This window comes from Eucalyptus grandis, chromosome 10 (assembly GCF_016545825.1).
Source record: "Eucalyptus grandis isolate ANBG69807.140 chromosome 10, ASM1654582v1, whole genome shotgun sequence".
In the NCBI taxonomy this organism is placed as follows: Eukaryota; Viridiplantae; Streptophyta; class Magnoliopsida; order Myrtales; family Myrtaceae; genus Eucalyptus; species Eucalyptus grandis.
Window position 1 is genome coordinate 10,238,533 of NC_052621.1, and position 58,100 is coordinate 10,296,632.

A 58,100-nucleotide genomic window follows, 5' to 3' on the forward strand; every position below is an offset into this window, starting at 1 on the left:
TTGTGGAATCAAGGAAAAGCTGTGCTTTGTAACTTCTCTTTTGTTCATAGTGAAATCCAGCCGGTGGGCTGTCAATGCGGAAGAGTGGACGTAGGCTTGGAATAAGCCGAACCACTATAAACCTTGTGTTAAGTTTTCTCTTCCCTACTCTTTACTTTACTTTGATCATATTAAGAGAGAACTTCCTTTTTATCGTTTGCCTAGAATCGCTTCCGTATCTCGAGAAATTATTTGTGCACCTATTCAACCCCCCTTCTAGGTGCTTATACTAGCTATCTCAATTGGTATCAAAGCCTGTGTACTCACTTTGTTTGAAGTGTTTTACTTCAGAGTTAAAGATCCATGGCTAGTATGTTGGCTCAGGGCTAGTAGAAGGGCAAAGCAATACCATACCGCCTTACTTTGATGGAAATGATTACAACATATGGAAAAACAAGATGAAAGCGTTCCTAAGATCAAAGGATCCTCTGGAATGGGACGTTGTAGAAAAATGAATCATTCCTAAAGCTGCACCTGTCTCAGAAAGAGGAAAAGATACTGTTGAGTCTAGCGAAATGACTCAGGAAGAGATAATCAAGAGACAAGCTCTTGATGCAAAAGCAATTTATTCTTTATACTGTGCTTTATCTCCTACTGAATATAACAGAATATCTTCTTGTGTTACAGCTAAAGAAGTCTGTGATAGATTACATATTACCTATGAAGGAACCGATTGAGTGAAAGAGACTAGAATCAACATTCTCCTCGGTCAATATGAATCCTTCAAAATGAAATCAGGAGAATCTATAACTGATATGTTTAGTCGTTTTACAGAAATCGTGAATGATCTTGAAAATCAAGGTCAACCAATTTCTGATCCCATGAAGGTAAACAAGCTACTGCGTGGACTCTCCAAGGATTGGAATCACATAAAGACCTCAATCAGAGAGAACCAAAGAATCATGCCACTATCTGTTGATGAGTTGATCGGGACTCTTCAGTCTTATGAAGTGGAACGAATCAATGAAGACGAAGACCCTAAAGGTAAGAAATCCATTGCATTAAAATCTAATGATAATTCTGATGTTACAGATTCTGAAGACGATATGGATGATGAGGAGATTGCTCTCATGATAAGAAGATTCAGAAAGCTAAACAAAAAGGAAGAAGATTCAATCCAAAGAAACAAAGTTTTCAAAAGCAAATGACTAAGTTTGTTGAGGATGATGAATCAAACAAAGATGTAGTCTCGCTTTGAATGTAAGAAAAAGGGACACATCGTACCCAACTGTCCTCTTCGAGGAAGAAGAAAGGAAAAACTGAAAAGTATCGAAAGGCTCTTAAAGCAAAAAACCCGGAGTGATACGAGTGTGAAGAAAGTGATGATGATTATGCCAATATATGTCTAATGGCACAATCGGATTTAGATTCAAACTCCGAGACAGATTCAGATTTAGAAAGTGAATTTGAGGTAAGTAACTTCAAAATCCCTATTAAAGTTTCAAAATACATTGATGAATTGTGTTTTAGTCTTAAGACTTCTCTTAAAAGAATTTCCGAACTCAAGAAGGAAAACTCTGCTCTAAAACAATAGGAAAATATTTTGAAAGAAAAAGTGAAATGTTTAGACAAGAATGCTTCTTCTCTTAAAGAAAGTTAAGATAATCTTTTAAAAGAAAATGCATTCTTGAAAAGTGATATATCAAATATTTTCAAAAGATTTTCTATAGGATCCGAGAAACTAGAAAAATTTCTCTTTGTTCAAAGACCTTATTTCAATAAATCTGGTTTGGGAATGACTACTGAAACCATTCATTTAATTGATTTTCCTAAAGTGAAGGAAAGAATCAAACAAAGACCCACAAGAGATGCTTACAAAAATCATTTTAAAAGAATCTTTGTAAAACCAAAGAGGTCGCAATGCTCTCGGATGCTCAAAGTGCAATAGTGCGGATCATTTTGAAAAAGAATGTCCTATGATTTGGAAACCTGTTAAAAAGGTTTGGGCAAAAACCGCATATCATACTAACACCAATGGACCCAAGAAAATATGGGTACCAAAGAAGGTTTGAGTTTCTTTTTTAAATGCAGGTCACTATCAAGAAAAATGTAAAATGGTATATGGATAGTGGATGCTCAAGACACATGACAGGAGACTCAAATTACTTCATAAAGCTTGTTCGAGTAAATGGTGGAAAAGTTTCTTTTGGAGGAAACAGCAAAGGAAAAATTATGGGATTTGGAACTGTAAAGATTGAAAACCTCACAATCAGCAATGTTTCCTTAGTGGAAGGACTTAATTACAATTTGCTCGCATTAGTCAACTATGTGATACTGGTTTCAAAATCAACTTTCAAGAGGGAATATGTTCAGGAATTAGTAAAGATTCTACTCAGTCATTCATGGGTCGAAGACAAGGAAATATCTACCTCTTGGATGTGAAACCAAATGAATCGCAAAGTCTAATCTCAATCCAAGACGAGGCAAACTTATGGCACAGGAAGCTTGGGCATATCAATATGAAGCAGATAGCCAAAATTTCAGCAAAGAAGCTTGTTCGTGGTCTACCCAATTTATCATACCAAAAGTCTGATCTATGTACACCATGTATATTGGGAAAACAGGTAAGAAATTCCTTTAAACCAATAAATCAAGTTTCCATTAATCGTGTACTGCAGCTTCTGCATATGGATCTTTTTGGACCAACCATAACACAAAGCATTGGAGGTAAGAAATATTGTCTAGTAATTGTGGATGACTACTCACGATTTACTTGGGTATATTTCTTGGCAAGTAAGTCTGAAACTTTCTCTTACTTTGAAAAGTTTGCTAAAAATGTTCAAAATGAAAAATGGTATGTTATCTCGAGTATAAGAACAGATCATGGAGGTGAATTTGAAAATCATGATTTTACAAAATTCTGTGATGAATCTGGTTTTCAGCATGTATTCTCCTCTCCATATACTCCGTGAGGAAAATGGAGTTGTGGAAAGAAAGAATAGATCACTTCAAGAAATGGCTAGAACTCTTTTAATTGAAAGTAACATCTCTTCACGTTTTTGGGCTGAATCAGTTTCAACAGCATGTTACATTATAAATAGAGTTTTTCTAAGGCATATTCTGGAAAAAAAAACCCCTATGAACTATTCAAAGAAAAGAAGCCTATTGTTTCATATTTTCATGTATTCGGATGCAAATGTTTTATACTGAAAAATGCAAATGATCAAGTTGGTAAGTTTGAAGAAAAGTCAGATGAAGGCATCTTCCTTGGATATTCAACCACAAGCAAAGCGTACAGAGTCTACAACAAGAAGACTCAAACGGTGGAAGAATCAATTAATGTTAAATTCCAAGATTCTATGCAAAATAAATCCATTCAGACTCATCTTGAAAAATCTGAACCTGCTCCAGACTCTACAAAATCTAAATCTCAGAAATAGCTCGACTTTGAAGGACTAGCAACAAGTGACTCGTTGAAGATTCAAGTGAAGGAAGTGACCATCAATCGACAAATTAACTAGCAACCGGAAACATAAGTCCAAATCACCCAAAGATCTTATTATTGGCGACATCAATGAAGGAATTCGCACAAGATCCAAAAGGCGCGAAGAGTCTAGTGCTGTGGCTCTTATTTCTGAAATAGAACCCAAAAGCATAGAATAAGATTTATCTGATGAAAGCTGGATTGAAGTTATGCAAGAAGAGCTCGGGCAATTCAAGATTAATGATGTTTGGGAATTGACTCCTAAACCGAAAGGTAAGTCTTATTGGAGCTACATGGGTTTTCAGGAACAAGATGAACGAGAAAGGAAAAGTCATAAGAAACAAGGCAAGACTCGTGGCCAAGGGATACACACAAGAAGAAGGGATAAACTATGAGGAGACTTACGCACCAAGCAAGGTTAGAAGCAATTCGATTATTACTTGCTTTTGCTTGTTATAAAAATTTCAGGTTATTCCAAATGGATGTCAAAAGTGCCTTCCTAAATGGATTCATCCATGAGGAAGTCTATGTGGAACAACCACCTGGGTTTGAAGACCTAAGGAAACCATACTCAGTATTCAGACTCAAAAAGGCCTTATATGACTTAAAACAAGCACCTCGAGCTTGGTACGACAGACTGAGTAAGTTTTTAATTGAAAATGGTTTTGTTAAAGGTAAAGTAGACACTACTCTTTTATTAAAAGAGAAAGCAAGAGTTTTTTGCTTGTTCAAATATATGTCGATGATATTATTTTTGGATCCTCTAATGAAAGTCTCAGGCAAGAAATTCTCTAAAACTATGCAGATGAATTTGAAATGAGCATGATGGGTGAGTTAACCTTCTTTCTTGGACTTCAAGTGAAACAACTGAAGGAATGAACTTTTATTCATCAAGAAAAATATGCTAATGATCTTGTTAAAAAGTTTGGACTGGACAATTGCAAAAAGGCCGAAATACCAATGTCAAGTTCCTTAAAGATAGACAAAGATGAAGGAGGAAAGAAAGTCGACCAAAAGTTATACAGGAGTATCATCGGTTCACTTCTTTATCTTACTGCTTCTAGACCTGACATTTTGTTTAGTGTTTGCATTTGTGCTAGATTTCAAGCAGACCCTAAAGAATCTCATTTAAATGCTGCAAAGCGTATTATCAAATATATTGCATCAACTTCAAGCTTTGGTCTCGGTATCCTAAAAGGAGACTTTACTCTTCTTGGATACTCGGACGCAGACTTAGCCGGATGCGAGTTGATAGAAAGAGCACCTCGGGTATCTCGTCAACTACTTGGAGGCGGGATGTGTCTTGGTTTTCAAGGAAGCAAAGTACAAGAGCTCTCTCTACAGCCAGGCGAGTATGTAGCTCTCGGAAGTTGTTGTTCACAAATTCTGTGGATAAAACAACAATTAAGAGACTTTGGAATTAAAGATTCATGCACGGAGATTAAATGTGATAACACCAGCGCAATCAATCTCACTAAAAATCCAATTCTTCACTCAAGAGCAAAGCATATAGAGATTCGACATCACTTCATTAGAGATCATGTTCAAAATGGAGAAATTACGATTCAGTTTGTTGACTCAAAGAACCAACTTGCGGATATATTTACAAAGCCTTTGGAGAAAAATCAATTTGAAATTATTCGTTCCAGACTCAACATTTTGAGGTTTGAAGAAGTTAAAGTCTAGAGACTCTCAGACTCGAGACAAATAAGACTTTGACCGCAAGACTTTAACCGTAAGTTATTCTCTCTCTAAATCTCATCTTGAAAAGGTACGTTCATCAACCGTGTTTGATTATTGTTATCTCAACCGCTATCTTTAATTGACGAGATTATTGCAACGTTTCCTTTTGAAAAATGAGTTATTTTGAAATGACCATTTTTCGAAAAAGGCAGTTATTTTTTTAAAATGCATCTTTTCACTTTCCATTACGACGTTTGTTATTCCCTCATTTTGACTGCTTTATATACGGTCGGTTTCTCTTCGCTTAACTCCAAAACCCTAAAAAGCACCAATCTTCCATTCATGATTTCCTCTCTTATTTAATCTTCGAAAAAGTTGTCATCTTTCTTGGGAAAGTCAAGCAATGAATCTTTTAAAGACTAAGAAAGATGTCGTCTTCAAGAAAGTCTTCGAGGATCGCAAGCAGGGGACCACGGCGAATGAGTGAGGGGCCTACGCACTTCGATCTCATTGAAGAAGAAGTGTCTCCAAATCAGCAGCAGAGTCTTCAACATTCTCAGCAGCGTCATTCTCCTCCATCTAGTCCTCAAGGTGTTGATCATCAACAAAAGGAAGAAATCATTGAAGATGCAGATCTTGTAAGAGTTCAAAGGCCCTCTTTTATTTATAAGTTGTATCGTGCTTTAAAAGGGACTGGTACTCCATTGAACTATGTCGATGATTTTCTTAAGGACAAAGGATATGGAAAGGAATATATCTTTTTGCGAAAAATGGAAAGTTTGGGAATTGCTCATAAAGGGGTGGCAGAAGAAACCCTTGCGAATATTCCAAGTGATCCTCGTGATTGGGGATTTAATCCGATAGATGGGAATGATGATGACAAATTGTACAACCAATTTCAACCGAGAATGGGTGTTGCGGTGGAAAATCGAGGAAAAATGGGAGAGTTGTTTAGATCAAAGGAATAGAAGGATCTATACTCAAAATTGCTGAAGCGTGGGGTAATAAACCCTAGGAGTGTGGATTTTGATTTTCTGGATGTTTATGAATGTGAACTTAAGGGAAAAGTTCGGTTATCTTCAACTTGAAAAATTCTGCTCGACACCACAGGGCCTATCCTCAATTAACTGCATATTTCTATTCAAATCTTAGTTTTTTGGATGCGAATAGATTCTCTTTCAGTGTCAAAGATCAAGACTTTGTAGTGGATATGGATATGCTAGCGGATGTGTTAGGAGTTGAGAGAGGAAGATATCAACGGATCAAAGTATCTATTGCTCGTGCTACGTTGGAACTTGTTAAGGACAGGAGAACAGAGGAAAAGATTTCCTACTCAAGGATGAGTGCATTCAACATTTTGCTTCACAAGATTGTGATCAATTGCCTCAGACCGAAATCAACTTCCAAGACTGATGTTTCAAGTTAAGAGGCAAAGCTGATGTATGCCATCATCACTGGAAAAAGGTTTTCTCTTCCTCACACTGTTATGTTCCACATGTATAAAGCAGTGATGAAGGACAGAGGTCAACTTCCTTATCCAAGTCTTGTGACGAAGTTATTCAAACATCTGAACATTCAGCCTCCGCAAATTCTGTGTGCTCGATCGTGCGATCATATGGTGGTAGGACTGAAAATGGTGACTAAAATGCGTCTGAAGGAACTAAGCAAGGCGTTGGAGAAATTCAAGGAGAAGACTCCAGTCAAAACTCATCCAATCTCTTCTGCAGCAAAAAGAAAAGGGAAGGAGCCCATGGATGCTTCATCCAAGAGAAGAAGAGCTCTCATCATTGAGGATGAAGATGATGAGGAAAACATCACTATTTCTGCAATGGCATTGAAGAATCTGAGTCGTTCTGTTCCAGAGAAAGACTCAGAACAGCGGACCAAAGAAAGAGAAGAGAAAGAAGCAGAGGAAAAAGAAACGGAGGAAAGAGAAGAAAAAGAAGAAAGAGATGCTGAGAAAGAGATAGTTGAAAAAGAAGAAGAGGAGAAAGGAGATCAAAATGAAGGAGAACATGAGGAGCACTCTTCTCCACCTGAAGGCATGGAAACAGGGGGAGATCAAGAGAAAAGAGGAATGCCCTCATATCCTGCAACCAGTGAGGGAGTCAGTCGCTCTCCAGCAGATTCAGAGGACATCTATGCCTCTCAATTTCCTGAGGAAGGTCATGATGTTTCATCGCCAAATCTACGTGATTATGCTGATATACCATCGTTTGCATTTACTCCATCAGATCGTGCCGACGCCAGTACGTAGACCGATAATTCAGTAGATTTTCGCAGAGTTATGGATATTCTCTTGGAGATGCAAGGTCAGCTATATGCATTGGGATGCGAAGTTCAAAACTTGCATAATGCAGGTCAAGCTTCATCGGGTTCATTGAATGATCAGATCCAAGCCCTTTCTCTTCAGATTCAGGCTAATGCTAAGGGTGATGATGTTGCACAACTGAAAGAAGACTTGAAAAGGCTGGAATGCATCGTTCAGTCAATGGGAGATTTCCAGCTTGTTCGTGTTCCCAAGCATTCTTGACTCCACTCCATTTTCATCTCAACCTTTTTTATGCTGACAAAAAGGGGGAGAGATGCGAGATTTGAAAAACTTTGAACTTAAATTTTGTCGAGCTTTTGGCTTGTTTGGTTTGTGGTTTGTTTTGACTTGACTTGTGTGTCAGGATATGGACTAAATTTGGGATTTGGATTTGACTGCTTATATTATTAACTACTATTGATATCTTATAGATGGCTTTATTGCATACTAGACTAACCTATTTTCTGTGGTTGCAGATTCTAGTGTTATTCATTTAGCCATTTATCTCTATAAGATATGCATATGTGTTTGAGAAATGTTTTGCAGGTCAAAGTTTTCCAAATCTGCAGGAAAGTTTTGTCACCATCAAAAAGGGGGAGATTGTTGGAGAAATCCTCTTGAAGTGTTTTGAAGTTGACAAAACGTTTCCATCGCCTAGTCGAAGGCTTGCGACTCTGCTATTTAAAGTCCGAAGACTTCCGGATAGCCGAGACTCAAGACTCAAAGTCTATCCTCATTGACAGTTTCTAATCCGTTGAAGAAAGGCTATCCAGAACTAGATGTTTCATTAAGGATGTGACCTTATCGACTAGAGAATATCTTTTGGCTGGATATGACATGATGGAATCCTTTATTTGATCATAATTGATTCGAAGATTAAGGATCCGATGATTGGCAAAGTATACTTGGAAGGTTCTACTTATGGAAACCGAGATCCTGATTGTATGGGCGAACATGATTGATGGGCTATCGACATGTTTCTTTAATAGCTCGAATGATCTTCCTAATTGATTCCGTCCAACGGGTAGATTGGAGGAATTCCTTGGGTAAGTGTCAACGGGTATGATGGCATGCAGGAGTATATAAGGAAGACGTTCCAGTTGTTCGAGAGTGTGCACGATAGAAGAATTCCAAAGTCTGAAGCTCTTTGTTCTTAGTCAATTCATTTGTTGAGCGAAATCTTGTAAACAAAAGAGAGTCTATATTTGTGAGAAACCTTGAGGAAGTGTGGTAGAACATCTACACTGTGGAATCAAGGAAAAGCTCGTGTCAGTAACTTCTCTTTTGTTCATAGTGAAATTCAGCCGGTGGGCTGTCAATGCGGAAGAGTGGACGTAGGCTTGGAATAAGCCGAACAACTATAAACCTTGTGTTAAATTTTCTCTTCCCTACTCTTTACTTTACTTTGATCATATTAAGAGAGAACTTCCTTTCTATCGTTTGTCGAGAATCGCTTCCGTATCTCGAGAAATTATTTGTGCACCTATTCAACCCCCCTTCTAGGTGCTTATACTAGCTATCTCAGATTGTACTAAAATCACGTCCGATTGATTTTAACCACGCAATTGAATTCGATTTCGGGAATCGGACATTCGAGCATGTCGCGATTTATTTTTAGGATATTGACTCATCTTTCGGAGAATTTTCGTCGATTCTGGAATTTTTGCGAAAAATCAATTTCGAACAATTCGGAAAAGAAAATGAATTCGGATGGCTGAAGAAAAACCTATTTTTCTACACCAAAATGGTTTAATTTTGAGGAATTGAAGCTAATTCTTCATTGGTGGAGTGCTTGACAAATTGGCTGAAGACTTTGGGGCCAAAACACTTAAGTGCATGGGATATTTTTGCTTGGCTTGCCATTGGCTACAAGCTTGACTTCTTGGTTGCCTCTCTCTCCCTCCAAATCCCTCTCTCCCCATGCACATGAACCCCAGCCGACTCCCTCTTCTCTGCTTAGCTTCTTCTTCCCCATCCCCTCACTTCAGCTGCCGCACGACTCCATAGTAGCCCCGCAATCTGCTTGTCACAGCCTAGCCCCTGTCCATCCGCCAACCTTCACCGTCCAATCCAACTGCCATCCGATTGCCCAGCTTAGCCGCTCCAGCTCCAGTCGACTAGCTCACCGTCTCCACCACTTCACGCCTCAACCCCACTCCAGTCAACAGCCACCAACCCACATCCTCATAGCCAACTCGCCAACACCGCACCGTCTAGCCTCACGTCTAGCAGCCTCGACCAGCCCTTCCACAAAACCGCCCCTTTAGTCGTGAACCTCCTTGCCATTTTCAGCCTTGGTCGAGCCTCAGTTGGAGAAATGGTTGCCTCGAGTCTTGGTCACCGTCGCGTGGCCGTCGCCGTGAGCCTGCCGTCGTTGAATTCCTGTGAGTTAACTCCCTAATCCTAGATTAGGTAGTTAATTACACTTAGTAGTTAGTTTAGTGATAATTAGGAATGGTGTTAATCTTAGTTAGTGTAACTAGTAGTTAGAATGGTTAGTTAGTTAGGTTAGTTTAGCTAGCGTGCCCTAGGTTAGTTAGTTAACTTGGGTTAGATTAGTTAACCTTGGTTAGTTTAATTAACCATTGTTAATTTAATTTAATTACAATTTATTTAATTAATTATAATTAGCGTAAATTGTGATGAGATAGCCTGCGGATTCTCGTGGTTGAATTTATACGTGAATTTGATTGCTTATTTGTTCAATTGAGTGCTTGGTGGTGATTATTGATTATTATTACAAACTTTGATTTTATGGGTATTTAATTAGAAAAATACAGGGTGTCGGTTTTTTATGCCAATTTTTATGTATGATATCAAATTGTGGAGTTTTGAACTGGGAGCGTACCAAAATTGATGATTCAATTTAAATGCGTGACCACACACGATTATTTTACTGGGATGATTTTAATACGAAGAAAAGTGGCAAAATCCATTATTTGAACATGAGGTATTTTAGTGTAAAACACGGTGTTCTTGGCCAAGTATATGTGCGCGTGTGGTCACTATCGGAACCCATCACCTAACAGAAGTTTGGGGACGATACCCGATGTTTATCAGATGCTCGGTGGGGGTCCAGAAGCCGAGTCGCGATGGAAGTCGGACCGATGCCCCTTTTTGGGATGCCGTCTAGGTGGGGATTCTAGAAGTTGTCGTGCTCGACGGAGCGGGACAACACTCGGTTATGCCGGATGGCCATCGACTATTGAGTTGATCGTGGCCGATGGGTCGTAATAACTGGGACATGCCTAAGTGGTCGAGATAGTTGCACTTAATTATTAGGCAAAATTATGTGGCATGGAATGAAACGTAATTACTTTATAATTGAGACCTATGTGATTGTTTGAGAATGAAATGATGTGTTCTAGTTATTAAATTATGCATACTACATTTATAAGTGCATATGTGATGAACTAATGTGTAGGGATGTGCCGAGGCAAGGTAAGTTGTTTGTGACGCATGTTTAGGCTACTTCTGAGTGAATTTGCATCCTAATAGGAGTTTAGGGTTTTGACTCGCTAAGATTTATCTCACTCCGTCGTGATTAACCATTTTCAGGTCCTTAGATGGAGATACATGACGTCCATTTTGGGTGTTCGTGGCACATGGATTCTGAGTCTCCTTTCTTCCCTATTCTTCGGACCACATGGACCTTTGAGTTAGTGGTGACCACGATTTAGGGTCCTTTGCAGGGTTTTGACGGGCCTACCGTCAAAACCGAGGATGGGGGATAGCTCATCCTATGGACATCGACATCCCAAATGGTGTCGTGAGGAACCCAAAGCCCAAGGCGGAAGGGTTTGGAGCGTAGATGGCCTAGGGCTTTCTTTTTTGGTATAGACTTGTAAATATGAACCATTAGGTTAACCTGGTATGTTTATAAATGGTGTTTTGTAAAAATAGCTGGCTTGTCTTTCTACTATCCCTATGTTGTTTGTTATCTGGGGTTTGTTTAATTTGTTTCCGCATGTGCTTAATTGAAAGATAATGAATGGATCGGCGACGCGTCCTGGGAACGTTACATTTCTTTTGACCGCCAAGGGATGTTCACGCACTCAGGGTTCGGGGTGTGACATTACCCTTGTCTTGCTTGCACTGAAAGGGACTCGTTATGTCAGCCAAATAGGATCCCATTTAAGCGGATTGCCACAGCTTATTTTCCCATCGCAACCCAACATTGCTGGCCACGCTTCATCCAGTTACTGCAACATCACCATTATTTGTCGTTGAGCCTCTTTGCACGTTATCTCTTCTCGTTGAAGGTATGGTCAGTTTTGGATTTCTCTAGTTCCAAGCATTAGTAGATTAAAATCCATTTGAATGCCTTGCTTGATTCTTGATTTTGTTGGGGAAATTTGATTGCTGACGAAGCAGTAGTTTATATTTCTTTGATGCTTTGGTGTGTGATAACAATCGACGTTTTAAGGTATTATTTGTCACCATTATTATTGTTGTCAAGTTTAAAACAAATATACCTTCAGGATATATACCAAAGCCATAGAAAAATGAGTTCACCAATTACTCAATTTTTCTCTTGAAATTTCTCCATGAATGTGTTATCGAACTTGTCAAGAGACGGCGAAAGAATGCTGTGAAGAAGAGACAATTATTGTTATGAAGAACAATGTATGATTTGGTCTCATTTATAGATAGCCAATCACCACGTTTCTTGCAAGTAGGTACCTTACTCCCACCGTCACTAACTTTCATGATCAATCATCATCACTTTTCATAATCAACCCTCACTTCTCTTCATGTTTGTAATCACTTCTTTTCATATCCAACAATTGTTTCATTTTTTGATAACAAACTATTTCAACAATCCCCCACTTAGTTTGTTATCTGTACTAATTACATGATTTTGTACATACAAAAAGGTATATATTAAGATTTGAACCTTCAAAAAAAAAAAAAGATTTAAACCTTCAATCAGTGTACACGGTGCTTATTGTTACCCATTAAACTAACATTTCACCAATCCTCCTAACTGGCATTTTCACACTCATCCTTCTAACTTTCCATGAGTACTAATATTGTGCCCCAATACTCAATCACTGTCAAGATACAATAGCTTGTTGTTACCCATTTAACTTTATTAAAGACCTTGTCATGACATTACACACATTGTTAAATTATGATAGTTTGGATATGTATGCATACTTAGAATTTTGGATCGGCGTGTTAATTGAGATTACTCTCATGAATTAAAGGTCATATATGTTGCATTGCATTAGGTCTTTTTTGCAAAATAAAATAAAATAAAATCAAGGGTTAATGCCCTAAAAAGTCCCAAACTTGTACATTTATAATAAATTTATCCTAAACTAATTTTTATTGCTAAAAACCCTCAAATTGGTACATTTGTGACAAATTTACCTTAAATGACTACAAAGAAATCTAAATCAGTATACTTGTGATGAATTTACCAAAACTAATTTGTTTAACCACTAAAAATTCGAAATCGATACATTTGTGATAAATATACTCTTTGGTAAATTGGATTAATACCACAAAAATAGCACAATTGTGACAATTTGAGAGTAAAATCCCAAATTAATACATCAAGCAACTGTCATGTGCCATCCGACTCAACAATTTGACTGTAAACTTTAATGTAAACTAATAGAGAGTAAATTTATCACAAGTATATCAATTTGAGGTAAATTTGTGAAATGTATATCAGTTTGGAGTTTTTTTATGGTAAAAAAAATTAGTTTTTTCATATTATTTGGAAAAATAGGAACAACATCCTTTTTCAGAGAATAGCCTCTTGCTATTCCGGCTATGAAGAACCATCTTTTTAAAGTGGTCAAAGATAAGGTGATCACTTTTAGGAATGTCGAAGATAACTTCAGGGATAGAAGGTTGCAAAGGAGCTGCGGCATTGACCGGTCATCTTCTTTGGGGATCCTTAGTCGCTTCCTTTTCAGCCTGTGCGTGTTTGTTCTGGCCTTGTGAGCAGCGGCTTGCTGTTTTTGGTGATTGTTCTCTCCCCTAGCTAAGGGTTTTTGTGTTTCTGGGGGCTAGTTGTTCATGCCGTGCTTTTCGTGTCCCTTTGTGTTTGCTATTTTGGTTGCCACTTGTGACTTTTTCATCTCGGCATCCTTCCACTCATAACATTCTATCGTCTTGAGTGTATGTTTTGATGCTGTGATCTTTTGTACTCTTGGTCATTGCTCTATATATTCATTACCTTTCACCAAAAAAAAAAAAAAAGTTTTTGGTAAACTTATTACGGGTGTACCAATTTGGGATTTTTCAGTGTATTAACTCTAAACTCAATTATATATTCATATTATAACTTATGTGTCATGTCGTAGATTGGAATCGAATTTCATGTCATATTAATCAATATTATGTGTTTGATTCCCGCCCAAAATAGGATGGAGTCAAATATAAAAGGGATATAATTCGGACAAAAACATCCTATAGAGAAAGTGGGATAAAGATAGATAAGATTTCTTATATCAATAGTATAAAAGTTATTTCTCTTGAATAACAAATTTATTAAATTAAAATAATAGTTAAATATAAAATAATATTTGGATTCTAATTTTAAAAAAAAAAAAAAAAGAGATGTTGTGTTAGAATCATACTAATTACATTGTTAGGAAAATTAGAATTCTTGTAAATAGATAAATACATTTGCAGAACATTTAAATTGTATCATCTTTAAAATAATTAAAAATTCATAATAATTAGCCCAGTCAAATTCAAATCGCGATTGATAAGGTCTGAGAAAACCTATGGCAAGCACGAGCGTCGTCTTGTAAGATGGGCCATCTGCGCCTGTTTGTCAATTCATCAAACCCCCACCAGAAATTCGCCTCCCGAGGGTCGCAACACACCTACGAAAGGACGATGTGTCAGCTCTGGTAGATTCATCAGCCGAAATTGCAATTTGATTCCATTACCAAAAAACAAAAAAACAAAAAAAACAAAAAAAATTAAAAATTCCTAGATAGCAACCCTCATGGAAATCCTGAATCTCTATTCCCAGCCAACCGGCCAACAACTGCCGGCACAACGCCTCTCCGCCTCAGAAAATCTCCGAGGAAGAGTCAGAGTCGTGCACGCATCTTACCGATTGAGCTCCCTAGATGATAGATCCACGCGCTTCCGTGCGAGAGCAGTCAGCTAGGAATGATCCTTATTTCTTTGGTTTGCGGTTTTGGACTCCGGAATTATTAGATCGTTCCATACCACGTTGACCCACACGGCATCTGTGATTCTCCCAAGACCTCGTACAATAGAAAAAGGCACAAAAGCAAGAGAATTTTTCGAAACTTTCTTCTCAATATCTTATTCTATCACGTCTGGAAAGCCAGCAAATGTCAAGATTATTATCTCTCTTGCACATTGAGTGGTCCTTTTCTGTCGGTTGTTTCGATCCAGACAGCTTAACTTGAACCTGAATTACACAAAACATCACGTGAAGGCGCTGTCCAACCACGGGTCCTCAAAGCCACAGGAACAATTTGGGAAGAATCACAACGAGCTCTCGCAAGTCAAAGTCAAGATCTGTGGTGGAGAGCTAGCTCACATCTTCAATCTCACTTTTCTGGGGTGCAAGTTACTTTTTTGCAACCGTTCAAACAGCTGGTGACAATTAATAGTTCAGTTATTTTATGGTTCTCTGCAGATTTAATGATTTACGTGGGAATACGATGAATATGCTTGTAATTCTAAGTTTTTTAGAGAAACCTCTAGTCTAGATTAATGTACATTACTTAAAATGAGGGCACCCTTGCTTGTGTGAAACATCTTAATTACATGTTTGATGTTCATGACTATAACCGAAATAAAATGCAGAGTAGGAGATAATTTTTTTCTTTCAGGCTCCCAACAGAGAAGCAAGCTGAGGCGAGCGGCCTAAACTCAAATGAGGATGCCACACATCATAATTTAGGTTTGAAGAATATCGACAAGGTTGGAAAATCCTTGAAATCCATATTGTCAGTTAGTTCATGTCCACGCCACATATGATTATCCCTGTCTTAGCTACTTGGATTATTCTCTAGGTCAAGGATACTTTATTTCATGGCCTTCACTATTCTATTCACTCTACCTTCAGTTAAGAGCTTATTTTGATGCTGACTAGGCATGAATCCTTAATTGTTGCCTAAGTAACATCGACATCGATACACAACACGCGATAGGATACAACATGTCGACACGTCCTTTATCAAAAACTAAAGAATTCCGACATGTCAATACAAGTTGAATATTAAATATATATTTTTATATATACATGATAAATTATGATTTTTATGATTATTTTAATCGAATTAATTTGATTCAAATTCACAAATAAATAAATAATAATAATAAGCCTAGAATGATATTACATTAAAAACATTAATCCACCATTTATTAGCATCATTAATTATTTTGATTTGATAAATTCAACTCCATTCCAATAAGAGTAAAAAAGCAAGCGATCCACATTTTGTACTTGTGTATTAGATTGTGTCAAAAGAGAAATGAAAAAAACAAACAAACAAACAAACAAACTTGAGGGTGAATTCTGTGTCACGGGAAATGAGAGTGGGAAGAAAAGATAAGACAATTTTTTCTTCTTTCCCTCATTATTATTTTTATCATTTTTATTTTTTTACATTTTTACATTTTGACATCTCATTTATTGAAAATTTTAAAAATTGACCGCATGTATGTTGGAATATTGAACTCGTATGTCAAATTATGGACTCAAGTATCGAGAGAGTTAATCAAGTGTTGGAATTACATTTCAGAATTTCAAATTCGCATATCGAAATTTCAAACTCAAGTATCGGATAGTGTCGGAAAAGTTGATCAGGTATTAGATTTTTTGACATGTGTTAACTGAGTATCAAAAAGTGTTAGAGAGTGTCAGACATGTGTCGAAGTGCTCGATATGACACGAAAACTTCCGAAAAGTATTGGTGCTTCATATATTGTTTTTTTTTTTTTTTTTGGTGCTCCTCACGTAAACCCCCAGTCATGGGGCGCTGACCCCACTAAGTCGCGCGTTATCGGAAAATAGGGTTGATCTTCATATATTGTATTAGATTTTTTAGATTTTTTGACATGTGTTAACCTGTTGTTTCTTTTTAGGTATCTCAATAATCTCATGGTGTAGCGAAAGTTAGGCTAGCGACGCTTGATGTGGTAAGGAAGTAGACTAACACACTCTTGCTAATACGATTATCGGCAATTCTATGTTGCGATGTTTACTAGAAGAGATGAGAGTTTGTCAAAACGGTGGGACAGTCATTTAATGCGACAAGTAGAGTGCTATTTAAATAGCACATAACAATGTTTTCTATTAGTGCATCAAACAATGAAAAAGACTGTAATTTTATATGATATTACGTCTTCATGTCATCATTCGTTTTGTCTTAAACTTCATCACTTGATTAGACTGTTGTTGATGTCTTCACTAATCCACCTAGGTTTTCTTCTTTTTCATTTTTTTTTTCCAAACATCAGTTAGACTTATTCTACGCCACCTTGAGTTTGATAGGATGTTGGAAATAAAAATGAGATTCTTCATATCTCCCTTGATTCTCGATTTCTCATAAAAGGGCATACGTCTCCTTCATTGTGCATATCCTTGGTTGACGGTATTAAGTGTAATAGATATTGTAATATTGTGCAACCTTACATAGTCATATCGTAAAACCTATAAATAACCTCATCTACTTTTCACTATGAAATACATAGGTAGTGTACAAATCTCATCTGCATATTTCTATATGAGGTTGTCACGCCCAGACTCCAACAAATATAGGGACTCATCCTTCTACTTGAAAGACGTAGTCTCAAATATAATCAACATTAACTTATTATTATTATATATATATATATATATATATATATATATATATATATAATTGATAAACAGCAATCCAGCTGAAGAGTTAAGAGTTTTAAAATCCATAAAAAAAGAGGATATGTACATATCCAAACTCAATTGAACCCTACAGCTATCCATAGATATTTTGAACTTGGGAATGCCTAAAATCAAACAATGTAGCTATTCGAGCCTACAATTACCTAAACAACATAGCTATTCAAGCCTACAATCACGTAATCTAGGAAATATGAAACAACGTTAATTCAATTTGATGAGGTTTCCATGGCGAGTAGAGAGAAACCCTTTCTTTTCTTCTTTCTTTCCTTTCTTCTTTTCCCTATGTACTTACACCTTTTCTTTTATATCTCTTCCTTTTTTTTTTCTTCTTCATCTATTTTTACAAAAACCCGTACATTTTGACCAAGTTAAAGGAAAGCCAATATTATAATATGCCTTCTTTATACGAAATGTGATTCTTGAAATTTGAATACCTTAACTTCAAACAAATGAGAGTATTTGTGCCTTTAACTCTTTAAGTTCTCATGTGACCTCGGTCAATAAATGATAGCTCATATAACATTCTTACCGCTTGGCTTCTCGGTAGATCAATAATAAATTACATTGTGACATGCTCCCACTTCCATTTAGTACCTTAAAAGCTTGCAGCCATCCACCTATTAATGCCCAATTGTCATTTTTTTATAAGATAGACATGAATTGACAAATTGTACAATAACATTCTTCATTTGAATTCTACCAGGAGTATTCTCTCCAATCCCCTCGCAAGAATTGAGAATTAGGTTATGAGCTTTTTGCAATATCTTCTTTTTGAACTCCGAATCATCAGGGATCCACATCCAATCGGGAAACCATTAAAAATCTGCTTGTTTCTGCAAATCCTCTTGAAAGAGAGGTGTGCCTTATATTCCTTCTCTGATTTACCTTAGCTAGGAATTTTCATTCTATCTAGAGTTGATTATCTCAATCAAGATAGGTTGTATTAAGAGATTAGATAATTGAGCACTAAACTAATAAACCAACACCTCCAAATCTACTTTCTTATATCTTCAAAATAGACTTTTGAGTAGTGAATAAGTTTGTGAATTTTTCCCAAGACTCACAACTTAAAGCATCTGTTACTACGTTTGTCTTGCTTAGAAGGTAGCTGATAGTCAAATCATAATGTTTCATAAGTTCTAATCACCCCCCTGCCTCATGTTCATCTCTTTCAAGTAAAAATGTACGTTTGTCTTGCTTAGAAGGTAGCTGATAGTCAAATCATAATGTTTCATAAGTTCTAATCACCCCCCCCCCCCTGCCTCATGTTCATCTCTTTCAACTAAAAATGTTGTTTTGACTCCTGTGAAATGTAAATATTTCGCATTCATCACCACAAAGGTTGTGCTTTATGTGATTTCAAATGTTTGAAGGCAGAAGCCTGACCTAATCATATTGCATCACCGAAATTGGAAAATTCCTTTTTCCATCCACTTCTGCTGTACATTTTCTAATTTTGCATTTATTTCTTAGTCTTCCCATTTCGCATCACAATCCTCGAATGAATCCACCAGAATTTATTTACAAGTTATCATGCTTAAAAGATCACATTATTTCAAAATTTACCCATCAAGTATCACGAGATAATTAACTCTTAATACACACAAGACAAGATCCACAAAATCATTACATTGGAAGTTAACCGTGTACTTCCTATCATAATACTAAAATAATAATCCTTTTCTTCAAATTCCAACCTCAACTGATTCCCAAAACAATTTACCCTAGTCCTTTCTAGATTCTGAGATTTCAGACGATCGTATCTTAAAACCACAAATCTTATTAAAGGATATCACTACTCAAGAGATCATCACTTACAATTGAATGCCTATAACTCCAAATTCACTGAGATAAAAACTTATCTAGTTTCTATTAAATTCGATGGTCTCAAGTTCTCAACTTAAAGATATCATCACTTAAACTTCTCATTTCTTAAACCAAAGACTTAAGTACTCGCCTCATTACCAGAAGAAATCCGCAACTGAAATTGGCAGTATCTACAGTATCATAATCTGCTACTCAGAATTTTGCAAGCTACAAGCATAATGAGAACGCATATTATTTCGACCCATAAGCCACAAGTAAATATATGTTTCAAAAGACAATTCAAGTTTTTAACTTCAAAAATGATTTCTTGTTATACCAAATGTCGCTATATAACGCATCAAAGCTTTCAATATAAATTCTATTTTTCTAATCAGGAAATAGTAACCTATCTCAACTGATCACAATGTAATTCTCAAAATCACAACTTACTATCTAAAGATCATAACTTATCATAAAAATGATCATGACTTATCACTGAAGGATTGACGCTTTCATTGTACAAATTGTACTTAAAACTTTATTATCTAAATTTATCTAATTATACCAATAATTAAAGCCCAACCATTTTCAGACTGAATTATATTCTGATGTAATCAATAACTTGCGACTCCTAGAATATTATCCAAAAACCCAAAGAATCATCACTTGCTACATGAGGTTAATGTTATTTAACACTTTCAAAATCCTTATCTGGATACCATTCTTACTGCTTAAAAATCATAACCTAGATTCCTAAAGGATTATAACTTATCAAATACTTTGTTACTTGGACATGAGTATGTCCTAAAACTGCTTTGTCTAAACTCTGGGACATAAAATTCCAAAGTATTCCTATGAGCGAGGGAAGAAAAACTTTCTCTCCAATTAAGGGGGACAGGGTGTATGAGTACTGGCACATTAAAATAAGGAACGTATCTAGACTGAGCGTCGGATTACCATACTAGCACTGGAAGCTCCTATCAAAAGCTTGCTTACTACTTGTTAGACACGTGCTTCGCACAGTGTCTAGAAGTGGCATCTCTAACTAGTGCCCCCTAGTTTTAGACACCGTGCTAGGTCACAACTTACTACTTCCACAATCCTTGTTCCACAAAGTTGATTATAAAATTAAAGTCCATATGCACAAGCAATCTACTCTCTTCTTATTTAACCACTTAATCACTAGTCTACCTTATCACTCGGTTATAAATGTCGCCTTTATAGATTGGACGAAAATGCATTCTTTGTCATTCTCCAAATTGACAGCCACACTTCTACTTAATTCATTCATTTGGGGATGCAAATCAATCAACATTTGACAAACTTCAACTCAATCAGTTTTAGTGATAGGCTGGTGGCACTCATCCCTTACTTCCCGCAAGTGAAGACTTAGATCATAATGATCTTTTTATCTCTTTATCAAAGTTGCACCTGTAGATACTTAAGATATATTCTCAGTATCAAAATAACTCACTTGTCTTCGTTATCCTTTACAAAGCGAAGCATATTTCTCTTAATCAGAATTGAAGATCACTTCGACCCAAAGTGAAACATATATCTTAGTACCTAACAAAAGACTAAAGTGTTATAAACTAACACATAACACTGAACTCTATAATATTAGCTTTCAATTTTGACCAGGTCAAGAGTGGTGGTGCCCAAATTGGAAAAAAAAAAAAAATGTTGAAAAGTCGAAGAGAGGAAAAGTGAGCTCAACTTGCCATGGACAGAGAGCATGCGCGGAGAGAGAAAAGAAGCAAAGGAAAAGAAGAAGAAGCAAGAAAAAAAGAGGGTACTTGTCACATACACCTCGTCAAGCCAATTTAATTCACTATCGCAATGCCTGGTAAGGATTTAAGCCCTTCATTCTTTCAATCAGAGTAGTTTTCAGAGCTAGGTCATATATTCGACATTTTGTGAAAATCGAGCCGTGAAGTCCGATTTTTTAGTTGTTCAACTTTGGAATTTCATGCAAATTGTGGATTATGGCGTCGTATAGAAGTGGGAAATGACTTGAGTTGTTTTAGAGCAGTGTTTGGTTAAAGTGAGAATATTAGGTTTTGCGAGCAAGTTCCACGTTGCATTTATGTTTGAATAGTCACTTCAAGTGAGTGATTTGTTGTAATGTAGGAGTCATTTTGTTATGATTTAAGCTTAGTATAGCCATTTCATAGTTGAGGTAGGGTTTTACTCGGTTTTCACGTCAATTCTCATTCAATTGATATGATTATGAGATCACTCGTTCAAGTAAGTTTTGTTGTTTAGTTTTGCAAGTGAGTGGTGCTATCTCTTCTTTGAATTTGTAAACTCAAGTCTTGAAAGCGATAAACATTTGATAAATTGTAAGTTATTAAAAGCATGCTCGTTACATAAAATTTGGGATCGAGTACTACGATTTGGTATCTGTGAATGGTTTGACAAATGTTCTAGAAAAGTTGTTGTGAAAGATATATGTTACTTCGTGAACCCATATTATGAAATGAATTTTGGAATGGTTTATGAAACGTGTTGTAATTTATGAAATAGTTTATGGATGTGTGGGGAGTTATTGGACAAGAGGTTTATACTCAATATCATTGTAGACGCATTGAGTGGTTTGTAAGTATATATACTAAATTAGGATATCCTTGTGGGCTTGCTATTCACAACATAAGTAGAGACTTTGCCAAGAGGAGAGCTTGGTCACATTCTCACGAGGTATCACGCGTGATCATGGTTAGATATCTAAGCCCGAGATTGACCAATGGAATTGACCATTAGTTTGTGATTTTGATGATATTGATCAATGGAATAGACCATTAAGGTGAGTTGTTGAGATTGATTAATGGACTAAACTATTGATGTTTATTATGCTATTATCAATTTAACGAATGTTTTCTTATACGTTAATTGTTATGTCAAAGCAATGTACCTCATTATTATCTTGTATGTGTATTACATGCTAGAATTGAGATAAGTGAGTTTTGAATATTATTTTGTAAAGTACATAGTGGATGCCGGATCTGCTTAAAAGAGATACGCACTACTCACTGAGTTGTGGTTGCTCACTCTTTTCCTTCCCAAATTTTTCAAGTTTCTTAGTTAGTGGTTGATAATATAAGAGTGCTATCAATGGTAATTACTGGGAGCTAGACTTTTGAATATAGTTTGAGATTACGTCCTTCAGATAGAAGGACAACTCTATCATTACCCCAATCCATGTAGGATTTGGGGTGTGACAACTTCAATGAGAATAGAGGAAATGGCACAATTGCCCTCTTATCTGAAGGACGCAACCTCAAACATAACAATAATTAACTAGTTATCAAATATATATCTACCTCTATGTATATGATAAACAGTAATCCGATTGAGTGATCGAAGTTTTAAAATCCATCAAAAAGAGTATGTATACATAACTCGACTAAACCCAACAACTATCTATAGACATATAAATCTATCTTGTCTCTTACCAAAAATCTAATTACTAAAAGATCCCAACGCTCTCGTCCTACTTGCCACTAACCGAAAAACTTGGAAATGTCCAAAATCAAACAATGTAGTAATTCAAGCCGGTGATCTCGTAATCCGAGCACTACAAAATGAAATTAATCCGGTGGGGTCTCCATGGTGTGTAGCGAGAAACCCTTTCTTTTCTTCTCTCTCTTTCATTTTCTTTCTTTTTTGCCCTCCATAATTTCTTTTTATAACTCTTCCTTTTCTTTTCCTTTTTTATTTATTTAAAAAAAAGGCCGCCTCTTTTGACCAAGTCAAAAGAAATCCAATATTGCAGAGATAATGAAGGAGAGTCACGCCTAACCTTATTCGTTAGAGAGGACATTACACATATAGTTCAAATCACACTCAGTCCGAGATAAGCCCGGTTTCCAAGCACTCGTGACATCTGAATATGAACTGGGTGACCTTCATTATTGCCAAAGTCAACTCTTTGCTTTTTTTTCGACTCAGTTTTAACTGAGGAATGAAGCAACGTCTTATTATGATGCAATACGATTAAATGACATCAGGACCGACAGTTGACTTTAAATACACGTAATCTGGCCTGCTTCTATTAGCCATCCAGCCAATCCCAGCAGTCCCCAGAATGCACTGCAACTATCTAAAGTAATATTTTGCCAGACACACGATTGAACCAAAGCTTTGTTTTAACTTTTCTGCACTATTTTACCAGCCTACGGAAGGAAAGCAAACTTTTGATGCAATGAAGGTACAGGGAATTGCCACCAAGCGATCAACATGACTCAAGGCCTACTTCGTTTCAGCAAATTACAGATGCCAATAAGTACACACAATTATCGGACAAAAAGCTTTTAGTAAGTATTAAAAGGTCTAATGCTTGATTGCATTCTGCATGGCAACTTACCACATCGGGTGTAGTATTCTTCTGAAGTGAAAAAAGGAAAACATCAGCATCATCTGGCGCTAGATCCATAGGAGCACACGTCAAGATTATGATAACGGTTATGCAGATGCATCTTACTTGGTTAATTTCTATCATCTCTAGACTTTGATGCAAGAGCTGTAATCCTCTTTTCATTTTTTGATTCGGTACAAGAAACGGAAAATGAAAATAGCAGTTTTGCTCTTTCAGCTGGAACCACTCCTTTTGCTTTTGGCATGCAGTTGGAATCATTATATATTACATTAAACCATCATGGCCTGTCATTATTCCAGATTCTTGTACCTAGGGGAAAAAAAAGATAAAAAAAACCAAGAGAATTTCTCATGTTTGAGTGTGCTTTCTTTTTCATTTTTTCAATATCTTATCTGACGAAGCAAGGAAGCACAGAAATATTATCTTCATTACTGTCGTTCTTGAGATTATTTATTCTCTGCAGTTGGTGGAGGCCTCATTCTACCACGAACTGAATACAGATTCAGAGGAACGATTGGCAGAGGGTGCAAAAACGACCTGTGGCAGTAGAAATTCGATGTCCAAAATTGCAAGGTAAAGCTCTCTTTTCTTGAATTTCTGGGAAACTTTAGTGCTTTAGCTTTTCAAAAGATCTTATGACAAATGATAGTTCAATCATCTGTGACTGTGCGTGTGCGAAAAATCTGAATTGCATGTTTGGAGGCATCACTCTGATAGGCATAAAATACAGAGAAGGACATGAATTCGTTTCCATGGGACTGCCAACAGCGAAGCAAGACAGCCTGAGCAACCTAAATCCGAATGAGGACTCCCTGAGCCAAAACTTGGCCTTGTTTAGGAGTACCAGCCGGAAGGCTGGTAAATACTTGAAATCCAAAGTTCTGCGCAGAGTATTCTCTGAGGACTATGAGAAGGCGAAGAATAAGATTTTCGATCCAAGAGGTCTGACCATTCATCTGTGGAACAGAATCTTCTTGACGGCTTGCCTGATCAGTCTATTTGTGGACCCTCTTTTCTTTTATGTGCCATCGGTCGATGACAATTATCTGTGCTTTTATTATGCATATGGCCTCAAGATCCTCTTGACAGTCATAAGATCGATAGCAGATGTCTTTTACATTATTCAAGTCATTGTTCAGTTTAACACAGCTTTTGTTGCGCCCTCTTCCCGGGTGTTTGGAAGAGGAGAGCTTGTGATAGATTATAGAAAGATTGCGTCAAGATACTTGCGGAGCCACTTCTGGATTGATCTCTACGTGGCACTCCCTTTTCCTCAGGTGCCATCCTTTCGTTTAATTATAATTACAACAGTTAATTACCATGAAGCAATCACTGGAACTAATTGAAATCTGTCCTTTTAGATATTGATCTGGGCAATAATTCCTACCCTTCCCGGTTCGGCCACGACAAAAACGAAGAACCTGTTCCTATTGGTCATCTTCTTTCAGTACATACCAAGAATTTTTCTTATTCTTCCGCTTCGGTCGCAAATTAGTAATGCCGGTGGTGGATTAGCAAAGAAAGCATGGGAAGGGGTTGCGTTCAACCTGATGCTCTACCTGTTGGCCAGTCATGTAAGTGTAGCAAGGCCTTCTTTTTAGATTCAGTTTTCCCAAACAAGGAGTTAGACTTTTCCTATATGTCCAAAACAAGTTTTGGCGATGTTTTAACTTCATTGACAACAAGCAAATTTCACTGCTGTCTTTAATCCAAGAGAAGATACACTTAAACAGACAATTTCTTTGTATTTTGAGCTTGTCCATGGAGCAATTCAGATTTAACAAATAGGGACATACACGCTGTTTTGATCCATATAATCTGGCCACTTTTATATTTGTACTCGAGTGTCCATTAATAGGTCTGTGACATGCTTTTTTGATCCATTCTCTCCATCATTTCAGGAGATAAAGTTAGTCTTGTTCTGATCTTCTTTTGTTTATTGAAAAGGTTATGTAATCGGGGTCCTCGTTAGGCTGCATGAAAGAGCAATTTATTTGTTTCCATTGTACATTGATAGGTTACTGGAGCCTTCTGGTATCTTCTATCATTTGGGCGACAAATGTCTTGCTGGAGGATGGTCTGTGATCAAGAAAGTCCAGCATGCCAGTACAGTTTCTTTGAATGTCGCTACGCACAAGACCCTGGTAGGGTCACCTGGTATGGGTCAACCAATGTCACAACTCTGTGTAATGGAACCGATACTAGTAGCCCCATTCAATTTGGCATATATTTCAATGCTGTGACTAATTCCGTTGGAAGCTGCAAATTCTTCAGCAAGTACTTTTACAGTTTCTGGTGGGGTTTGAACAACTTGAGGTATTCTCAGTTCTACTTGTTTACTGGGCCTGCGGGAAAATTTGCCATTTTAGAATGGTTACTGGTCATTGCTTTAAGTTTGAACAATGAGTATTTATAATTCACTGGTCGATTAAAGCATACAGGAATGTCAACACTGTTAGAATGTTTTCTTGTACATCCAATAGGAACTTAGCAAGAACTGTTTGTTTTTTGTCTTGCAGCTACTGCGATTTTGAGATCCTGCATGTCTCTACTTCCTAAAAAATAAATCTTTAATCGAATGTAGTCATTTTTTTTTTCAATGACAGGAAGAAGTATGAAGGCATGATTTTGCAGAATTGTGAATTCACTAACTAGTATTGATGCTGAGTGCTTTCTGTCCATCACTGACAAGACTCTTCTGATCGATGTGTACAGCTGCATGGGGCAAAACCTTGAATTTACATCAAGCACTTATGTTGCAGAATTAATCTTCACAATCGTGGTTGCTATTATTGGACTTATTTTATTTACCCTGGTCGTCGGAAATATGCAAGTAAGCAATTCAAGCATCTTGAGTTTACTCAGATGGTGGTCTAGTTCGGGGATTCATTCTATGCCTTTCTTAATTCGATAATGTTGCTTTCCCTACTTTGTAAATATAGTTCAATAGTGGTAGCTTTTTGCGTGGTTTCTGAAGTGATCATTATTACTAAAAATTAGGTTTATCAGTTACATTTATGCACACATCCTGTCATGATGGTGAAATATTGTTTCACTTTTTACCGATAGCAATACCTTCAAACTACGAACAACCAGTTAGAGCAATGGAGGCTCAAGAGGACAGATACAGAGCAATGGATGCACCATAGACATATACCTCCCGAGCTGAGGGAGTCTATTCGGATGTACGACCAATACAAGTGGGTGGCAACTCGAGGTGTTGATGAAGAATGCCTTCTCAAGGACTTCCCGATGGACTTGCGCAGAAATATCAAGCGCCATCTTTGCTTTGATCTAGTTCGACGTGTAAGCTGTCTAATCACATATGCTTCTATGAATCGGTTGTTGCAGTATAGTTTTCATTTTGGAAGCAGCTAGTGATTTTCTTTCCCAGAGAGAACCGACTCTTCTTCATCTACATCTGGAATTAACAGGTGCCACTTTTCAATCAAATGGATGAGAGGACACTGGACGCAATATGTGAGAGGCTGAAGCCTGTTTTGTGCACAGGAAACATGTACTTAGTACGCGAAGGTGATCCAGTCCGAGAGATGTTCTTCCTGTTCCGAGGGCACCTTGACTCCTGGACAACCGACGGTGGACGCATGGGATTTTACAACTCAATTCGTCTAATCCCCGGTGACTTCTGTGGCGAAGAACTGCTAACATGGGCCCTTGACCCACGCCCAAGTATTGTGCTCCCCTCTTCCACCCGCACAGTAAAAGCTGTGAAAGAAGTGGAAGCATATTCTCTTGCTGCTGAGGACCTAAAGTTTGTTGCGTCGCAATTCAGAAGACTGCACAGCAGAGAACTGAGGCACAAGTTTAGGTTCTACTCACATCAGTGGCGTACGTGGGCTGCATGTCTTATTCAATGCTCATGGCGCCGTCATAAAATGTTGAAGGAGGAAGCTAAGCTAAGAGAGAGAGAAAATAGTATGAATGGTAAGTTGAGACCTTTAAGGTCGTTTTGGGACGTGTATGCGACAGAGCTGATAGAGAGTACCAGAAGGGATGAGAAAAAACAAGCAGGGTCAACTTCTGATTCTGTGAACACAATACAGAAACCAGTGGACCTCGCTTTTGCTGAGGAATATTAGGACTTGCTGATGGCAATCACAAAGCATCGAGGCCTTGCCCTTTTATGTAAATTATACAGCTTCACCATAGACCTGAGTAATGTAATCTACTTCAGCCGTACAAGGTATGGGCATCGATGTACAAGGAACAGATAGTTGCTATAAAGAACATTACTGAACCAGTGGTGTGGATGTCATCACGGTTTCAATATGAAAAAGAAAATGACATACGCAGAGGATCAGGATTGAAGACGTATACTTTTGTTTCAATTTGCACAACCCAGTAGTCATTCAGTAAGTTTTTAGCATTTTCGAAATTAAGAACATGGTTATGGAATTGGATGCTTGTTACCTCATCCATTTTCTTTCTATCTTATTACTGAGGTTCAGAAAAGGTTAGTCTTTTGCATTCTCTTCTGTTACAGAACCTACAAGCTCCGGCATATTCTTGACAACGTTAAAATCAAAAGAGAAAAAACGGAACATGGGAAATTGAATGTGTTTTTTTGTGAGCTCCTGAGGGATCTGTGTTCTTGCCAGACAAGAAAACAACTCATCAGGATTAGGATGGAGATATCTCGATCAACGAAATTTGACATCCTCATTTTTGTACCGACAAAGGGATGGTGTGTCAGCTCTCGTAAATTCATCAGTCGAAATTTCACTTAATCCCAGTAACCACAAAAAAGGAAAATTCCTAAACAACTACCAAAATCCTGAATCTCTCTCACCACCCAACCAGCCAACAACCACGAGTGAAAATCACCAGGGAAGAATCATAGTCGTGCACGTTTAACTTACCGGTTCAGCTCCTAAGACATCTGCGCTGTTGTGAGAGAGCTGACAGCTAGAGAATCCTTTTCTCTTGGGTCGCAGTTTTGACTCTGGAATTATTATATCGTCCCATATTACATTGACCCAAACGGCATTTATGGTTTCCGCAGTCTCGTACACTGAAAAAAGGGACAAAAGCAGGCAGGAGTTTCTTGACACCACCTCAATATCTTACTTTATCATGTCTGGAAAGCTGGCAACTATTTTTACTCTTGCACATGGAGCCGTCCCTTTTTGTTGGCTCTTTGAATTCAGACGGCTTGACTTGAGCCTGCATCACGCAAAGCATATCGTTCAGGCATTGTCCAAGTACGGGTTGAATCCTCGAGTCACGAGAACAATTTGCAAAGAATCTCAATGAGCTTTCGCAAGTCAAGGTCAGGATTTGTGAGGTGAGCTAGCTCTCGTTTCTTCAATCTCTGGGTGCAAGTCATTATTTTGCAACTGCTCAGGCAACTGGTGACAATTAATTGTTCAGTTCTTTTATGGTACTCTGCAAAATATAGTGATTCACATAGGAATTTGATGAACATGCATGCAATTCTCAGTTTCTTAGCAGTGAAACCTTTAGTCCAGGCATTACCCGTTTGATGATCATAACTTCAACGGAAATAAAATGCAGAGTAGGAGATGAATCCCTTCCTGTCAGACTCCCAACAGTTAAGCAAGGGAGGGTGAGCAGCCTAAATTCAAATGAGGATGCCACACATCGTAATTTAGGCTTGAAGAATACCGACAAATCTTTGAAATCCAAAGTTTTGTCCAATGTGTTCTCTGAGGACTACGACAAGGTGAAGAATAGGATTTTTGACCCGAGAGGTCAAGCCATTTGTAGATGGAACGAGGCTTTCTTGACAGCTTGCCTGGTCTGTCTATTTGTGGATCCTCTTTTCTTTTACGTGCTGTCGGTCGATGGCAACCATCTGTGCTTATACAACGGAATAGGACTCAAGATCCTCCTAACGATTGTCAGATCTGTGGTTGATGTCTTTTACATTGTTCAGATTATTGTTCGGTTTAATACAGCATTTGTTGCGCCCTCTTCCCGAGTGTTTGGGAGAGGTGAACTTGTGATAGACTCTACAAAGATTGCACTCAGATACTTGTGTGACCGCTGTTGCATTGACCTCTATGCAGCACTCCCTCTTCCCCAGGTACCGTCTACAGGTTAAGTGCAGCGATCAATCAATTATCGCAGAGAAATAGTCGGCACTGATTTACAATTTTCATTTCAGATGTTAATTTGGGCAATAATCCCAAACATCAGCGGTTCAACCACGACAAAAACAAAAAACGTGCTCCTGTTCATCATTATCTTGCAGTACCTGCTAAGACTTTTTCTCATTCTTCCCCTCCGGTTGGAAATTAGTAATGCCGGTGGTGGATTAGCAAAGAAAGCGTGGGCCCGTGCTGCATTTAACTTGATGCTCTACCTCTTGGCGAGCCATGTAAGTGTATAGAGAATTAATTTTTCCACTCGAGTTCCCAAATTTAAAATGAAATTATATGCTTATATAGCAATTCTCTTTTCACGTTGACAGGTTTCAGGAGCCTGTTGGTACGTCCTCTCTGTTGGGAGACTAGAATCTTGCTGGAGGATGGCCTGCAATCAGGAAAAACCATCTTGCCAGTACGACTTCTTTGACTGTCGCCGTGTCCAGGACCCTGCTAGGGTTTCCTGGTACGGGTCAACCAATGTAACAAGTTTGTGCAACGGAAGCAGTACCAATAGTCCCATTAAATTTGGCATTTATGCTGTTGCCGTGACTAATTCTCTTGCAAGCTGCAAATTCTTCAGCAAGTTCTTGTACTGCTTGTGGTGGGGTATAAACAACCTGAGGTATGCACTGGGTTGTTGACCCCATTTTCATTGCGTCTGCACCACGTCTATTGATACTCTACATTCGGGGAATGAGCAGTGTACATTCCCCAGAAGCATACAGGAATATCAATGCTGATGTGAAAATCATCTTTTGCCAGGAACCTTGCTGGACAACTTGACTTTTGTCCTATAGCTAGTGCATGTTTGAGACTAAACTGATGCGTGATTGATGTTTTCGTGCTTAATTTATGAACGAAATTAACATTAGCAATTTTTTTTTCAACTGACAAGGCTGTCTTCTGATCCACATGAACAGTTCCATAGGGCAGAACTTTGAATTTGTGGCAACCACTTACGTTGCGGAACTTATTTTTTGCATTGCGGTTGCAATTCTTGGGCTGCTTTTGCTCGCACTGCTCATTGGAAATATGCAAGTGAGCTCTGTTGTTCATTTTGCTGTACTTTGGGTGTTAATTTCATAGTTTGCTTAAATCAATAATGATGTCTACATCATCACTAGCAACAGATAATAGGGACTATGAGTGAGGAATCATCAGTAGTCTTTTGATCGCCCAACCCATGATCATGGTAAAACATAGTTTCATCACTTTCTATTGGTAGGAGTACCTTCAAGCAGCAAACAGCCGAATCGAGCAGTGGAGGCTCAAGAAGACAGATACAGAGCAATGGATGCATTACAGAAATCTGCCTCCACAGCTGAGACAATCTGTTCGGACATATTACCAATCTAAGCGGGTGGCAACTCAAGACATTGATGAAGAAGCTCTTCTCAGAGAGTTCCCAGTGGACTTGCACAGAAATGTCAAGGGCCATCTTTGCCTTGATCTAGTTCGACGTGTAAGCTGTGGAATCCGATTTGTTCTTTTTTTTCATTTTGGTTGTTTACATGTGATTTCTTTAAAGATGTGAAGTAAGTAGCAGGATTTTCTTCTGCGATGCATTGATTTTTATTCTTATTCACTTGTGTCCAAACTTATAACAGGTCCCGCTTTTCAATCAAATGGATGAAAGGATGCTAGATGCGATATGCGAGAGGCTAAAACCCGTTCTGTGCACTGGAAACATGTACTTAGTATGCGAAGGAGATCCGATTCAAGACATGTTCTTCATAATCCGGGGGCACCTTGATTCCTCAACAACCAATGGTGGCCGCACGGGGTTCTTCAACTCATGCCGTCTGGGGCCTGGGGACTTCTGCGGAGAGGAGCTGCTGACGTGGGCCCTGGACCCACGCCCAAGCATCGTCCTGCCCTCATCCACGCGGACTGTCAAGGCCTTGAAAGAAGTGGAAGCATTCTCTCTAGCTTCCGAGGACTTGAAGTTTGTGGCATCGCAGTTTAGGAGGCTGCACAGCAAAGAGCTGAGGCACAAGTTCAGGTTCTACTCGCACCAGTGGCGTACATGGGCCGCATGCTTTATCCAATCCGCATGGCGCCGTTATAGGAAGTTGAAGGAGGAGGCTGAGCTGAGAGAGGATAGTGATGGTCAGGCGGGCCAAATGAAGCGTTCAAGGTCATTTTGGGATGTGTACGCGAGGGAGCTGATAAAAAACACCAGGCGGGATGAGAAGAGACAAGCAGGGTCGGGTTCGGAAGCTGTGAACATGATAGAGAAGCCGGACGACCTCGATTTTGGGCAGGAAATTGAGATTGAGGACTTGATGACAGCGTCGAAATAAAAGCCACAGAATTTCGCATCAAGCTCTCTTGCAGTCCTGTCTATAAGCACGGAGCCAAGTAAAGCTTAACCATGTACGGTTACCTTAACAGATTGTTGTTGTTTGTTGCTGCAAAGGAACATTTCGAATATATTGGAATGGTTCAGCTATACCGGTTTCACTTCGCCACACAACCTTGTTATTCAGTATGCAGAAGAGTTCTTTTTCTAGTTAAAGGTAATCGACAACATGTATGCTTTCATGAGATTTTGAAGACGAATCTCTGAAGGTTATGATTTAATCATTCATTTCATTTAGTTTGTGGAGAACAGTGACAAGCAATGCAAATTATTTTTTTCCTTGGTATTTATGTATTCAACTTTTTCGTGGATGCACAATGTTGAATAAGCGGTCAAGAATCATCACCGCGAAAATCATGTGACCTCCTGTTTGTCATCCCCCTCACAAACACAGAATGATGCAACTTGTGTGAAAAAGAGCAAGATTACAGATGAATGCTATTGAAGAAGATGATTCCTTATTCTCTTCTGTATTATGGTGTATTCACCTCAAAAATACAGAGCACCTTTTCAATGGAGTATTCTCCTCTCTGTTCTCTCATAGACGGTTACAATGAATCAATGTTTGAAGAAGAAGTCGCTCTTTATCTATATACAACAGAAGCTTAATGAAAAAACCGAATGCTAGCTGTCAACGTAAAGACTTTAAACAGAAAAGAACTTATTTCACAAAGGCTAAGCTAACGAATTAACTGCCTCTCTTTTCCTTCTGGAAATTGTTCACGTGATATCTTTTCTTCACCGACTTATCTTCACCGTCTTATGTAGATACACAGCTGGCCTTATTTGACAGCATTACTGGTTACACAATTGCGAATTCTACTTCTTCCAAGCTTCTCCAATGACAGCCATAGACTTGTCTTCGATGCAGTCTAACTTCTCTGTTTCAAGCTTCCTCTCATTCCGAGCTTCAAAGAATGAATGTTCTTAACATCCCCCCTCAAATTGGGAGGGGATGAAAATCCCATGCCCAATTTGGTACGAAGATTAATATGAACAAAACGTGTCAAAGGTTTTGTAAAAATATCTCGCAAGTTGAAGATGGCTAGGAACATAACTAATACGGAGAGATCCTGAGGAGACTTTCTCCCGAACAAAATGGAAGTCTACCTCTATATGTTTGGTTCGGGCATGAAGAATTGGATTGGCTGTAAGAGATATAGCAGACTTATTGTCACAAAATAGGAGAGTAGGAGACGGAAGAGATATACCAATATCACGCAAAACAAAAGCAATCCAAGTAAGATCACCAAGTAGATGCAAGAGCTCGGTATTCGGCTTCTGTGGAAGAACGAGAAACAGTTGGTTGTTTCTTAGCTGACCAGGAAAGGAGATTTGATCCAAGATATGTACAGTAGCCAGTTGTGGATCGCCTGGTGTCAGCACACCCAGCCCAGTCAGCATCGAGAAGCCATAGAGAGCTGTGGAGCTACGTGAATGAAGAAAAAGACCAAGATGAGTAGTGCCTTTGACATAGCGAAGTACTCTTTTTAATCGATGAAGATCCGCAATTGTTGGATGCTGCAATTTTTGGCACAAGGTATTTGTTGCATAAGCAAGATCAGTCGAGTAATTGTTAAGTATTGAAGCCCTCCCACAAGGCTTCTATACTCAAGAGGGTTCGAGCAAAGTAGTATCATCTGTCATAGGAGTTACTCGAAGTGGAAGAGGAGTTGATACAGAGCTTACAGCTGGTCATATGAGCTCTTGTTAATAGATCAATGGCATATTTGGTTTGACAGAGAAATAGATCATAAGGAGAGCGTTTGACTTCAATGCCGAGAAAGTAGTGAAGATGGCCCAAATCTTTCATGTGAAAGTGACGGCTCGCAACTCAATCAAAGTGGTTAGTAACGAGCCGAGCTTCCCGTCGAACTATGTCATCAACATATAGTAGTAGTAGAACGTGTCTCAACCGAGTGAAGCACGAAGAGAGACGGGTCAGCGAGTTCTGGAAGAAACCATTCTCCGGAGAAAGTTGCTAAATTTGTCAAACCATGCTCGTGGTGCTTGACGAAGGCCATATAGGGATTTCTTAAGTAAACATACACAATGAGATTGTTGAGGATCAACAAAACCAGGGGCTGCTCCATGTAAACTGTTTCATTCAATGTACCATGGAGAAAAGCATTTTTAACATCTAGCTGGTGTATAGTCCACTTCTTCATTATTGCAACTTGAAAGGACTATCCGAATAGTGGCATGCTTGATGACTGGACTAAATGTTTCAGTAAAATCAACCCCTGCTTCTTGATGAAATCCCTTTGCAACTAAACGAGCTTTTAATCTTTCTAGACTGCCATTAGGTGTTAGTTTAGTTTTAAACACCCACTTACAGCCTATAACATGCATCCGTTTGTTCTAGGAACTAAGAGCCATGTCTCATTCTCATACAAGGCATCCATTTCCTCCTTCATGGCTTGATACCATCCTTTATCAGCTAAGGCTGTTTTGACCGATTTTGGTTCCAAAGGTACTTTATAGTCAGCCAAATATGCATATTTGGGGTTAGGTTTGATGATACCGTACTTCAATCGAGTTTGCATATAATGGACAGAGAAGTACCAAGAAGTGGCTGTTAAGTCTGGTTGAACTTGATTAAAGATAAGTTCTCCCCGACTCGGCAATTTGAGATAGAGCATCTTGTTGCTCGTAGCAATCGAGTCCGACCGTTCTTTGAGGAGAAGTTGATATATGTGGAACACCCTCATATTGTGATATATGAGTGCGATCGATTGTTACAGAAGGAGGTAGTTGAAATGCTGTTGTATGATTAGTGGAAGGGTTGTCCACTGAGGTTGTATTTGTGGAATCAAGAAGATTAACCACATCTCCCATTGATTATACAAAGTTGTGTACGATCATAGTCGATATTACCTTCCTTTTAAATGGAAAGAAGGTTTCATCAAAGACCACATGGCGACTAACATAAATTCGGCCATTAGTAGGTACAAGGCAACAATACCCCTTATGCCTTTCACTATAGCCTTAAAAAACACAAGTGAGAGATCTAGGGTCGAACTTGTGTTGAGCATAGGATCGAAGACACGGGTAACAAGCACACCCAAACACCTTGAGATGGTCATAGCTAGGCTGCTTATTAAAAAGTCCGGAATAAGGAGAAGCCATTTGTAATTTCGGTGTAGGAAGAATGTTGACAATATAGTTGGTCTGTTATGAAGGAATCTACCCAGCAATTTCAAAGGAACTCGAGAATGATACATCATGGCTAACCCCAACTCGACTATATGGCGATGTTTCCTCTCCGCAATTCCATTCGTTCGGTGTATGAGGGCAAGACAGGACTCGCTTTATGCCACAATTCGTAAATGACTTTGAAACCTTTTACTAGTAAACTCTCCTCCACCATCACAATGAAACATTTTGATTTGATGATCAAACTGTTTCTCGACTAGTTTCAAACATGACAAAGATGTCATAAAAGTCGACTTCAGCTTCATTGGATAGACCCAGGCAGAGCGAGAAAAAGTATCTACAAATATGACATAATACCGAAAGTTCTCGTGAAGATTTCACCGGTGAGGGACCCCGAGATGTCACAATGTATCTTTTCTAATGGTATAGTAGATGTAGAGTCCGATAATGGGAAAGGTAAGGCTGCACTTTTTGCAACTTGACAGCTGCCGCAAATGGATTCAGACTTTGTATTACAGAAATCAAGTCTTTATTCTGCAAATGCTTTACTATATTGAAGTTTGCGTGGGCCAATCTTTGATGCCACATCTCTGCTGTTATTGCTCTATGTCTTCGAGTAAAGTATGCTGCTGTAGTTTGAGGATCCACACAAAGTAAAGTCCTCTAAGTTTCCTTCCGAGCATCTCTGTCTTGTTGGTTTGGTTGTCCTTTATATAGACACCAATTTTATCAAAAATAAAAGAACAGGATAGTCATCCGTCGTTTGAAACAGAGAGAGGTTCTTTTGATTTCGGGCACAATCAAGACATCATTTAGGGGTAACGTGTTATTTTCTGTATTCAACCGAGTATTACCGGTATAAGTAATAGGTAAACAAGAGCCATTACCTATCATAACCGTGTCATTTCCAAAAAGATATCGAGTAGAGTTGAGAAGAATACCGGGATCAGCACTAATATGTCTTGTTGCTCTAGACGTGGATACCACTCACTTCCTCTTGGATCCTCTAGATGAACTGCGCCAAAGCGGTTGGAATTTCTTCAGCTGATATGAGTTATCGAAACGATACCAAGACCGAAGAGCATCGTGTCCTGGTCTTTTACAAATCGACATTCTAACCGGATGCTTTACATTGGTTTCTCATTTTGCACATGTTTCGTGGCATCAAGACTTGAGTCGGATAGGATTTAGTGTCTTGATACCTTTGTGAATAACTCGGCATATGGACGAAACCCCCGTCCGGACTAGAATAATCAATCCTCTCGCTTGAATTGTTGATCGCCGTTCGATTCAAATTGTTTGATCCGTAGTACTGATTTCTTCCCGAGTATCCATAACTCCGGCCTGCATTATTCATTGCACGGCTTCGACCAAAAAAGCGTCCTCCTCTGTTGCCACCTCTTTGACTTCCAAAACTTGAAGTCTGAAAACTGTATTCTCTTTCAGAATTTCCTTTCAGTTGTGTTTCAGAACTTCTTTGTCCCAAGTAAGCCAGATTAGGGTTAAATTGATTCATCGAATATGTCTTTAATCTTGTTTCAAATCGTTCAAGCTGTGCTATCACTTCATCATAGTCATTGGGGTTTCAAACGGTAGATAGTAGTTCTGAAATTCTCATACTCAGGCCCTAAACCCTCAAGAACACCAAACATTTTAGTTATCTCATCTATAGGTTTTCCAATCGCATTCAGCTGATCACAAATGGACTTATACTCCCTCAGATAAACAGAAAGCGCTCTATCTCGTTTTTGACATGCCGTAACTTTCCTCTTAGTTCAAACTCTCGAGCTACCGATTTCGAGTAAAACGATTAAGAAGGGTCTGCCATACCTCATAAGAAGTTTCTAAACCAATAATCAAGCTCAGAATATTCTCGATACAGCTCCACCGATCCAGGATGAAACTAACTGATCAGTCCTTGTCCAATCTGTATAACTGGGATTTATGACTTCTGTTTCACAATCTTCGCCTTCGGTGTTTAGGATTCGAGGAGGTGAAGATATTTCACCATTGATGAAACCGAAGAGTTCTTGACTTCGAAGGAACCTGTGAAACTGTGCTTGCCACAATAGGAAATTATCTTCAGCAAGTTTAATCGTGACAAAATTGGAGATGTTAACATGTATTGGAAATGGATACTTCGTGTCCTTCCCGCCATTGCTGCACTTTCAGAGATTTTTGATGACGAAATCGATTTTGTGACTCAAAACAGATTACTGTTGATCGAGATGATGATCTGTTCGTGATACCAGCAAGGTTCGGATCTTACCGGGAACGAAGAATCAAACGCAAGATTCTTGTGAGAACTTTCGAAAAGAAATCAGTACACGAAGATGATCAACAGCTACTTTGATCTCGCTGCGATCATTGAAATCCGGATGATCGATAACGCTTCTCGATACCATGTGAAAAAGAGCAAGATTACAGATGAATGCTATTGAAGAAGATGATTCCTTATTCTCTTCTATATTATGGTGTATTCACCTCAAAAATACAGAGCACCTTTTCAATGGAGTATTCTCCTCTCTGTTCTCTCATAGACGGTTACAATGAATCAATGTTTGAAGAAGAAGTCGCTCTTTATCTATATACAACAGAAGCTTAATGAAAAAACCGAATGCTAGCTGTCAACGTAAAGACTTTAAACAGAAAAGAACTTATTTCACAAAGGCTAAGCTAACAGAATTAACTGCCTCTTTTTCCTTCTGGAAATTGTTCACGTGATATCTTTTCTTCACCGACTTATCTTCACCGTCTTATGTAGATACACAGCTGGCCTTATTTGACAGCATTACTGGTTACACAATTGCGAATTCTACTTCTTCCAAGCTTCTCCAATGACAGCCATAGACTTGTCTTCAGTACAGTCTAACTTCTCTGTTTCAAGCTTCCTCTCTGTTCCGAGCTTCAAAGAATGAATGTTCTTAACAACTTGGTCATCCAGTTCTTGCTTTTTGTCATTTTCAAAAGAGATGTGCAAAATTTGAAATAGACACGCAAGACACCGGGGGGGGCTGATGCTTGGTTTTGGGACCAGATCTACATTCTCTGCTTTGGAGTTTTTCTTGTTGATGGCGACAAAAGCCCTCATTCAAGCTGAAATGGAGAAATGTTGGAGAAGCTTCTGGGGTTGTGCCCCTCAGTCAAACATATCCAACCTCTCTTTGTTGAACTTGGGGCTGCTATTTGCTTAATGCTCACCCCAGCAAAGTCAATTCTACTTGGTCTCTATGACTGCCGTGTACACAATTTGATTCTTCGCAACCCAAAAGGAAAAGAAAGAAAGAGAGTCATTATGTTTACCATGGACTCATTCAAATTCTTTTTCCTACTACTTTTGGTTGTCTCTATTTGATGAAAATCTGAAGAGACTGTTAATTCCTATTACAGGCTAAGTTTTAACCTTGTTTGTTTTTATTTTGGTTACAAAATACCCATAAAAAAAAAGTTACCCAAGGAGTAAAAGGTAAGAATGTTGGCAACACCATAAGTGAAATAGGAATAAATCTAGGTGTATTGAGTTTCAATAAAACTTCCTGCATCATTTAAGATTTCTATTTTGGGAATCATTTGTAACATACCTTGCTTTATCTTTACCCTTAAAATTGTCTTAGCCTTCAAAGATACTCTTGCAACAATGAGGGTGGGTTAGAGATGGCCCTTCTCAAATTGATTAAAACTCTCATGATCTTCGATATGGGTTTTTTAATCGCCGGTCGATCATTCACTTATTTAAAATCAACCTTCAATTTTTGTGTCCACCTCTAAGTTTAACTAAGTCACGTTTGTTAAAAGGTGATGGTGACTTTTGCAATTCGGTGAATCACGCTAAATTTAAACTTTCGTGCGCACGTGGCACGTGTACGAATTATGGTTTCTATGAAATAATAAAACAAGAATAGCTTAATAGTGGGGTATAGTTTTGGAGAGAGCTTGTCCCTGAACCTCCTCAAAAAGTCTTTGCTAATTGCACAAACGTCAGTTGATAATAGAAAAGAAGATGGAAGAACCAAGACGGAGGCTAAGATGTTCCTGTGGCGGTCGTTCTCTTCTTGTTCGGACATATTCTACGATGGCTTGATCTTGTTTCTTTCTCCAAATAGTTTATTCCCGAATGCTAATTCTCTGGGCATGTCAAATTTGGCAGTCTGTACATGTCACTGTCCATGCATCTTCGGTTTTGACTGCAAGTTTTCTTCATCATTATTCGTCTTGAACTGGTCCGAGCTCGCTTGGGCTCTTCTTTAGACACGCTCGTCATCTTCTAGGCGTCAAGAACTCCAAAACTAGTCCAAAGAGAGAGATTCGTGACCTGTTCGTTGCTGTAAAGCCAAAGAGCTTGAGACTTTGGCTTCTTATATGCATAAGAACTAACGTTTTGCTTTGAGTTCTTCGCTCTGTTAGTCGTTTCATCTCGTTGGTAATGAACATACTGCATATACAAGACAGAGAAGGGCGATAATTGTATATGTGAGTGTGATTTTCTCCGAACTTGCTTTACTCTTGTTCTTTTTCCTAAATTCACTTGGTCAAAGCAAATGGCTTCATTACAAAAGTTCAAAGCTTAATCTGGACTGGCATCTTTAAGAGGGAACACAGGAAACATTATCTCTCTTTTTAGCAGGGCCTGACAAATACAGATCTTATGCTTCTATATTATTGGGATTCTAGATTAACAAGTGTTGGTTAATTGGATTGTTTTGGTCATTCAGATTATTGATTTGTTTATTCATGACTGACTTTCTTCACACTGAAAATGCAAATTCTTTTCATGAGAAGATGATCTCTGGATGCATGCCATGTCCTTTTCATTTTGCCCAATTCTTGTTTGCTCGAGTTTGTGCTCGAACTCTTGTCTAGAAGGATTTTTCGTGTGCTTTGATATGGCCTAGAATGTTAAAAGTCCCAGAAGTTCATGTCTGAGTTGAAGTCTCGCTGTTCCATTTCTTCATTTGATTCTCAGTGAAGAAAGGTCAAATGCTCATTTCATATTTGCAGAGTATAAACTTTGCTCAGCAAGCACTGATACAAAAGGGGTTATTCAGAATGTCATTGTGTTTCTTGTATTTTCCGTTGCAGATCAAACCCCTCAATTGAGTTGAGAACAAGGAAACTGGTTGGAATGGGTTTACATAATCCAAGATCGATAAGGTCTGTCAATCCATAGGTGGTGAATTTTCTTCTTAAGTCTAAAAATTTCGTGTTTCCGTGCAATTTTTATCCAATCACAAACTGTATCTTTGTCATCTCACTGATATGTATTACTTCAATCACTCTTGAAACTTAACTATTGTCGTCTCATGAACTGGCAGAGTTCGGGATGAAGTTGAATTGTCAGAGCTTCCAACTATAAGCGAAGATGGATCCATTAGGCTTCTTACACAACAATGCGAGGAAGCAAACATATGAACCAAGTTTCATGGAGAGAGATGACAAGGTGTCACAGAAATACCCTCCCTCCTTGAGAGCGAAAATTCTCTGCAGAGTCTTCTCCGAGGATTATGAGAGAGGGAAAAGAAAATTCTGGATCCTCGTGGGAAGACGATGCAGCGGTGGAACAGAGTTTTCTTGGTGGCGTGCTTAGTTTCACTGTTTGTCGATCCTCTGTTCTTTTACTTGCAAGTAGTGTGGGAGGAACAGTGCATAAACATTGGAGTGCCCCTTGAAGTCATCCTGACCGCCGTCCGGTCACTGGTTGACGTCTTTTACTTGATTCAGATTTACATTCGGTTCCGTACGGCTTATGTGGCGCCTTCTTCCCGTGTTTTCGGGAGAGGAGAACTTGTAATTGATCCTTCAAAGATTGCGCAAAGGTACCTAAGGAGAGGTTTTTGGATTGACTTCATCGCCGCGCTCCCACTTCCTCAGGTATGTCACGCTATCCTCTTTTCCACAAGTTTGAAATGCCAAGCCAACTGTGGTTGATTCTCTTCAATAAGTGACATGATTTTTCCTCTGTATACAGGTGTTGATATGGGTGATCATCCCAAATCTTAAGGGTTCAACAATCACCAATACAAAAAATGTGCTTCGCTTCATTATTATTTTCCAGTACCTCCCGAGACTCTTTCTCATCGTTCCTCTGTCGTCACAAATTGTGAGGGCCACAGGTGTTGTCACAGAACAAGCTTGGGCTGGAGCTGCGTATAATCTGATTCTTTACATGCTCGCGAGCCATGTGAGTCCTTAACAAACTAATTCTTGGGATGAAACATTATCTTTCACTAAGTTTGTTCAGCTTCTTAATAGGTTTTGGGAGCCTGCTGGTACCTCCTGTCCATCGAACGACAAGAAGCATGTTGGAAATCCGTGTGCAAAAGAGAGAAGTCATCTTGCAATTATCAATTCTTTGATTGTCACAAAGTCGATGATCCTACCAGGAATGCCTGGTTTCAGTCAAGCAACGTCACAGAATTATGCAGACCAAGTAGTGGGTATTACAACTTTGGGATATACGGTGATGCACAGACGCATGCTTTGAGTGCTTTGCCATTTTTGAAGAAGTACTTTTACTGCCTCTGGTGGGGCTTGAAGAACCTGAGGTATCCCCCGGTATTTTCTTTTGCTCGTTACAAGGTTGGCTTTAGAAGCTAAATGCTTATTCACTAGACCTTGTTAACCCATCTCTAAGACATATGAACAATGACTTTTGTGGAGAGAACCAGGAAAAGCCATTGTTATCTACCTTAAGATCTTGAATTCCAGGTAGAGTCAAAAAGACTCTCCGTCAGATTCGCAGCCACATGTCGCCAATTGTTAACCATATTTCTTGGATCAAATTAAGCTGGTCCTGCGCTGTCTATTAAGCCTTTTTATCTCTGGAATGTGCAGTTCCTTGGGGCAAAACTTGTCGACGAGCACATACATTGGAGAAATCTTATTTGCCATCATTATTGCCACTCTTGGCTTGGTGCTCTTCGCACAGCTCATTGGCAATATGCAAGTATGTATTCCATTTCACTATCGCTGCTGCAAGTTTTTACATGAATACTACATAAGTGGTGATTGATCTGTGAGTGGTGATTATCTGGCAGAGATACCTCCAATCGACAACAGTCCGGTTGGAGGAATGGAGGGTAAAGAGGAATGACACCGAAAGATGGATGCACCACAGGCAACTGCCGCCAGAGCTGAGGCAGTCTATTAGGAAATACGATCAGTACAAGTGGGTCGCCACTAGGGGAGTTGACGAAGAAGTTATCCTGAGAGGCCTTCCTATGGATCTGCGGAGAGACATCAAGCGACACCTCTGCCTCGATCTAGTCCGACGTGTAAGTTCTCCTTTTTTCTTTGTCGCTGACATTTGTGACACTACTGATCTTTTAGTCTAGTGATAGCATGTAAATACAGAATTGAGTTTTTCCACTGATCAGACCAATCAAGTAAGATTAACTTAGAGAGTTTCAATCATGATTTGGTTATTGACATCAATCTTGGAATTGCTATACCTGTGGTAAGACCTGCCACAAAAAAATTGTCTTGAATATGTTCGAGAACCGCATCACTTGCTGAGCGCGGGAAAACCGCAGTACCAAACTCAATCACATTTGAGCTGCAACTTACCTATCTTGTCCTCCAGTGGTTCATAAAGCAAGCAACCGCTTTATCAGCCTCAAGACATCCTACAGGAAGATATTAGATTAGCAAAGATTAATGATTCTATAGTATATAATTCGAACAAGCGAGGTTTTCGTTGCAATTGATGGTTGTTTGGTTATACTTATTTTTCTTTTTTGGCACATGCAGGTACATCTGTTTGATCAGATGGATGAAAGGACACTCGATGCGATTTGTGAAAGGCTCAAACCCGCCTTGTGCACTAAAGGAACGTTCTTAGTTCGTGAAGGTGACCCAGTCAATGAGATGCTCTTCATCATCCGAGGCCACCTCGACTCTTACACTACCAATGGGGGCCGCACTGGGTTCTTCAACTCGTGCCGCATCGGTCCAGGAGATTTCTGTGGTGAAGAACTGCTCACATGGACCCTGGACCCAAGCCCCAGCATTATCTTACCATCATCGACCCGCTCAGTCAAAACCCTCTCCGAAGTGGAGGCTTTTGCGCTAAGGGCAGATGACTTGAAATTTGTGGCGTCGCAGTTCCGGAGACTTCACAGCAAGCAACTTAGGCACAAGTTTAGGTTCTACTCACACCATTGGCGAACATGGGCCGCATGCTTCGTACAAGCGGCGTGGAGGCGATTCAAGCGGCGCAAAGAAATCATCGAGCTCAGGGCTAGAGAAAGTTCCATTGTTTTTTCCGAAGTCCGGACTCTGTCTTCTAAGCCCAGACGGGGCGCGTATGACACAGAAATGGGCTCTAGCTCTAGAAGGAGCTTTCATAAGCACTCGGGATCGGGTTCTAGCATCGTCAGTACGTTGCAGAAGCCGGCAGAGCCAGACTTTTCAGTCGACGTGGGTTGAATTGTTAACTGATCTTTATGTGGCTCAATTCGGAACTCGCATGACGGAGTATGTATAAATTTTTTTTTTAGCCTATTCTTTGTTTCTTTGGTTCGATGAGATCAGAATCCGATGTTTAATTTTTTATCCAGTCTCGTTCTTGAAATCTTGAGTGTAGATTGAGGACATTGACTTTGTAACAGTTTTGAACAGTCAAAGCATCATACAGTAAATTAGATTGATCAGTTGCAGATCAGTCAGTTGATTAGAGAAATTAGTCATTTCGAGTTGCTGATTCAGTTCTGACAGACAGCCCCATGGCTTCCCTTGCCATTTTGTTGGATTGAAAAGATTGGAGTATCCTTCAATGGCAAATGCATTGGCTCATCTAAGGACAGACAAAGATAGATGAACTTGATATAGGATTCTGTCTCCTATTTTGTGTGGTTCAATGTTTCTGCGCGACGAAAATCTTCTTGAAAAAGATCCTACCCCCGTCGACCGACGTACCTTCGGTTAGAACTCATTTTCATTTCGAAATTGTTAAAGAGCCTGACCAATTAAGCCCTTAAGAAAAGTTTGGTACATGTAAACAAAGGCCATGACAAACTCTGTTTACAAGCATCGAAACGAATGGATGTATGAAGTTAAAGAACAAATAATAAGTCGCCTAAGCAAATAACCATGGCCCGGCCCTAACAATGCAGCCATTTGCTGTGAAAGTTTAGTATAATGGTTGTGTAGGACTAACTAGGAAGACTTCCCTTCCCATCCTAGGGCAGTTGATTTGTATATATGCATCAAATTTAGGCCACGTCAATTTGTATATTATTCAATGTTATAAGATAAGAACACCATAAATGCCATAACTTTTATACGGGTCTCATTTGAAGGATGTAAACTTTTTTCGCTTACTTGTGTGTCACATTTTCAAAAATCTTTCACTTGAATACCAATGACGATTTATCTCATCGGAAAATTCGATATTTTTCGTTGGCAAAATGAAATCGGCAAAGGAAAAGTTAAACAACGTTTTTAAAGATTTATTTGCAAAACCCTAACCCTAATTCAATTTAAGAAAACTGGGGCAAAAGTTTGTCCAAGTTGCAAAAGTTGGTGAAGAACCCTAACTCTACTTCCAACCTGAAATTGAGGTTCCTAGAGCAAGAGAGGGAGAGGGAAAGGGAGAGGGGCATCAGTTGGTGAAGGATCCTTATTCAAAAAGAGATTCCCTTGCACGTTCTTTCTTAGGAGTCATCATCGTCACTTCTTTATTCCGTCTACCAACGGATTTTGGGCTATCAGAGGAAGCGCAAGGACCAAGGAGAGCAACAATGGACGACGGAGGAGGAGCGGCGTCGAAGTCGTCGGACTACGCTTCCAAAGCCAAAGCAAGTAAAATAGAGCGAGAGACAGAGATAGAGGGAGAGGAAAAGGCTTTGAAATTTCATTTTTATGGAGTCTACGATTTCCAAAGAGGAAAAAGTGAAAGAGTTAGTTTTTCTATAAAAAAAAACGCCATGAATTTTTTAGCTCTAACCATATAGAACGAAAAATTTTCCGACATGAAACTTCAATTTCATCTAAAAAGTCAGGTCAAATTCAAAAATATGATTTAAAAAGCCATGTACGATGAATAATTATTGAATAGAAACTCAAGTGAACGATTTATATCAATATGGCACTAAAGTGAATAAAAAAAAAAAAAGTTACAACACCCAAGTAAGTGATATACAAAATTTATGTCACTTCTAATATTTTTATCTCTAATATTACAACATTTATTAAACATACTAAAATCTTAATTTATGTTAAGATAATTCAATCAACATCGAATCTCATAAAGCGTTGATTCGCATAAAAATCAATGGCTCTCGATCATTAGGAGCTCACCGTCATTTGTGTTGGCTCTAAATATTATATTTTATGTAATCCTTGGAAAACCCTTCATCTAGCCTGCCTCCTAAGCCCAGATTCTGCGTAGACTTTTGACCTTGTCCTTGTCTCGGATTTTACATCAGCCATTACGCAACAAGACAGTCAAAGCTTTTGAATTCAACTCATGGCGAATCTCTTTCCCTCATCTTTGGATTTCTGCTTCTTTAACGCCATTGATTTCGAGCATTGCTTCCCCCAAAGAGATTGAGTTTGCGGGCTTCAAGATCTTATCAGCTTTCCTGTTAAGAGTGCTAGGGTAAGATGACAAATTGGACCCATTCTAGAGTATTATAGGCCTTTAGCATATACAATCACTTATGGCACACCAATAGAACTATGGTGATAGTTTCGTACACCTACTGATGAACTAAATAATTATGATTCAAATTGAACAATATGAAATGAGTAAGGTTCTTATGACAGCATCAAAGGGACAATTTCGTTGATCGCCCATCCTCACCTTTTCTCATTTGTATCTTGAGAAAAGGCTTTTAGTAAAGACAGTCTTCTGATACTCAACAGGGTCCACCCATCCTCATCTCAATCATGTTTCCAAATGAATTCCCCCACTAGGCAAGCAGCTTTGTTTGGTAGGAGCTCAGTCATCAAGTGAGGTCCCACTTTGACCATCAGCCTGGTTTTGCTCCTTTTGAAAATCGAAGTCAGGTACCAAAGGAAGTTTTAAAAAAAAAAAAATCTGTGTTCCCATTATCATGAAAGCAGCAACTGACTTGACTTTCTAACTGAATTATAAGGTCATTAAGACATAATTTCTATTATATAAACCCAAAACCGTCCTTCAGCGGAAGTATAAGTTGTCGTGTCTTCTGGCAATTTCTTGCTCTCTTCCCTACTCAGTTCAAATCAGTAAAGGGGCTTTTCCTTCTTTATTCCCCCCATTGAATATGACAATCGGACTGACTATTATTAAATAATAATCTTTCGTGGACTAAATCATCCTGTTCCTCGCAATCATGCACTTGACAACCCAATCTAACATGATTAGCCTAATGAAATTGTCTTTCTGGCAAGATAACTTGGTCAGGGCTCTCAAACTTGACCACTCATTTGCCCATTCTGAGCCGTTCCTCATTGCTAGGAAAGAATTTGGTCAAGGGCGTTAGCCCATTATGATGACCAGGAAAGTTTTAGCGGGAGAAGACTCGGATCTTGATCATAGCCACGTTAGCTCAAGCGAACTTTCGCTTGATGCAATCATTTGTTCAAGATGGTCAAAAGGCACGAATGAGTTACATTTTCTTGCGCGCATGAATGAAGGCATATATGCACCTTTTGCAATTCGTGGGGATAATTAAGCGGGATGGGTTCGGCTTGTGCACCTCGAGCGATTTTAATGTACTCTCGATTTACATTAGCCCGCTAGCCGTTAGATCACGTGAAGTTCCTCTTCAGCTCTCTTCCGCTCTAGTACATGCTGCACCTCGGTCAAAGTCCTCACCACTCCCTCATGCATCCAAATCTAAACCATTCCTCTTCCAGCTATACCATAAGCTTTTCCATCCCCTATAAAGCATGCTGCCTCCATCCATGGAGTAGTAGGTAGTAAATCAACTTCCTACAGTGGGTCATGTGACAAGAACGTCCGGAATCCAAAACCCACTCATGGCCCGATGAACTCACGGTGATCGCTTACATCCACTCAGCATCATCGGAACTATTACCTGCTGTGGAAGTCACACTGCTCTCTACAGACTCCATTTCAACACCTCTTCCCTTGTTCTTCAAACAGTCTATCATGCGGTGCCCCTAACATCCGTAGTTCCGTAACTTCCGACGACTCTTCACATATAACGTCCCCTCTACCCCCACTCAAGCAGTGAAAGTTCCGTCAAACACGTCTAGGTGTGCCTTAGAGAACATACTCTCAAGAATTGTTGATATTTCTAGGTTACTTATATATCTAAATATTGTGTCAAAAGATATTTCAAGAAGGGTGTAGAAATATTTAGGAAGATAATTTCTCAAGGATTATCTAGAGAGAGATAGTAATATCTAGATATTTTAGGAGGTAGAACCACCTCCTTAGCCCTATAAGTAGGCAATTGCGACCATTAAAGTAAATGGGGTGTGAGAGGCTTGACTATGATAACTAAGGGTGTGAGAGAGTGCTTGTCAACTATGTGTATGTGCGTAAGTTCTCCTAACCGATATTGTAAAAGACTGCCTCTAGTAATAAGAATGTGTTTTCGTTAAGTGAGCCTTGTGTATCTTCCTCAGTAATTGGTATGAAAGTTGTGCATCTAAGTTCATCACGCCTAAAATTAAAACATACTCATCAGTAAATTTCTCCAACTCGAACTTTATAGAGCCATTGGGAAATTGCAGATAGATATTTCTAGAACAATCGGTATCAACAACTCAAAGTTCTGCTACCAATTTGTTAGGCGAAAAGGTGGAATCGTGAAACCAACGTAAGAAATCAAATAGGAAATAAACGCATAAATAATCTTAACATATAGGATTAGCTAATTTGGCTAGGCATGCCTACTTCATAGGGTGAGATTAATGGAATGTTTCACTAAATCAACAAGAGGAGATTATAATTACTCGGCACAACTCTCAAACGTCACTCAGTCCATAATTTCAAAAGTATGTCTCCGTGTGTCCGCTTAAAGTGGACACAACATATGAAGTCTTCTGAACAAAATCCGGTCAAGTTCAGACGTTTGACCATAGCTTGATTGGACATTCGAAGTGTACACCGCCATGTCCATGGTTACACGTTCAGCCATTTCGGCGGATCGTCTCACCTTGCCTCTGGGCATCCAAAATCCATGATTCAGACCCACGACAGCCTCATCGCAATTCGCCACTTATTCTAGCCATCCGCCACTTGACTTAGGACATCCGAAATATCCCCTCGCGCACTTTAAACTATATCACTTGGTTTGGATGTCCTCAAATTCCAATCCGAGTCGATTGCAAACCAAATCAAATCTAAACTTTGAGCTGTATATCAAGAAATCACCGATTACCTTTGCAAAGAAGATGAATAGTAATAATGAGGGGCAAAATCGAAAAATTGAAGAATTGGTGAGGGTAGTTTTGGAAGAAGAAATTATTTAACCTTAGTTTCAGCATCCCGCAAATGTTACTTCGAAAGTTTAGTCCCCACTTATTTTAGGCTTTCAGTACTCCTAAGACTAGCAGTTAACCGAAAGTTACTTCGAAAGCCTTGTCAAACACCTTAGTATTTCCCCGAAAAATTTTGGCTGTTGAAAGCCCATTAAAAAAGCTAAACCAAACACACCCTTTAAAGCTTTCAAAAGATTTAAAAGCTATGTATACCAACCATTTCCTTTGAACTTTAGACCAAAATTTTAGAGAAGAATTTTAAAGATACAGTCAGAAAATGGTCAGAAAAATAATCGTCGAGAATCAAATTTGAAGGATCAAAATTGATCGGGGCTCGAAGAAGTAAGTGATCGAATGTGTGGTTTCTCCTTAAACATAAATCTTTCGACTGTGCGCATGACCGAATGACATCACTATTTTCCCTAATTGTTATCAAAGTGACGTCACCTTTGTTTCTTAAGTCAAATGGGAGAGAGAAGTGATTGGAAGCTAACAATATAGAGAAAAGGCCACCAAAAATTCTAAATTATGTTCATCATGACACATTTGCACTAAAAAAATTTTATAACACTAAACATTTCAAATTTATTCTCAAGTGACATATTTATCCTCATTCGTCAAGGTTTCTCAATAAGCACTGTAAAACATCTATCTACATGAACAACAAAAGGCAAAAAATATTAACATAGCGCCCACATAGCTTAAGGGAAATAAAAATGATGTTGTTTTGGTTGGAAAATCATTTAATTAAATTTTAATAAAAAAATAAATGTATCACACAAATACAAATTTAGGATTTTTGATATCACAAAAAAAGTTTCAAATAAATATGTTACAAGAAAGAGAGCTTGGGATAGAAAAACCTGAAATGAGATCTTTTCGGATGAAACCCTACCAAATTAGATTTTGATTTATTTTAGGCCCTTCATAATCACGTGCATGCTTCATGAGAACTTTAGTCTTGGAATAAAAGCGGTCAAATGATGTTTTTTTTCTTTTTTTGCCACGAGCGTCAAAGGGTGTTTAATTGGGCTCTCTTAATAACATACAAGAAGGCATATGTTCAGATACCTTCACCATCGTGAATGTCGAAGAAACTTAAAGCCAGAAGTCAAATGAACGACTAAAAATGAGATTAATTTGCACTAACTTTCTAAGGCTCCATTTATTTGAAGAAAAACTATTTTTAAAAATTATTTTCTGACTTTTTGGTATTGGATAATGAAAATTAATTGACTTATGAAGAATGTCTTCGATAAATTGAAGACAACAAGTTTGCATTGGGAAAAATAATTTTCCTTTCTAGAAAAAGGAAAATGATTTTTCCTAAACCATTAAACAAACGAAAACTAACTATTTTCCTTGAAAATAATTTTCATGAAAGATATTTTGCTTTAAAATGAAGTTATCAGTGAAACAACGTACCATAAGTATCCAACACATTTCATTGGTTAGAGGGGTCAAATTCTTGGTCATTTTGCTTTTATATAAGTGGAGCGAGGCCATAACTTTGTCAAGGGGAAATACGAATACCAAACCCTAGAATCATCATGAAACTGTTTCAGTGATGAATTCCGTCCACGGTCGTTGTACTATGGTTGTATGTGTCTACTATGAGGTCATGGACCTTTTTCTCTCAATGGCTAGCCTCCGAACTTTAACACTTCGCACTCGATGCCCACCTTACTATTTTCTAACCATTATTTATGTCAACATGCTCAAAAAGATCAACGACTATGACTGAAATATGATCAAATCTAATCAATTAAGCTAAAAGTATAGTGATTGTTTATGCAATGACAAATTTAGACCACGTCGGTTTTTTGAAGGACTGTTGTTAGGGCATTCCAGTGTCCGAAACACAAACTGCGCTGAGAGCAAAATAACTAGGGATGGGTTTTGCAACCCGTGTCCAGGTGCATGACTCACAAAATTTGAATAATAGTCAAAGTCTGAGTTTATCTCAGCAATGACGTCTGTTAACCCGAATTATCAATGTGAACGGGATGACATAATGTGAATTGTCGGCTCTAAATATATATAAATATATATATAATGCTTTTTTATTTACTTCTCTAAAGATAGGGGCGAATCACCCTGCATTGGAACGCACAGGAGAAATCCTGAAACCTTAAATCAGGGAGATGATCAAGAGGGAGTGCAAATCCAAATCTGTCACTATTTTCAATTTAACGTACATTCATTTCAAAAGTTAAAGCTAATGGGTTATAAGTCAATTAAGATATATTATCTATTTCATACTACATCAAATCCCAGTGTGAGACTTCTCTAATATAACCCAGGCGCACTTCAATGATCTCCCCTCACTTATGATCTCCAGTGTTGGACAGCCCCTCGATCCAAGCATCCCCTCAAATTTCCACACTGTTGCAACGCAATTACAACCATGCACAACCACCATATCATTTGATAACTCATAACAACGTTGTTGTATCCCAACACCCACCTTTACTTATGGTCTTGATCTCACGTTACTAGAGCAAACAGTATTAGGAGCTCACCAATCAACTACCGGCTCTAATACCATTTGTCGGAATATACAACATAAAGTCCAATACCTATAATTGGGGAAATCGACAAGAGGAAGCTTAAGTCTAAGCCCGTTAATATTTCCAGTTGAACTCACTTTCACTTAAAAATTTAAGTCAATGAATCATGAATAAATTAGTATATATTAACTACTTCACCTCACCAAATATATAATATTAGACTTTTCTAAGACCACTCGTATATGCAGCTCAATACAGAACTCATGAAACCAAGGCTTGAAAGGTGTCAAGCTCATTTAAATCAAATTTAATAAAAGAAGGAAAAATGGAGAAAAGCATGAGACTAGGGGTCCGTTTGTTTCGTGGAAAATGGGCCATTTTCGGAAAATATTTCCCAAAAGTCATTTTCTAGGAAAATGACAATATTTTCTAGTGTTCGGCTAAAACCTAAAAATATTTCAAAAAAATATTTTCCGGTATTTGGTAAAGAAAATATTTTCCACTCACCAAATTGATGAGTGCGAGCGTCAAGCTCGAGGCTCACCAAATCAACGAGCGCAAGCATCAAGCTCGAGGCTCGCCAAATCAACGAGCGCAAGCTTGAGATTCATCTGGTGATGGTCGACAACTAGCCAAGAAAGAAGAATATGTGAAATAAAGAAAAAAAATAAAAAAATAAAAAGGAAATTAAAAATAATTCAAATTAAAAAAATAAAAATAAAAAATAAAAAATAAAAAGAAGAAGAAATGGGAGGAGGAAGTGAAGATTTGTAGAGGTGTGAGATAAGAGAGATCAAGTGAGGAAAATGTTTTCCACTTTTCAAAAGTGAAAAACATTTTCCCTTAATTTAGAAGACTTTTTTTTTCCTTTCATGGAAAACATTTTCCCCAATGAATTCATTTTTCGTAAAACGAACACTGGAAAATTCGAAAGTCCCAAAAATTATTTTTCGCGAAACGAATGGAGCCTAGGAGACAAATCCTTTTGTCAAGGGTTCTCGAAGATCATTCAACAAAGTTCACAGAATCCTGTTCTCAGATTCAATGAGCTTTATTGACAAGAATCTATAAGACAAGTCGTTTGTCAAGGGTTTTCAAAGATCATCGTTTCCGCGGTCCTTCTCAGTCCATCTTCCCTATTTACCGTCATCACTCTCACTCCCTCTCTGTGATACTTCCTTGGTTTTAACCGGTCAAATTCCTTTTAGACAAATAGTCATTAATGATGACCTTCATCATATGCAACGAAAAATGTGATCACATATGCATCTGATGTTCAAAGCATGAATCATGTGGTTTGATTCGCTTGAAGGACAGAATTGACTCGGTGTGGAGGCAAAGTTGTAGAGAATTCCATTCCTTGATGAGCCCACGATCTTTTTAAATGTGAGCTGATGTTTCCAAGTGCTCTTTTTTCCAATCTTTTGAAAGATTTGGGGGCTGTTTGTTAACATTTCTTTTTTTTGTTTATGAACAATTTTTTTGTTTTTTTGTTCCAGGGAACAAAAAAAGAACAGAAACGCGTTTGTTTATGTTTGTGTTCCAAATCTATTTTTTTATTCCCAGGAACACATTTAGAACAAAAACGAGAAACAAGAAAAACATGTTTCTTGTTTCGAACAATTTTTAAAAATAAATTTTCTCTCTCTCTCTTTTTCTTCTCTTTTTTTTTCTTTTTTTTTCTTTTTCTTTGGCCGTCGCCGCCTTGGCCATCGCCGGCCACGGCCGACGAGGGCCGGCGGCCTCACCCAGCCACGGCGAGGCTCACCGGCCCCAGACGAGGCCGAGCCTCCCCGTGGTTGGGTGAGACTTGGCCTCGCCTTGGCTTGGCGAGCTCGGGCTCGCCCAAATCAAGCGAGCTCGAGCTCGCCCACCACCGGCGAGGCTCGCCGGCTGGCGGTGGCTGGCGAACCCAAGCTCACCCAGCCAAAGCGAGGCCGAGCCTCGCCGGCGCGGGTAAGGCTGGGCGAGCTCGGGCTCGCCGAATCCGGGCGAGCCCGAGCTCGCCCGCAAGGCGAGGCCACCGGCCAAAAGAAGAAAAAAACAAAAAACAAAAAAGAAAGAAAAATAAGAAAAATAAAATAAAAAGAAACAAAAAAAAAAGAGTACAAATTTACCAAACGTGTTTCTATTCATTTTTTATTCCCGGAACCAAGTTTACCAAACGCCTTCTTCTGTTCAAAATTGTTCCACTGGAGCAGAAATAGTTTTTCTATTTACGTTCACTAACAATTTTTTGAACAAACGTTACCAAACGCGCCATTGGTGGCTTCATGACAGCTTTTCTTTGGCGAGCATTTCATCAGTCTTTAGATAATCGGGTCTCCACATTCGTACTTCTTAATTATCAAAAAAAAAAAAACATTTAAAAGGATGGTCATTTGCAATAACTAGTGACGATTGCAAGCATGTTAATATATCAAGTTAGATTTACATTCACTCAAAAACTTAAGTCAATAAGTAATAAGCAATTAAGATATATTAACTACCCCACACCATATTTATTCTCTAATGTGGGACTATTTGTAACACAACTCACATGCATATCTCAACAACCTTACCTATCTCGTCATTGAGGCAACTTTTTTGGACGGCCTTTTGTTTGATTACACATAATTATTTTAGAGGAATCTAATGAAAAACATGATGTTACTAGAAAATAAAGAAAATTACCAAAAAAGTCCTAAACTTATTGCAATTGTGTTGATTTAGTTCTAAACTTTTTTTTTTTGTCAATCAAGTCCTAAACATTTTACAATTATATCAATTTAACCCTTCCGGCCAAATTTGGCTAGCTGGCGTTGACGTGGATGCCAGTCGGTACAGACGATAATATTTTAATATTATTTTATTTGTTCAAATTTTTTATTAAATTTTTAATATTTTTTCCCTTTTTTCCTTTTTTTTCTCTCTTTTGTTTTTTGCTCTCCTCCCTCCTTCTTTCGGTGATTGGCCAGAGGGGAGGGCTGGTCGCCGAACTAAGAGGACTGGCTAGGCCCGACTAGGGCGAGCTCGCCCTACCGTCACTAGGCAGTCTGCAGCGTGACCCAACATTAAGACTCGTGCTTCGCAAGCATATCCTCCCTCAACAGCTTCATCGAGCTTGACGCAGAAGCAATCTTCAAGCTCTCCCTGTAGGTGTGCGTCAATGAGGTGTCCAGCGCTTTCGTGTTCGTGCGGGACCTACTCAAGAGCTTGAACGACGCGCAATCCAAGGGCCCTCTTGGGATTGCACAGGGCAGCTAGAGGACGCGAAAAGCTGGCTCGTCGACTCGGTGGTGGCCATGGTCACAAGGCCAAGAGAGAAGGCCTTGACGTATACTCAATATCCGCAACATCCAGACATAGGTGAGCACGGCCATGACGGATCAAGAAATGTGCCTAGACTGGTTGTAGGAGAGGGGAGCTCGTCGATCCCTCGCCAATGGATCTAGCGAGGGGGTTCACCCTCACCCGATGACGGCAAGGCGAGCTCGCCCCAATCGAGCCTCCTCTCTGGCCAGTCGTTGAAAGAAGGAGGGAAGAGAGCAAAAAACAAAAAGAGAGAAAAAAAAAAAAAGGAAAAAAAAAAAAGAAAAGATTAAAAATTAATTTAAAAATTCGAAAAAATAATATTAAAATATTGTCGCTAGCCTCGGCCAGCGTCCACATCACTGTCGACCGGCCAAATTTGGTTGAAATGACTAAATTAGCATAATTACAAAAAGTTTAGGACTTAATTAGCCATAAAAATAAGTTTATAACTAAATCGACACAATTATAATAGATGTATGACTTTTTTAATAATTTTTCCCTGGAAAATAGGAGGGATCAGGCTGTTAAAGCATGTCTCCTGATATTTGTCTAACCACAAGAAGTTTGTGAGGGCAAAACTTCGAAAGTATCTATCTCATGACCGAGGCAACTTTTTTTTACGATTTTTGTTTGATTATGCATAACTTTTTGAGATGAATCTAATGGAAAACGTGAAGTTACTAGAATATAAGAGGAATCAAGCTATTAAAGAAGGTCACCTCATAATTGTCCTATTGCAAGAAGTTTGTGAGGATCAAATCACCTAATTTACTTTTAATTTTGTTCCTTTAGATATTATTACAACTTTAAAAGATTTGGAGTGCTTGAGAGCTATAGTTCATTCTAAAGGAAGAACTTTCCATTTTAAACAAGTTTGTCTCATTTCGGTCAAATGCTTGATCATCTACTTTTACGAGCTTTCAAATAACCCAATTTATTTGTAATTATAATCATTTTGATTCTATTAGTACTTCAAAAGGTTTAGGGCATAAGTTGAGAGCCATGGCTCATTCCAAATGAAGAACTTCTCCCATTTTAAGCATGTTTGTCTTCTTTTGTGTCAAATGCTTGATCTAACACTTTTAGGAGCATTCAAATCATCTAATTTATTTGTAATTGTATTTTTGATTATATTAGTAATTGAGAAATTTTACAATGCAAGTGGAGGGCCATAACTTCGTTCTAAAGGGAAAACTCTCATTCAAAAAAAGTGTGGCTCCTTTTAAGCCAAATGCTTGATCTTGTGGTTTTTGGAGCTTCCAAATCATCTTATTACTTATAATCATGTTCATTTTGATTCTCTCTCATGTGAACTCAAGGTTCTGTTTGCTCTCCCTCAATTCAGGTTTACTTTTGCATCAAGATATCTCGACTTCAATCTTCAATGCCAACCGACCAAAAAAAAAAAAATCTTCAATGCCCACTTTCATCCCCTTCCCTAATCTTTCTCCATACTAAACCATGAAGATTGCCCTTGAAACTATGTTGCTACAGCATAACGCTCATTACCTTGAAATCGTGTGCCAATGAGTTATGAGCTAGGATATATTAATTATTCCAAACCATGTCAATTTAAGACTTCTTCTTACACACACGTGGATCTCAACTTGATGTTCTTAATTTGCAGCTTATATCGTTCCGGTTCTCATACTTCACGCTACTCCTAAGAGCAATTACCTTATGGATTTTGTTGAAAGGTGCCCCATAACACTTAATAAGAAGTATTAATTGTGATCTGTAAGTTGTGCTCTTATTTATAACATACTAAAAAAAGAACATGTTTTTCCATATTTTTTGTAGGTAACATATTCTCAATATTCAAAGTTATTAAATGCGTATTGGAAATTGTTCTTTATATCTTCAGGCCCTTATCAAGTGCCATTAGGGAACTTGTTAACAAGATTATTTATACTATTATTGAGGTGAACATGCGAGTGTGTTAGAAAAAGAAGCACTACAAAAAGATGGGCTAAGGCGACAAAATTTTGTTAACGCCTCCCATTTTTTACTTTTGCTCCGTTGCCTTTGGTTTGTGCCATAAATTTTTTTGGGGTCCCTTTTGCCAAAGGCAACAAACAATGGCCCTATTTGGTTCAGCTTTGGAAATGAACTTTGGGACTCTAAAGTCCCTTGGCCAAATACAAACGCGTTTAGTTCGATTTTTTGGGTGACTTTGGCAAGATGCAATTGCATCTCCAAAGGACTCTAAGAGCCCTTAGTCCAAAGCAGGTTTGAAGGTCCTTTGGGAACTAGCATTTCCAGAATGCAAGTTCCGGTTACTGTTCACTTCGAGGTTACTATTCATCTACGAGGAAAACCACCGCACGAAGGTCGACAACCGCCGGTCAAGGGGTCGCGCGCGCCGACAACGCGCCGGCGACCACCGCTTGAGGGTCACCCGACCCCAGCGACCGTCGCCGGACCTCAGGCGATGCTTAGGTCACGCAACCCAAGCGACTGATGGCCTGAATCGTGCGACCCAGGTAGCCGCCGAAGGTCAGGCGACCTCAGGCAACAATCGCTGGGGTCAGGCAACCCCAAGCGACAACCGCCTGTCGCCTAGGGTCACCTAACCCCGGCGACCATCCGGGAGCCAGATCTGGCCATCCGGTAACCAAATTCGGTGGTCTAGTGGCCGAATTTCAAAAAAAAAAAATACAAATATTTTTTTTTAATTTAATAAAAATCATTTACAAATGCAAATTTTACCATACGATATTTTGGCCAAGATTGTATCTCAATGTAAATTTTACCAAAAGATATTTGTATTTTGGAAAACCCCCTTCACCCAAAGGTATTTACATTCTTGCAAATGCATTCCCCAAAAGCCGAACCAAATAGGCCCAATGCGCCGTTTGGTTCAACTTTCCCAAAGAACTTTGGACCCCCAAAGCCCCTTGGGGAAGATATTTTGCGTTTGGCAAACATTTTTGAAAGCTCATTGGCCAAATATCAGCATTCACAATACTAAAAGCCCAATGCGGATCTAGACCTACTTTGAGCATTTTTGGAAATGCGAGTTCACTATACATCCGCGTCACTATTCATCTTCTTCCCCATTCGTCTTCGTCTTCCTCGACTAAGAGTCAGGCTTCTCCGGCAGCCGCCATCGCCACCTGGGGGTCACGCATCCCCGATGACCACCGCTTGGGGTGGCGCGACCTGCGACCCAAGCGGTGTCACCTAGCGCACGTGAACTAGGCGACGCCACCTGAGGTCGCGACCTCAGGCCACCAGGTCTGGCCGTTTAGAGGCCAAATGGCCTCCGCGACCTCAGGCGGCCAAATCTAGCCTCTACGACCTTAGACGACGATGTTGCCTGAGGTCGAGACCGTCCGGTGGCCAGATCTGGCCGTCCGACAACCACTAGCCGCCGAATTTGATTTTCAAATTTAAAAAGAAAATAGCAAAATCCCATTACAAATGTGAGTTTTGTCAAATGGCATTTGTACTAAAGTTACATTTCAATGCTATTTGAGATTATAATTTACCAAATGGTGTAACATTTCAGAAAATATATTTACCTCAAAGGTATTTGCATTCTCCCAAGAGCATTTCCCCAAAACTGAACCAAAGGGACCCATACCATTTGTCAATTTTAAAAACAAAATGGAAAAAAGATAGTATCGCTCAAAGCAAACAATACTTATCTTGTTGTTACCATAGACTAGCCAAAG

The 58,100-nt window shown here is 38.8% G+C and overlaps 3 protein-coding genes across 8 annotated transcripts; all 3 read left to right on the forward strand.

The window, feature by feature from the left end:
• The first annotated feature begins 23,278 nt into the window (after positions 1 to 23,278).
• On the forward strand, positions 23,279 to 27,949 carry LOC104421651 (protein CNGC15b). Of its 6 annotated transcripts, none has more exons than XM_010033674.3 (8): positions 23,279 to 23,471; positions 23,997 to 24,106; positions 24,264 to 24,810; positions 24,895 to 25,107; positions 25,551 to 25,849; positions 26,249 to 26,366; positions 26,603 to 26,839; positions 26,968 to 27,949. In XM_010033674.3, the coding sequence occupies exons 2-8, from the start codon at positions 24,090 to 24,092 to the stop codon at positions 27,631 to 27,633; spliced, it is 2,097 nt and encodes a 698-aa protein (XP_010031976.1). In that variant the 5' UTR covers positions 23,279 to 23,471; positions 23,997 to 24,089; the 3' UTR covers positions 27,634 to 27,949. The 6 variants fall into 6 exon arrangements, with proteins under 6 accessions (XP_010031976.1, XP_010031978.1, XP_010031977.1 ...); XM_010033676.3 differs by lacking the exon at positions 23,279 to 23,471 and adding an exon at positions 23,504 to 23,641; XM_010033675.3 differs by lacking the exon at positions 23,279 to 23,471 and adding an exon at positions 23,694 to 23,891.
• A 711-nt stretch (positions 27,950 to 28,660) lies between these two features.
• On the forward strand, positions 28,661 to 32,277 carry LOC104421650 (protein CNGC15b). The gene is made up of 7 exons (XM_010033673.3): positions 28,661 to 28,838; positions 29,069 to 29,600; positions 29,682 to 29,894; positions 29,988 to 30,286; positions 30,585 to 30,702; positions 30,890 to 31,126; positions 31,272 to 32,277. The coding sequence occupies exons 1-7, from the start codon at positions 28,804 to 28,806 to the stop codon at positions 31,965 to 31,967; spliced, it is 2,130 nt and encodes a 709-aa protein (XP_010031975.2). The 5' UTR covers positions 28,661 to 28,803; the 3' UTR covers positions 31,968 to 32,277.
• An 8,449-nt stretch (positions 32,278 to 40,726) lies between these two features.
• On the forward strand, positions 40,727 to 43,679 carry LOC104423509 (protein CNGC15c). Its single transcript, XM_039302798.1, is given in 6 exon segments — positions 40,727 to 41,050; positions 41,148 to 41,420; positions 41,423 to 41,724; positions 42,014 to 42,125; positions 42,217 to 42,453; positions 42,929 to 43,679. Coding segments are annotated over 6 exon segments (1,926 nt in total). The 3' UTR covers positions 43,607 to 43,679.
• The last annotated feature ends 14,421 nt before the right edge of the window (positions 43,680 to 58,100 follow it).

Coding starts and splice junctions, on each gene's coding strand:
- LOC104421650 (XM_010033673.3), top strand. CDS start 28,804: ATGAGCTTTCGCAAGTCAAGGTCAGGATTTGTGAG. Junction 30,287..30,584: donor TGGGGTATAAACAACCTGAG/GTATGCACTGGG, acceptor CCACATGAACAG/TTCCATAGGGCAGAACTTTG. Junction 31,127..31,271: donor GCCTTGATCTAGTTCGACGT/GTAAGCTGTGGA, acceptor AACTTATAACAG/GTCCCGCTTTTCAATCAAAT.
- LOC104421651 (XM_018863321.2), top strand. CDS start 24,169: ATGACAAATGATAGTTCAATCATCTGTGACTGTGCGTGTGCGAAAAAT. Junction 24,811..24,894: donor TGGCACTCCCTTTTCCTCAG/GTGCCATCCTTT, acceptor CTGTCCTTTTAG/ATATTGATCTGGGCAATAAT. Junction 25,108..25,550: donor TCTACCTGTTGGCCAGTCAT/GTAAGTGTAGCA, acceptor GTACATTGATAG/GTTACTGGAGCCTTCTGGTA.